This window comes from Gracilinanus agilis, chromosome 1 (genome assembly GCF_016433145.1).
Source record: "Gracilinanus agilis isolate LMUSP501 chromosome 1, AgileGrace, whole genome shotgun sequence".
Taxonomy (NCBI): domain Eukaryota; kingdom Metazoa; phylum Chordata; class Mammalia; order Didelphimorphia; family Didelphidae; genus Gracilinanus; species Gracilinanus agilis.
Window position 1 is genome coordinate 91,948,544 of NC_058130.1, and position 69,266 is coordinate 92,017,809.

The 69,266-nt window shown below is 41.3% G+C and overlaps 4 protein-coding genes across 4 annotated transcripts in view; 1 reads left to right on the plus strand and 3 right to left on the minus strand.

Moving 5' to 3' along the window:
• IHO1 (interactor of HORMAD1 1) overlaps positions 1 to 13,495 on the minus strand; it is a 73,692-nt gene extending 60,197 nt beyond the window's left edge. Inside the window, exons 1-3 of the mRNA XM_044676821.1 lie at positions 13,457 to 13,495; positions 8,411 to 8,549; positions 3,657 to 3,723 (exon numbers count right to left, since the gene is read on the minus strand). Of these exons, the coding sequence (XP_044532756.1) occupies positions 3,657 to 3,712 (56 nt within the window). The 5' untranslated portion in view covers positions 3,713 to 3,723; positions 8,411 to 8,549; positions 13,457 to 13,495. The remainder of the gene's footprint in view (positions 1 to 3,656; positions 3,724 to 8,410; positions 8,550 to 13,456) is intronic.
• Positions 13,496 to 26,322: 12,827 nt separating this feature from the next.
• C1H3orf84 (chromosome 1 C3orf84 homolog) lies at positions 26,323 to 34,592 on the plus strand. The gene is made up of 4 exons (XM_044656958.1): positions 26,323 to 26,352; positions 29,505 to 29,618; positions 33,476 to 33,532; positions 34,134 to 34,592. Exons 1-4 carry the CDS (start codon positions 26,323 to 26,325, stop codon positions 34,590 to 34,592), a joined length of 660 nt encoding a protein of 219 aa, XP_044512893.1.
• A 1,798-nt stretch (positions 34,593 to 36,390) lies between these two features.
• On the minus strand, positions 36,391 to 43,523 carry KLHDC8B (kelch domain containing 8B). The gene is made up of 6 exons (XM_044656959.1): positions 43,320 to 43,523; positions 42,072 to 42,757; positions 39,153 to 39,317; positions 38,564 to 38,788; positions 38,262 to 38,363; positions 36,391 to 37,597 (listed from the first exon to the last, which is right to left on the minus strand). Exons 2-6 carry the CDS (start codon positions 42,445 to 42,447, stop codon positions 37,401 to 37,403), a joined length of 1,065 nt encoding a protein of 354 aa, XP_044512894.1. The 5' UTR covers positions 42,448 to 42,757; positions 43,320 to 43,523; the 3' UTR covers positions 36,391 to 37,400.
• Positions 43,524 to 52,900: 9,377 nt separating this feature from the next.
• Positions 52,901 to 58,400, minus strand: LOC123230788. Its single transcript, XM_044656960.1, has 5 exons — positions 58,040 to 58,400; positions 55,793 to 56,178; positions 55,481 to 55,641; positions 54,439 to 54,571; positions 52,901 to 53,436 (listed from the first exon to the last, which is right to left on the minus strand). The coding sequence occupies exons 1-5, from the start codon at positions 58,368 to 58,370 to the stop codon at positions 53,251 to 53,253; spliced, it is 1,197 nt and encodes a 398-aa protein (XP_044512895.1). The 5' UTR covers positions 58,371 to 58,400; the 3' UTR covers positions 52,901 to 53,250.
• Positions 58,401 to 69,266: the final 10,866 nt, after the last annotated feature.

Consider the following 69,266-nt stretch of genomic DNA (forward strand, 5'->3'; position numbering starts at 1 on the left):
GTCAAACTATTTAAAAAACCATTAGCTCAAGAAATAACTCAGAAAGATCATTCATTTTCAAAATGTAAAACTAAAACTAATTTAGTATATAAAAACATGTCCTAAGCAAGAAGAAGCTTTTATATCATTAATGAACAATAATAAGTTTTTTTATAAGAACAAAAAAAGAAAGGTCTTATCTAGCCCCACTTTTGGAACTTTAAGCCGAACAGATTTTTAAAAATTAATTTAATTTAGAATATTTTTCCATGGTTCCATGATTCATGTTTTTTCCCTCCCCTCTTCCCTCCCCCCTCTTGTAGCCAACAAGCAATTCCACTGAGTTTTACATGTATTGTTGATCAAGACCTATTTCCATATTATTATTTGCAATAGTGTGATCATTTAAAGTCTACATTCCCAATCATATCCCCATTGAACAATGTGATCGAGCAGCTGAACAGATTTAAGAACTGCATACACCCACTCTGGAAATATATAGGCATATAGGTATATGTGTGTGTGTATGTATATGTATATATATATATATATATATGAATGTACACACACATATATATGTTGAGTTGCATAATAATAATTCAAAATAGGCCTTTTTTATTCCTTTCACATGGCCACAAAGAATAATTAGTTGGGCGGGAACAAAGGTAGGTTAATTTGAACCATGCTATATCTCCATCTTAAGTTTCTGAAATAATAAAAACCTTGAATTTTTTCCATACTCAACACTAACTGCAATTTTTTCCAAAAGAAAGAGAACAAAACTCTAGGTTTTTGCTAAATTAATAATGAATCTTCAAAAAAGTGTTTGGAGAAAAGAAACTATTCAGTGAATAGTCATACAGGAAGACAATCAGAAATTCCTTACATTTCTGCCCTCCATTTACAGTATACGCTCTCATCTTTCACCCAAAACAGAAACTAGAGAAGGTTAGTAAAGGACATAACTGGTAGATATCAATGTGTGCTCAGGGTTAATTTACTTACAATTGGGTAAATTGTAATTTTCTCTAGTTAGTCCACAAGTTGGGATAACAGACAAAACAACACCTAACTTGTCCAATTTAAAGACTCTTACGGGGACAGCTAGGTAGTTCAAATCTAACCTTAGATACTTCCTAGCTGAGCTGTGTGACTCTGAGCAAGTCATTTAACCCCAATCGCCTATCCCTTATCATTCTTCTGCCTTAGGATTAATACAAAAAATATGAATTTAAATAATAAAATAAAAAATAAAGGCTACTATGAACTCCTACAATACTTGAGTCTGTCCCATATAATTCTATACAACTATACAACTAAATATGATGATGCTATGTGCTAATTGTTTTTTGTGTTTATGTCTTATTTCCCCAACTAGACAGTAAGTTTAATGGCAAAGACAAGTCTTACATATCTTCTTTTTGCTCTATAGTATCCAGTACAAGGCCAAGAACAAATGTGAGTGTTTAGTAAATGATTATTAAATGAAACTATTTCCTCAATTGTTTTCCCTGTGACCCTGGTCTCTGATTGGTGAACTTTCACATCATTTAGTCCTGTTCTCAGTTTCCACACCATCTTCCAGCAATTTTTAGTTCTGTGAAGATAGATTAACTCTCCCCTAGTCTATTTTTAGCTAAGCAAATCAAGAACTTAAAGTACCTCTACTTACCATTAAGTATGAGAGTTCCCAAGTCACTTACTAGAGTAAGCTCACATCTCCAAAGGCTACTGTACCCCCCCTTGGGCAGTGCTAGGCAAATTGAAAGATTGCCATTGGTTTCTGTGAAGAAGGGGGAATGACAGGAAGTGACGTGGAAAACAGGAGCATAAAAAGAAGAGACCAACATGGTCTAGAGGGATTCCTTTCCTGTGGAGGGAGATTTTGAGAAAGAGAGACAAGTTTGCAGCAAAGGGAAATGGAATTTGATGACACAGCAGACACAGGGGTAGACCTGGTTGGAATCTTGAAGGAGGGGGTCTGGATGTGATAACTGCTAGCCAGAGGGGAGTCGGTTTGGGTCTGCGAAGCCAGAGCCATCTCCCAGACTCAGCTCTGACTTCCTGGGGATCTCCAACCTATTCCAACCCATTCCTGTGAGCTGTTTCTACCACAACCTGGATGCTGCTGAAGGATTTAACTCTGCGAACTATACAAGAAGATCTAAACTGAGAGAGGGAGCAGATTGAACTGCTAAGGTTGTCTCAGGGAGGATTTCCTCTCTGAGGGAGACCCAATCACTTCTGACTCCATTTGTTCACACTACTCAATCTATATTCTAAAAGGACTCAGAAAACTGTATGAGTTTTAGCTTAGAATTAGATAGATAACAGGGGAACTTATAGGCAGAGAGTGAAAATAGAATAGCCCTATTTTGGGGTGTCTAGTTGTTTATTTTTGTTGTTTTTTTAGGCTCTCTAACTTCCCAGTCACTTCTTTTAACATTGTTCCCAGTTATAGTACAGTGGCTTCTGGAGAGATTGGTTCTGGAGATTCATTCCCTTCCTAGCATTTGGAGTGAGTGGCTGAGATCCTTGCTTTGGCTTTGGAGGAGGCTGCCTTGGTACAACTCTAGCTGAAGACACCACTGGGATCTCCAGCTGAGGATTACCAGGAAATCCATGTGGAGATTGGATTTGGGGAGGCCCTGTCAGGGCTGAGCCAGACTTCACTGGAGCAGCACTTAGGGTGGTAGGCTATACAATTCTCTACCTTCTTACATTTTTCCACTTTCACTCTTTCCACCTCTTTGTAAATAAAGCTGCTAAAAGTCATTTTGACTTAAACTGTAACATTTTTAAATCGGCAACCACAATATTACTTTAGAATTCTCATATTTAGTCAAAACCCTAAATTTAACTCTTACATTTCTATGTGTTGTCTTCTATTAGAATGTAAACTCCTTTGGAGAAAGAACTGTTGGTGTCGTCTTTCACATCAGTGTATTTATGGTTTCATGTTGGGGTTTGGGTTATGAATGACTTTGCTCTTATAACAATGATCAATATGGAAGTGTATTTTGCATGACAATAAAAAAAGAAAGGAAAAAAAGAATGTAAACTCCATGAGGACAGTCAGAAATTGCCTTGCTTACTTAAATTTATATCTCCAGGATATATGACAGTACTTGACAAATAAACAGTAAGCTCTTAAGTGCTTTTTCATTCTTTAATCAATTGATTTTAGTTCCTGATATCAGGGACCATAATGTCATACTTCTATATTTCTCATAGCTAACCCAGAGCTGGACACAAAGTAGTTGCTTAATGAATAAATTTGTTTAATTAAACAGTTTCCTTAATTGGACTATAAAGTCTTTAAATAATATGGGCTGTCTTCTATTTTCTACTTTCTCTGTATTTGCCCCATAGTACCTAAACACAATTAGTTATACAGTAGGTATTTAATGAACATATTTATTGAATTAATTTTTTCCTCAAATGTATTCAACAAGTATTTATGGGCTGATTCACTGCTTTTCAAAATACAATTCAGAACTTGGAGAAAAGATTATATAGAGAAAAGAAAGGTCTTGTGGCCTTGAGTGGTAATATATTGTAGTACTTATTAGTGGAAACCTCCTACTAAATCAGTGCAACCTTCTTGGAGAGATAAAAGAAAAATGCAGCCACGAGGTCTTCCTTCATCTATAGGATATGTACTTATAAAAACTTACCCTGGGCCTGGGGGAATGCTGAGCATTTCTTTGACATTCCAGACATTAAAATTCATTTCTTAGGATTCTATTAGAAAGAAAGAACATGAATTAAGCCATAGAGTAACTTTAAATTAAGCTCATAGAGTAACTTTTTTCAAATACAATTTACAAATGCCTGTTCTGTGGAAATCAGGATGTTCTGACAACAGTATCCACATTGCATTGCCATTAAGACTTTTCTTTACTGCTATAGCAAAGACCAACCTTTCCCAACCAGGCATTTTTGGAGACTTTGTATACAAGAACAAACCTTTCTAATCCACCATCTGCTGATTCAGTCAAAGTCCATATTTATTAACTGACTTGGCCTATATTTGAATTCTGGTTCAGTCATTTACCAATCTTGTGGCCCTGGCCTTCCCATTCCCAATTTGGGCCTTATTTTCCTCATTTTCAAAATGAGAGGTTTGGACATTCAATAATCTCCATGCTCCCTTCAACCCTAAATAGTTGATCTTCAAAGCTCTGTGAGGCACGTTATGTTATTCAATATTATCTTCATTTTACAGCTAAGGAAAACAAGATTCATAGAGATCACACAAAGTCACAGAACTAGTAATGTCACAGGTGAGATTCAAACCCAGGTTCAGCAAGTTTATTAACTTTGGGTCTTGCCATCAGGAAACTTATCTTCTAGTAAGAGGGATTCAACAATGCACAAATAATTGCAATGCCAGACAGAATGTGATAGGTCAAAGGAAAGGTCAGAACAAAATGCTCTTAAATTCTGAGCCTCCACTCTGTGTTTACTTTGAAACAAAAATGCTGGAAACACATCCCTTTCCCCACTAAACCAAATTACTGGGGAGAAATAATATGTTTGTTCAAATTGCTCCACCTTCATCAAATGAAATTTATTCATGTTTATTGAAAATTCTTATCTCTGACAATGCTGCAAACTGAATACCTAATCAATAGCATGATGCTTTTCTAATTAGAAGAGCAACCTAGTACTTTATTAGTAGTAGATAGGATTGTAGTAGTTGATTTTCTCAGTAAATTAAAAGACTATCCAGTTGTAGGTGCTTATGCTCAAGTCATCTGGGTAAAGGAGGCATTATGCTGAGAAAGGAAGTATTCCACTCATCCCTGTGAAATCAAAAACCTAGGTGGTAGCCTAATTTAAATACTTAAAATATATATAGATACTCCCTCAAACACTCTTATCTGCCAGTTCCTCAGTTTGTTCATATCCTATGACCTATTCCTCTATCTCATCTCATCTCCATGAAGCATACTTTCCATTTTGCCACCACCTACAAATGTTCCACATCCATGCTTATGACTTCTGAAATCCCCTTATCTAATCAATCCATTGTGTTATTGTGTCATTCTACTTCCTCTGTCTTCCAACCCCAAACCCTGTTCTTTATCCTCACTGTAACTACTGATCTTTGACCCTTTAGTTTTTTCTCAGGCCATCATCATAGCACTGGTTATGTTCTCTATCATTTCTCATCCTGACCATTTAGTAAACCAGTTTAACTACACTGGCATCTTAAATTTCTTCACCCTTTAGCCTATCACCAATTTTGCCCAGCCAAATCTCAACCCTATATTAATCCCACCACCTGATGATTTTACTCCTATTCACATTCTGTCAAAAGAAGCTGGAGAAAAAATTTAAAACCATGCTGAATAGATCCATTACAAATTTATATTACATAATCTCAACTGAGTCCTTACTGTTGTAAGGCAATCCTTTCTCCATCTCCCTAAATGACTCACTACACCACTCACCACAGCAGTGTTTCCAAATATTTTTATCCCTCCTCAAAATTCCAAAGCTCCCAGTCCTTCATCCTCTCAGCTGAGGACCCTGTCTCCTATTTCATTGAAAAAACTGAAGCCCTGTCCCAAGAGCTTCCTCTTCTACCCTCTTCTTCAACTCACATTTCCCAAATGCCTTCTGCCACTACCTCTGCTTTTACTTTTGCTTCACATATTAAGGCGGTCCTCTTTGTTTGGGCAAACCCTTCTACATGCATAAGTGACAGATTCCATTCCATTCTGTTTTTTCCAGACCCTCCTATAATTCTCATTCTCTCATTTATCTTTTAATATTTCCTTTTCTACTAAGCTGCTTCCCTACAGCCTTATAAACATGCCCAAGTCTCCCTTATCCTCAAAAAAGCCTTCATTTGATCCATTTATGCCTGATGGCTATTGTTCTGTAACTCTCTTTCTTTTGTGACTAACTTCCTTGGGAAGACCATCTACATTAGGTGATATCTTTCCTCTCAACTCTTCTCTTAATTCTCTTCCTACTTCATTACTCAACCAAAACTGCTCAAAGTTACTAATAATCTCTTAACTTCCAAATCTAATGGCCTTTACTCATTCCTCATTCTTCTTTACATCTCTGCAGCCTCTGTCACAATTAATCACCTCCTTAATGCTCTCTTTTCTTTGTGACACTACTCTCTCCTAGTTCTCCTCCTATGTATCTGATCACTCATTACATCTTCTTTGTTGTCTTTTCAGGTGTGGCTGTCCTTTCAAAGGGTTCTGCCCTGGGTCCTTTTTTTCTTGACCCAGCAAACTTTTTTCTCTTTAGTGATCTAATCAGCTTTAATGGATCAATAAGAATTTCTATGCCAAAGATTTTCAAATCTACTTATTCAGGCTTAACATCTCTGCTGACATGGTCAAATATTAACAAATGTATATTGAATACCTCAAACTAGATATCTCATAGGTATCTTAAATTCAACATATCTAACACTAAGCTCATTATCTTTCCTCAAAACCCTCTCTTCTTCCTAAGTTCCTTATTACGGTTGAGGGTACCACCATTCTCCCAGGTACCCTGATTCATAACATGTGTATCATCCTCAACTCGTTACTCTCTCACCACCACCCCATGTCTAATCTGTTGTCAGACCTCATTAAGTTTAACTTTTACCTCTCTACCCACACAGCGGCCACCCTAGTGCAGGTCCCTTTACCTCTAGCAAGCTAATTAACTTCCTCACTCCAAGTCTCAAGCCACTCCAGTCTATCCTCCACTCAGCTGTCAAAACATAGGTCCAACCATGTCACCCCCTACTCAATAAACTCCATTGCTCCCTATCACCTTCAGGATCAAATGTAAAATGCTCTTTTTGGTATTAAAAGGCTTTCATAACCTGACCCTCCCCCCCCCTTCCCTCTCCTCCTTCCCAGTCTTCTTTCTCCTTATACCTCCTAATCTCTAGGTACTATGAGATCAAGTGAGACTGTCCTACTTACTTTTCCTTACACAAGACTCTGGGCATTTTTTACTGAATGTCTCCCAGGCCTAAAATGTTCTTCATCACTTTCCCATTCTGGCTTCCCTCAAGTCCCAGCTAAAATCCTACCTTCTACAGAAGCCTTTCCTGATCCCCATTCTCTATGTTGATTATCTCCAATTTATCTTGTATAAATGTTTTTTGCTCATACTTGTTTGCATGTCATCTCCTCCATTTATGACCTCCTTGATTTGTTCTTTGACCAACTCCTTGAACAGGGACTATCTTTTGCTTTAATTTGTACTCCTGGCTCTTAGCACAGTGCCTGGCACATAGCAGCTACTTAAAAAATGTTTATCTACTGCCTGATTGTAAGACCAACCCTGATTAATACTGACTCCAAAAAATGCATAGAAAACATATAAGTACTGAGGTAATATCTTTTAAAGCAGTAATAATAATTTTCTTGTTGAGTCATTTCAATTGTATTCAACTCTTTGTGACTCCATTTGGTTTTGTTTTGGATTTTTTTGCCAATGATTTTGGAGAGGTTTGCCACTTCATTCTCCAGTCTATCTTACAGATGATGAAACTGAGGCAAATAGGAGTAAGTGACTTGCCCAGGATTACACACAATACTAAATAAATACTGAACAAATACTAAAGCATCTGAAAGCAAATATTAACACATAACTTTTTGGAAAAAAACTATTACTAAAATATAAACAATTATTAGAAAATAGATCCATTTGAATTGGGCATTTAGAGCCTATTTTTTTAATTGTAGAATGGTTATGCAAAATCATCAGATTCACACATTATTCAGAAACTAAGAAGTTATAAGCTCTTGGCTTTGCAATTAAAAACTAGGAAAAATGGTTATACGTACCACTTTCTTCTTTTTCTAGCTTCCCATCATCGAAAAACAAAAATTCATAAATATTTAGTGCTCTCCATACAATTATTAGCACTATGACTACAGCAAGTCACTTAATCTTCTGAGTGCATCTCAATTTTCTCAAAAAATTGTACTATGATATAATTCTAAATCTTAATATCTGATTAAGCAAGAAAAATTACTAAATTGTTTATACTCATTGAACCAGGAATCTAACATTGGACACACACCCCAAGGAAATCAAAGACAAAAACAAGGATCCAACATACCAAAAATAGCAGAATCTTCATCATACCACTCTGTGGTAGCAAAAAAAAAAAAAAAAAAACTAGAAATAAAGTGGGTGTCCATCAACTAAGGAATGACTAAACAAACTTTGGTATATAAGTGTAGTGGAATATTACTGGGCACTATGAGGAATGTTAGGAATTCAGAGAAACATGAGACATTCATATGAATTGATGCAAAAGAAAATAAGCAGAACTAAGAAAATAATATACATAATGGCTACAACAATGAAAGTGAAAAGATCACTAAAAAGGTCAAGTCTTTGTAACATAAAAAATAAGTTAAACTCCCTAAGAATAGATAATAAAACCTACCTTTTCTCCCTCTCTTCAGAAAGTTGGAAGCACTTCTACTGCCAGTCAGAATGTTGTACACATTATCAGATTTGATATTTTTCTTTATTGCTTTTCTTTGTCACAAAGGAAATTTCAGCAGGAGAAAAGGATTGAAAGACTGTGAAGTAAAGACAACAGGCAACAATTAAATGAATTTTTTCTTCTAATTTGAATTATTAAATTATCTTCTATATAGACAGAATTATCTTCTAATTTGAATTATTAAAAGTTATTAAAAGCTCTGTCATGCCCTTTCCTCCCTTTTTTGCAGAAGTAGGAAACTAAAGGTATAGATTAGCACTGCTATATATATCATCAGACTCAGTTGAGGTGTTGGCTAACTTGTTTGAATTTATTTTTTTTCTCTCTTTTTTTGCTATAAGGGATGGCTCTCTGGTTAGGGGAAATATTTGGAAATAAAAGTGATGTAAAAGTAAAATATAAAAAATAACTTTTAAAGATGATAAGTAGAGAGAGCTAAAATTGTCCTATGTGAAAAAATGGGTTACAGTCATTATTAAACACTGTAATTGATTAATTTGTTTCAATTTGCTTGAATACATGGATATATTAATTTCCTCTTTGTAGTCTAACTTCAAAGTCTATTGAAAGACTCTTCTTACAAAAGCAAATAAGGATAATCTAGCTAAATGAGATGAAAGTAAGAAGAATAGATTTTTTTTAATCAACTGGCTCCATTCAAATATTCTTTAAATGCCTCACACCTAAAAGAATCCCATAGTTCAAACTGCAAAAGCAATTCAGAAAGAGCCTAGCCAGTGAAATGGAAAAGGTCAAGAATGATAGCTGAAATTCACTCAAGGAACTAGCTGTGCTTAGGCCATAGTCCAAGCTCCCCAGGAGGCCTCCTTTGGATTCCCCAAACAGAATATCTAAATTCAACAACTCCTGAGAGATTGACAAGTGGTATTTATCTTGAGTTCTAAAGGTACAAACTCATCAATAGTTGGATCTGTAGTTCTCAAGTCTTGCCACAATCTTACCTCACTCTTGGATCCTACTTCCCCACCAAAATTTACAGCCACATTTAAATGAGATGTTTTACACATCTCACCTTAGTCTCAATTAATGTAAAATTAACAAAATGTTCTATACCCTGATAACTACTTCTATTAGGTAAAAATGGAGAATGTTCTTTCAATCAATCAAGTCTACAAACTAGGTGTGAACAATTCCTAGATTCTACTACTGAATCAATTAGTCAAAAATTTAAACTAGGTATAAGAAATGAAGTGCTTCAAGTCACTAGATGAAATTAGATGACATCAAATTAGTTAAAAGAATTAAATACACTTTTGTTGGACATACTTGTGTGTTTCATATAAACACTCCCAAAGGCTTACCTGCTTTCTTTCTTGAACCCCTTTGCTGATTATAAATATATATACATATATACATATATGTATGTATATATAAATATATTTAACTTCTATGTGTGTATATCTACATATAGGCTTTGGGAGTGTTTTGAGGAATCCAACCCTTCCACATATGGTAACCATAGCAAGTGAAGGTAAGCCCATTGGGATGGCCATCTCCCTCCCACTGACCAGGTCGTCAAAGAAACGAGCCTAGTACCAAACAATGCAACCATCTGGAAGCTGAAAGGACAAAGTGTACTTCATATGAATATACTGAGGATAGTCTAATTCAGGAAGGTGGTTTCTTTGTGGAAGGAAAAAAATGCAAAACTGTATCAAGAGTCTTAGGCCCCTAGTCTTAGGTCCAGAAGACAGCTACACACACCTTAGAAAAAGAAACTTCATGAATTTTCCAGAAAGTAAGAAAAAAACTTCTGTTTCAAAGAGAATCAGAGAGTTACCTCTTTGTTATATGTGTGTTCTAAACTTGAGCCCACTTTACCTTGGACTCTTTATCTTTGTAGGAGAGAGTATTCCAGTTTTTTAGGGTGAGTGTTTATATCAACTGTTCTTATTATAACTAAGTTATAACATTATAATCTCAGTAAATTCCCCTTTCTAAAATTTAATTAAGTCTGGCTAGCTAAATTAATTAATTGGGTATATTTGTGAGGGAACTTCTGAGTAACAATACTAGAAAAAACAAACCCATCCTCCTTATGGTTGCCCTAAGAAGAGGAATACTCTGTTGCCCTTTGGGTACTTTGCCTGCCAACGTTTATGGGAGTTGGAAAATGCCCAGGGAACTCTTTGACCACAAATTACCAAATTCCTATTCCTATAGATCTGAATTGGTAGAGGAGTTTCATCACCAGGAGTTCTTGGCACTAATGAAATCACAGATCTAGAACAACAACAACAAAAATCAGATTTGTAAACATGGTGAGCTGCTTTGCAAGATAAAAATTAACCTTATGAGATTTTTTTTGGAGGCAAGACAGTTTTAAAAACTATCTGATTATATGGATTGAAAAGAAGTTAAGTTTTTGAAAAGTAATCATTTTAATTGATAGCCTTCTAAGCTATGTTCCAGGTGTTATTCTAGTACTAGGAGAATTCTGTTCATAAGTAGCTAATATTCAACTCCCTAAGGATACAAGAAATGTCATCATTTGTTTCAGAATTAAGTAATTATACCCTATGGAGTCATTCTGGCTAGTGAAAATGAAAATTTTAGATTTTACTATCTTTTTTTAATCTAATAACTACATAAGTTTTACAAACTCTGACCAAGTTATTCCTTTCACCTTTCCTCACCACCCTCTGGCGGTACCTCTCTCAGTCACTTTTCTAGCTAAAGGAAGACAAAAAGCTGAAGCTTTTCAGAAGAATGCATTATTTTCTCCAGTCCTTTCATATTACTTGAAATAATTAAGACAAGAAAAATAAATTTGTTTACATTTCAAAAGCCAATATCAGCTTATAGTAAGACTTCCTAACTACAATTTCCCAATTACTCCTCACTTTGGGACGGGTGCCAGAGATGGCATGCAGAGCCCTCTGCCTCTCCTCTAGAGGCCGCTCCTCCCCTCTAAAGAGTTCATTACTAGAGAGGCAGAGAACTGGGGCAGAGCTGCTCCCTTCCCCCTCTCCACCATGTCTGACATTTTTTTCACATCTCCCATCCCTTCCCAGCAGCCCAATGGGAGTGCACAGAGGGTTAAGGTGGACAATTCACAGGTGGCAGAACAGGAGGGGAACAGAGCCCTCAGGCCACTCCCCTCCCCCTCTACACTAGGAGTAGTTCCTTCACTCACCCCTCTGCCCAACAGCCCAATGGGAACACTTTCTCCTTCCTCTGTGAGGAATAAGGGGGTGGGGGGCGTGGCATTGGCTTGGAGGGAGGGGTACCTTCTTATATTGAAGTGCTCCTCTATCCCTACATTCCATTCTGCTATTATCCACTTTGATTTAAGCCTAGGTGAGAGGAAAAGTTTCAGGGAGTGCAGGGAGGTTTTACTAAACTGGGTGTACCAAAAGACTGAAGCTCCCTGGCACTTCCCTTGTTCCCTTCTCCTAAAGTATATTTTTATATATTATATATATAATACTTATATATTAAAGTATATATGAAGTATAAGTTTTACCAGGATAAGTATACCCATGATCAACTTAAGTCTGAAATTATGTATTCAACTCAGTAATGGCAGAGGGACTTCCCAGAAGGCCAAGATCTGCCAGCTTAATTCTTTTTCCTTTGTATAGCCAGATGCTACATGCAACCAAATGTTTAATAAAATGCTTATGTCCATAGATTGAATATACCATTTCAAAAAGCCAGGTTGCCCTCATCTTTTCTTCAACTATTATATACTAAATATGTTGGAGAAGTGTGTGGATATGTGTGCCCACACACATTACATGCATTAGTATGTATATGCATAAATGAACATCTGTGTATATATACGTATATATCACGTGTGCATATTTTAGGGGCAAGCTAGATGAATCAGGAAACCCAGTTCAAATCCAATCTCAGACACTTACTAGCTGTGTGTAACCCTAAGCAAATCACTTAACCTCTGTTTGCCTTAATCCACTGGAAAAGAAAATAGCAAATCTCCCCAGTATCTTTGCCAAGGCAATCCCATAAATGGGGTCCAAAAGAGTCGGATAAAATTGAATACCACCACATATATTCATTTAGAGTAAAGTATATATATAGAGAGAGGGAAGTATGTACATGAGGAGAGGGCTTAACGGGAGAGAAATATATGGAGAGAAGTGCAGAAAGGATTGTAAAGAAAGGGTAGTATTTGTGTCTAAATTACGTTCCGAAAGGTTAAATGATTTGCCCATGAACACGGACTTAACTATAAAGTTAAAAAAATTGAACTCGGTTTTCCCTCCGAGCCCTCGCTCCCGGAACCCTTCCACCACTCCATAACTAAGTGGCGTCTGTGCATATATGGTGGAGGGGGCTTGTGGCGGGGGTTCTATGTAGGAGAGGAGGAGTCTGCAGTCTTCGGGAGGGAGGACTACAGAACACAGGAGTTATTGGAGAAGGGTCTACCTTGAGAGATTTAACAACTATTTCGTAAGCATAAACTCCACGTGGATCATAATGTTAGTTACTAGGGATAACCCCCCCCCCCAAAAAAAAACCCTGCCATTGTGGAGCTTACATTGTATAGATTATGAAGCCTGGCTTGTGCACAGTAGGAGATTAAGGGGGAAAATGGAGAAGAAGCCCAGTCTGTGTAACCGGGGCCGAGAATGGGGGTGCGCAGCAAGAGCAGATAATGGGGAACGAATTGAGATTGGGGGAAGGGCCGAACAAGTGTTGCCAGGGTAGATAACAGGGAAGGGGCTGAGCGCAAGCAGCAGCGGGCAGAGGCTAGGGCAGGGGTCGAGCCTGAGGCAGGGTCAGAGGGCGGGGAGACAAGCAGGTTGCGGGGGAGGGGAAGGTCGAAGCACCAGGCCTCTTCTCCAGAGCGCCAGGGTAGGGGGCTCATTTCTCACAGAACCAAGTAGGGGGCGTGTTTCTCTAAGAGGCTGCCCCATCCCTACTCTGGCGTCAGATCGAGACCCTAACCTAGATATCTTCAGCCCACCCAAATTCAAGAGAAAAATAGCGCCTCACCCTTTTCGTGGTGACACTTGGGCCTCACCTCCGCTCGAGGATCCGCCCACCTGTTACCCACATGACCAGGTCCCATTTTAGGAAGTGACCAATAGGAGTCCAGGAACGAACACGTGGCCTAGGACAGGCTGGCGCCCACATGTAAGGCGGGGCATACCCACAAGCTCGAGGTGCCTCTGCTTCTATACCTGAGGAAGACCTTGAGTGAAAGTCTAGGAGACCTTAGCCTTTCCAGCTGGTGTTAACCTTCACAATCCTCCCACCCCCAATCAAGTGTGGAAGTAACCCACTCCTGGAGCCTCATGATGAGCTCTATTTAACTGCGTTGTGGAAAAAACTAGAAGCCCCTTGGGGACAATGGCTCTCTTTTATCTTGGTATTTTGAGCCATCTGGGGCTGAAAGGAACTTTAGAAGGCAACTAATCCAACCTTTAATTTTACAGATGAAAAATCTGAGGCCAGGGGTGATTTGATTTCTCTAAGGTCATACTGACAGGGATTTGAACCCAAGCCTTTTGAGGTTGCCACTAGTGGTACCACATTGCCTCCCTAATAATATTTCTCCTATAACATAACAATGGAGCCAGTAAACAAGTGTGACTCACATTTCCTGACTAGTGAAGCCCTTCTGGGTCAAAACCTACTTACCATCATCACCACAGCCTGACTCCCTTTCCACCCAACTTTTCCTACCAACAACCCAGGTAGGTAGCAGGGCTATATTGAGCAATTGCCATGCATTGCTTAATAAATTGACATACTCAGAAGATCAAACCTTTTTTTTTCCCTCAGTGTTCATCTTTCACTGGTCACATAGGAAGGGATACCCCTTATCTAACAACCACTCCTCCCTTCTCTTATCATTGGACCTAAGTTGGGTTCTAGTCTCAGTCCCTTTTAGCAATAGTGTGTAGAAACTTCTCCTCTATTACTACTATTTTGTAGAGAATACCTATCTGCCCTGGATCATAGAATCATCAGAGAAAACAATGCCTCTGCTTTCTTTTAACATCAGGTACAAAAGTTCCTATCCCAGAACCTCCTCTTCCCTTTTCCCTCACTAAATGGAGGGACTACAAACCTGATTCTTCTCAGAGACGATTAGGAGGTTATGTGGTAGGCCAAAGAGAATTGGCTTTGGAGTCAGGGTACCTGGGTTTGTAATCTCATCTATGAGGTTTTTATTATCTGTATGATTGTAGACAAGTCTCTCTGTTTTTTAAAATTTATTTTCTTTTCAGTCAGAAATTCTCTTTCTTTCCATACCTCCCAATTCTCTGAGGAAGCACAAAATACAAAATCTATTATAAATAAGAAGTCATGGGGGGGAAAAAGAGAAAGAGAAAAACATATGCTTCAGTTTGCTCTTAGAGTCCCATCAGTTCTTTCTCTGGAGGTGGATAGCATTTTTTCAACATAAGTCTTTCAGAATTGTGGAGAATCATTGTTTTAATTAGTTACCAAGTCTTTCACAGTGGATTATCTTTTTTTTTTCATTTTTCATTTAATTAATTAATTTAGAATATTTTTCTATGGTTATATGATTCATGTTCTTTCCCTCCTCTCTTCTCTCTCCCCTCCCAAAGCTAACGAGCAATTCCATTGGGTTTTATGGGTATCATTATTCAAAACCTATTTCCCTATTATTATTTGCAATAGAGTGATCATTTAAAGTCAACACACAGTGGATTATCTTTATAATATTGCTGTTATTGCATAAATTGTTCTTCTGGTTTTGGTCACATCACTTTATCAGTTTATATGTCTTACCTGGTTTTCTGTCTTTTATAATTTCTTACAGCACAATAAAATTCAATCACATTAATGTCATAATTTGTTCAGCCACTCCCAAACTGATAGGAATCCCCATAGTTTCTAATTTTTTGCCACCATGAAAAGAACTGCTATAAATATTCTTGTATAAATGGATCCTTTAAGTTTTTCTTTGTTCTGTTTGGAGTATAGACTAGTAATGACTTCTTACTGACTCAAAAGGTAGTTTAATTGCTTTGGGGGCATAGTTCCAAAATGCTTTAGCTACCAATTCACAGTTCTACTAGCAGTACATTCATATGCCTGCTTTCCCACAGCCCCTTAAACATCTATCTTTTCCCCTTTTTGTTGATTTTACCAATCTGACAGATATAAGGTGTTAACTTCAAGTTTGTTTTAATTTGCACTTCTCCAGTTATTAGTGATTTGGAACATTTTTTCATATGGCTATTAATAGCTAAAATTTCTTTGTCTAAAAATTGCCAATTCATATACTTTGTCTGTTTGTCAACTGGGGAATGTTCTTATTCTTATAAATTTGAATCATATCCCTGTATCTTAGAAATGAGGCCTTTATCAGAGAAACTTGCTACAAAGATCCCAGATTTCCTGCTTCTCTTCTAATTTTAGCTACATGTGCAAAAATGTTTTAATTTTATATCAACAAAGTGTCTTTTTTACCTCCAGTGAACCACTCTATTTTTTGTTTGGTCATGAACTTTTTCCCAGTCTGTAGTAATTTCTTCCATGCCCCTCTAATTGTTTATGATGTTGTCACCTTTTACATCTAATAGTACCAAATTATTTGAATGATTCTTTATAATATAACCTGAAGTCTTGACCTACTTCAATTATAAAACTATTTTTTGCTCTTGTATCTCTCACTCCCTTGTTCTCTTATGCTTTGTCAAATCTCAGTTTTGAGATCTCTTTCCTCTCTATAGCTATAATCCTATCATCCATCTTCTCTCTTACTTGAGTGTCACTGAATGTTACTTAAGAAAGCCACACTACTGCAAATGGGTCTACTACAAATATGTTATCCAATCTCAGCCAAGCTCTACTTGGGCATGGCAACTCCTTTTTTTTCCCTGACTCTCTACATTAATTGTCAAAGAGGCTGTCCCAAAATGTTTCTTCTTTCCTCAAACCCCCAACACCATCACCTCCTTTTTCCTCTCATTTGAGAACCTGACTTCTAAACTTCTCCATGAAAATTGATGCCATTTTCATTCTCTTTTCTTTTATCCCACTCTCAAATTCCTTTTATATCATTCCCCTATATCAGTGATGGTGAACCTATGGCACAAATGTCAAAGATGGCATGCAGAGCACTCTCTGTAGGTACATGCAGAGGACTCTCTCTAGGCATATAGCCCCCCCCCCCCCAGTTTGTTACCAGAAAGGCAGAGGGACTTTGGTAGAGCTGCTCCCCTCCCCCTCTCTACCATGCCTGAGGACATTTTTTCACATTCCCCACCCCTCTACTCAGCAGTCCAATGGGAGTGCACAGGAGGTTAGGTGAGCGACTCACTGGCAGCAGAGCTGGAGGGGAGCAGAGTGCTCAGGTCACCCCCTCCCCCTCTCTATACTCACTGAGAACATTCCTCACTTCACCCACTCCTCTGAACCAGTAGCCCAGTGGGAGCCCTTCCTCCCTCCCTTGTGTGGGATGAAGGGGGGAGGGACAGGGTGTACCCACCATGTGGTGGTGGAGGGGCACAGCACTTGGTCTGAGGAGTTGGGGGTGGAGCCTGGCACTATCTCTAGAAGGCTTGCCATCACTGCCCTATATCATCATCTTCTGATTTAAGTGTCAGGGAAAGAGGTACCAATTTTGTTTTTTTTAATTTTTTTGCCAAAACCAGCTCCTCTATTAGCACCCTGATCCCAGCCCTCCCTATTTCCTCTAAAAAACTGCCCCTTTGATCATTTTCTGCCTCATCTTTAGTCTTTTCTTATCTATTGGTTTCTTCTTGACTATCTGCAAATATGCCCCAGTTTCTTCCATCCTTAAAAAAAATATTCTTAACTTGATTCTGCCATCCTCTTAAACTATCCTGTATCCATTTTCCATTTCACAGCCAAATTTGTAGAAAAAAAATTTCTCTACCCATTGTCTCTTCACCTCCCATTTCAATTCCGTACAATCTGGCTCAGATCCCTACCATTAAATTGAAATAGTTCTTTCCAAAGTGACCCATGATTTCCTAGCTATGAAATCTGTTGACCTTTTTGTTCCTTTCTTCAGTTTTTGCCCATAGCTAACCACCTTTCCTCTTGGATATTGTCTTTTCCCTTGGATTCTATAAAGCTACTTTTTCCTAGTTCTCCTAATTAACTGAACACATTACTCAGTGGGATTTTCATCTGAATTCCAATCTCTTAGTTTTCAAATGTCTACCTAAACTTGTGCTTCTCATCTTATAGTCAGACAGAACCAACAGAATGAACTTTGCAGCAATGCTTTCCATAATGTCTGGTCACTATAGTTCTTTAGTTCTGTTAATAATGTATGTAAGGATGTATTTGCTATTCAGAATTTTCATAACTGCAAGTATCAACCTTTTCTCTAAGGAAAGAAATTGATACTACTTGATAAAAAGAACACTTTCATGCATATTGGTAAAATGAGACCTTTTTCTCCTTAACCTAGAATTTTGGGCAAGTTTTCCCCAATATCCAGAATCCAAAGGAAAAACGTGTCAATCTTTAAAGCAAGGCTTCTCAGTACCAAGAGGGGGGAGAGAAAAGGGGAGGGAAAGAACATGAATTATGTAACCCTGAACAAATATAAATTTCACTATTTGATTTATATTCTAAAGTTTAGAATCTAAACTATCAGGAAGATCTCTTCCTATATTCAGAATCATGATTATCTTTCAGCTAAGCATAAGAATAGTTTTTATAGCACCTCTAGTTCTTTTTTTTTTTTTTAAACACTTACCTTCTGTCTTAGAATCAATACTACGTATTGGTTCCAAGGCAGAAGAGTGGTAAGGACTAGGCAATGAGAGGTAAGTGACTTGCCCAGGGTCACACAGCTGGGAAGTGTCTGAGGCCAGTTTTGAACCTAGGACCAACCGGTCCTAGGCCTGGCTCTCAATCCACTGAGCCACCCAGTTGCCCCCAACAACTCCAATTCTTAACAGATAATAGATTTTTGCATTTTAAGCAGAGATAACAGGATGGGCTCCTCTGATCTGATCCAATCTGACTTTGGGTTGTTTCTCTATCTCATTCAACCAATAACTGCCTAGTATCTCCAGGAACTAGAAAACTAGAATACAGGATTGTAGATTTGCCAGAAAGAGACCTCAGAAGCCATCTAATCCAAACCTCTCATTTGCAGATGACGAAACTGAGGCCAGAAGAGGATATGTGATTTGCCCAAATTCCCACAGGAAGTGTCTGAGGTGAAATGCTGAACATGTGTCAGGTAGGATCATTTCTGTATTTAAAAGGGAAAGTTTATGAGTCATCTGGGGAAAAGTTATGAAATGTTACTGGGCCACCCCAATCCAACTAGCTGAGCTCAGACAGCAAACCCCTTCACCGCTCTCTAGTCATGCAACTCTTCTAGAAACCCCTGGAATTACCACCAACTCCTTCTTTCATAACCTCTTGAGGAAGCTACCATCCTCTCCCAGCTACACTCCTTCCCCATGGCTCATATGGGATTGCAAATCTACTCCAATAATTTGTAGAGACTCAATTCAGGATACAGACCTGCAGTGCATCTCATTTTATATTAACCAGTTCAAAGACCTTTATCAGCTACAAAGAATATATTTTACATTTTAAATTGGTAAATTTTATCCATTTGGCTTATGCTTTCCTTTTCAATATGACAATCTATCACAAATTGCTTATTTAAGAGGGCAAGTACCACTAAATGTAAAGAGGAAAATCTGATAAAGTCTCTTTGGTGATCTCATCAGCTCATTAATTCATTTATCATCTCTCTACAAATAGCTATCTAAATCCATAGTTAATTTCAGTCTCTTTCCTAAACTTCAGTTGCATATGACCAACTGCACCCTGGACATCTCCACCTGGTGTCCAATTGGCATCTCAAATTATTTAACGTCTTTATATTTAACATTAAAATTTAACATCTCTTAAATCCATCTCCTTATCTCTGCTCACACAATTACTATCCTAGTTTATTACTAATTAAGAGTGATGTAGAGATTTTAGTATGACCATGTTTGTGTGTGGCTGAGGTTAAACTCGTCGTACCCAAAACAGAACTCATATTCTCCACTAAACCCATTTTTTTCTCCACACGTCCTGATTTCTGTTGAGAGAACTACTATCTTTACAAACCCAAGTTAATAACTTGAATCATCTTCAACTCATTCTTCTCCTTCATCACTCTCCATATTTAATCCATTGCCAAATCTTATTGGTTTCTCATACTGAATGAATGAAGAAGCATTTATTAAACGCTTATTATGGACAAAATATTGAGGGTACAGATAGAAAAACATAGTCCCAGCTGTCAAGGAACCACAACATTCTTTTTTTTTTTTTTAAACCCTTACCTTCCGTCTTGGAGTCAATACTGAGTATTGGCTCCAAGGCAGAAGAGTGGTAAGGGCAGGCAATGGGGGGTCAAGTGACTTGCCCAGGGTCACACAGCTGGGAAGTGTCTGAGGCCAGATTTGAACCCAAGACCTCCTGTCTCTAGGCCTGGTTCTCAATCCACTGAGCTACCCAGCTGCCCCATACACATTCTAATAAGGGAGAGGCTTCAGCAGCAAGTCATATAGAAAGAAACTGAAGGTATAGTGGCAAAGCAGATGGTAATGGGTCTTCCTTAATATCATTACCACTGATAAAATCATAATTTTCTGACACTGAAATATTTAATAGTGCCAAGGACTTTGGGGTGAGAGCTTCCTTTTCTCAGGTCTTTAGTAGCTATAATTGCTGAGAAGGTAGAAACTTTCAGTGATTCCCAAAGTGGGTGCTGCAGCAATCCAGTTGAGCGTTGATGGCCACAGGTGCATTTATCTTTCCTATTAATTGCTATTAAATTTTTTTAAAAATTAATTTCCAGGGAGCTAAGTAATATTTTTTCTGGAAAGGGGGCGGTAGGCCAAAAAAGTTTGGGAGCCACTGAACTATATTGAGCACCTGCAGAAGCAGTTGCTCGCTCTTCACTGAAGTTGCTTCCAGGGATGATGGCTTCAGGGACTGGGCTTTTGTAACACAGTAAGGAATCTGGTAAGTCTTGCTATTCCTGGGGCTCTTGGGTTTATCTGCCTATTGATGGCAGATGATCATCAGCTGGTGATAGTGGCATGGAAGATAAATTCTTTGTCCATAATAATCTCTCCCCTAGAAGATAGCAAAGGGTCTCAGACTGGAAGCAGTAGCAGAAGTCTAAGGAGCACTGCTATTCTCAGGACTCGAGCTCGTGGTCTGAGGGGAAGTCATGGTCAGTGTAGCTAGCAGCAGTGTTTTGATTCACATGGCACAAACCACCTCCTACCTTTCCCTTAAGGTACCTTACAACACTGTTCACAAGCAACTCTTCTCCACTCAACACAGGCTAGCGCAGTCTCTCATCTCTTGCCTGGTCTATTATAAATCGCCTAATTGATCTCTTCTCCCCTCTCATCTATTTTCCATACTGCTACCAAAACATTCTTCTTTAATGTATTGGTCCAACCATGTCATTCCCCTGGTCAAAAATCTGTGACTTCTTATTACCTCTAAAATAAAATATAAACTCCTTAGTCTGGTACTCAAATCCCTCCACAATATCACTCAAGACTTACAGAGAGAAATACCAACTTTTGTGCTGCTTCAAGTGAGGCTTGTGTTGTCTAAAACATAGCACAAATATGAGCAATTTTGCTCCAGCAGATATGCATAATAAAGACAAGAATGCTGGCAAGAGGATGGGATAGAGCTAAGGACCTTGGGCAGTTACTAAAAATAAAGAAAAACAAAGACTTTTTCTTAAGACTAGGTCATTCTGATGGCCTTCATTGACTACTTGACTTGAGTATAATACCTATGGGTTCCAGGCTAGAAGCAGAGCCCTCAGCTAAGTTTCAGAATAATTTTACCTCTCCTTGAAGCCTAGATGTGTCATACTCAGCAAGTAACAGCAAGGTGATTAACTCCTGCTAACCTCATATCACAATCTGAGCGATATGCATTCCTTCTCAAGTTGAGTTTTCCTGAGTTGTTTGGCCAATCTCTTTAATCTTTTGGACCAAATCTTATAGTGTTCCACAGTTTGATGCAATATACTGGGCACTTAATAAATGTTGAATTGAAATGAGGTCATAAGGGGCAGCTGGGTGAGAAAGCCAAGCCTGGAGACAAGAGGTACCAGGTTCAAATTTGGCCTCAGACATTTCCTAGATGTGTGACCCTGAGCAAGTCCCTTAACCCTAGTTGCCTAGCCCTTACTGCTCTTCTACCTTGGAACTGATACTACTAAAAAAAAGAGTGATATGAAAGTACCTTTGAAAAACCCTAACACATAACACAAATGTAAAGCAGTATGTAAAAACAGTACTGTACCAGGTTCCCAGAATTGATGGTTACAAAAGAAATGGCATGTCCCCTTTCTTCAAGAGCCTCCCCACCTGAATTCATAGTTAACTTCTATTCTAAAGGCTGTTACCACAGCTTTGTTAGCATTCCTCTCCTCAACCCAAAAGTAATATTTTTCACCAAGAAACAGAAGACAGAAGAAAGAACATTTCTACCATATGCTCAGACAAGCAGAAAACAGATGAGCTGATTATTTAAGCAAATAACAGTAGCCCAGCATCCATCCAAAAGCTTTGGTTTCTCAGCTCAGCCAAAACATTCAGTTGTGCATTATGAGAATCTTAGACTGGATTTCCCACTTGTCTATCAAACACTGTATTTGGGCACCCTACATATGAGCAGATCTCCACTGCAAAGTACATTCTTAACCTGGTTCTAGCCACAGGTAGATGCTCTGAATGAGTTTAGCATTGCATATTGATGCTATACAGGTTTTTTAAGTACCTCCATTTTAACAAAAATAAGAATCTTTATCATAGTCCTAACTGGAAATAAGCCAGACTTATTTTTAGCAAAAGCAAGAAAAAAGAGATACAATACTGGGCTCTGTCACTGGAAATCCTTACTACCTAACAGCTAAGTCCTCCCTATTCCACTTCTCATACTTATCCCTTCTTTCCCCTCTGACATCTTTTTTTAACCAGGAGAAAAAGGCCTTGTAAAAGCTAAGAAAATCCAGCATCTTTAGGGAACTACACAAAGGGTAGTTAATCTACTATCAGGAAAGATGTTAAATGTCTCTCTGGGCAAACTGTAGAGTAGGAATTATAGGTTAGATTCAAATAGATTTGAAAGAACTGGAAGAACAGCCCATTCAACAAATTCAACAAAAGCCCATCAACAAATGTTTAAAGTGCCTACCCTGTATAGATCACTATATTTCAGTGTTCGGAGAAGAAATAAAATTTAGAGTGTGTTTAAGAATGTATTTAATCATCTATTTTGTGCAAGTCCATACAGAAACCAGCAGTTAGGAATGAGCGTGGCCCATGGAAGAAGTATTAAGGCCATTTTTACAATGGTTGATATGAATATAAGCTCTTTGAGGGCAGGACCCAATTCATTTTTTGTCTTTGTAACACACCTGTCATCTAGCACAATGTATTATGGAGAGCAGGCATTTAATATATTATTGGACCAACTGAAATTGGGAAGCATGGGGAGATGAAGTTATAAAGGAATATTTTACATGTTGTAGTACTTGCTGGCAGGGTTTATCTTTTCCTTAGCATACCATTATATTTTCCCAACCCCTGAAGGTACCAAAGTAGGGACATATATATCTTTGGCATTTGTACAATCTTGGGATATTAAGATAAAAAAGTATTTCTAAGGACATTGTTCACTACAGTAAAACATTTAAAACCAAGAGAGACTAAGCTGATGAGAAGTATCCTGGATGAGCTTAAAGTTTGATTTCCTGTAAGCCTGGTTCTTATAGAAAGTACAGAGGAAATGTATGAGGCATCCACAGTGAGCTTTGGCCTCCAGAGTTTGCCCAGCATCCATCAAGGAGCAATAGTTGCCTCTATAGGAGTTAAGTGTGACCGCCACTTGTGGTGTGACGGCATATTTCACCACTTTATGACTGATTTTGGGAAGGGTGCAAATCATGGCTCTCCTCTTCCAACAGCTCTGGGGAACATTTGTTCCCTTGGCAAAAGTGAAGTTGTGAACTGAATTAAGAGTTCAGACCTGCTGGAAGCAGCAGGCTGCCAGCTGCTTGGAGAGTTTATTTATACTGTATCTTTTAAATTCTGATTTCATGGAGAAAATGTATTTTAAACTATAACACAAGTGTATTTTCCTTTTGGGGAAGTTGAGAAGGAGTTAAGTACCTTAATGGGAAACTGAGCATGAGCTGCATTCAGAGATTTTCTCAGAAGACAGACAAAACAATTTGTGATAAATTTATGAATTATCATATGAGAATACTATAAATCCTAGGCCAAATTGAATGGAACCTGGGCCATGACACTAGGAAGGAAGGAATCCAGAAGGGTTTCTGGGTATTTATACTCATGTATGTCTCCTTCCCCAAACTAGGTGGTAGATGATTCCAAGATGATTCCAAATATTGGAAATGTTCTTATATTGCCTACTATCTACAGCCACAGCATCAGTCCTTCATGTGTGAAGGGAAAGGGCTACCTAATCCTCTATATCTTAATTTTTTTTGAGTCATTGATCCTTTTGGCTGTCTGGTAAAGCCTAACCCTTCTTAGAATAAAGATTTTATTCACTAAATTCCTAACAAAAGGAGAATGTCCAGTTTTAATTTAAAAGATATAAGTATTCCAGCTGTGTGACCCTGGGCAAGTCACTTGACCCCCATTGCCTACCCTTACCACTCTTCCACCTATGAGCCAAGACACAGTATTGACTCCAAGATGGAAGTTAAGGGTTAAAAAAAAAAAAGATATAAGTATTTTCCATCCAAGTTTATAGACTCTTCAGAAACCTATCCATGCATCCTGAACGTCTTACACTTAAGAACTCCTAGTCTAAATTGTTTATCTGCTGGGACTTTGAATTTGGGTCAGGATTTTTTCTTCAATAAACATAGAGCTTAAAAAAATTAAAAGCTTAAAATAGAAAATAGCTTTTTTAAAAAGCTTAATGAAACTTAGAACTTTAAAAACTTTTTTAAAAGTCACTGTTTTCTTCCATTTGAGAGATAAATAAAACAAAATAACAGTGATTTCCACACCAGGCTGGATCTAACACTAATTGGCAAGGAACCATGTTGCTCAGAACTTCAGTACTTTTTTCATCTCCACTGGATATTAATCTCTCTAGGGTTCTGTGGTGCTTTTAACCTTCATTTGAACTTCATTAGTTTCATACGTGAATAGAGTTTGGACCTGGAATACTTGATTGTGTGCTCACTTGTAAACACTAAGAAGGTTTCTTAGAAAGTGGACTTCTATTCATGATTGAAGAGGAAAAAAATATTTTGAGAGCCCAGGTACATTTTTTCCCTTCCATCCTAGTAATTCCTTACTGTTTTGATACTAATAGATCATTTGGGGATTGGCAGGGATGAGGAAAGGAGGCATAGAATGATAATGCCTACTATAATTAAATTTCTATCATCATCCTAAGTGTATCACCCTTGATTCCTCACTCTGACCCCTCTTCCATATCCAATCTGTTGCCAACTTCTGTCAATTCTGCCTTCACATCTTCTCTTATATATGTCGTCTTTTCTTGGACACTGCCACTCTCTTGGTGCAGGCCTTCATCACTTCATTAGTGACAAAGTTACTTGGTCTACTGTAATACCCTACCTCGAGTCTTTCTCCATTTTATTTTAGTACATCAAAATGATCCTTTTTTTAATTTTAATTTTTAAAATTATTTTACATCAAAATGATCTTTGTAAAGGCACTACTAGTCTGATCATATCATATCCCACATTTAGTAAACTCCAGTTGCTTTTCATTTCCTCCAGAATGAAATATAAAATCATCTGACTTTTAAAGCCCTTCATAACCTGGTCCCTTCCTACCTTTCCAGCCTTCTTACACTTTGCTTGCCTCCATATATTCTATTATAATCCAGTGATGTTGGCCTCCTTGCTGTTTCTCACGTAAAACATATTCCATTACAGACTCCATGAATTTTCACTGGCTGTACCCCAGGCCTGGAACTCTCTACCTCCTCATCTCTGCCTTCTGGATTTCCTAGTTTCCTTTCATTCTCAGCTTACATCCTACCTCTTAAGAATCTTTTTCCAGTTCCCCTTAATGCTAATAACTTATTTTTGTGATTATCTCCAATTTTTCCTGCATAGAGCTTGTTAATACTTAAAACATTTGCATGTTGTCTCTCCCATTGGATTGTAGGCTCTTTGAGGCCAGGGACTGTTGTTGGCTTTAATAGCCCCATCACTTAGCACATAGTAAGTACTAATAAATGCTTGTCAATTTGTCTCCTCAAGGAATCTTAGTGATCACAGAATTCATGGGAAGACAGACCAGCTAATAACCGAAACTCACTGTGATGTAATAACTCTTTTAAAAACCACCTATCCCTTTCAGCATTTCTTCTGATTCCCTTGGAACTGTTTCTAAAAATAGCATCCTTGCCTGTGTAAGAACTTGGCTTGCAAAATGCAAATTTTTCCTTACATCCTTTAATATTTAAGGGAATGGATTAATATTTAAGTGAATGAAACTCATTATTCTAAGTTAGATGTTACTCTTAATTTAATTCCCTCCTTACTACATAAATTTATGTATGTAAGATATATATAGATATATATAAGATGCCCTTCCTAGAACAGCTTTCTCCAAGGAAATTACCTTGCCTAGAGGAGAAATGAAAACACAAATGAAAACAGGGCAAAAAAAAAGCTATCTTTTATTCTAACAGTCAGTATTGTGTAGTCACAACTCATTCGGTATCTAAGCAACAAGGAACTGACCAAGAGCATCTGTCTTTCCAGGCTTAATAGTCTCAAGCAGAGGCAATAGGAGTGCATCCAGCTGTTCACCTCTCTTCCTCAGGAGATGACGCAAAGTGCTATAGTTGGATCTTGGGTAAGAGCATATCTGCAACCAATTAGCTACATAATTACCATAGTCCCTAATTCTGAGACTGTTCTACTAATTGATTACCTGAAACTTGGAGAGAGCCAAGAGAATTAAATAGTCTAGAGATTATAGGTTCTGAGCACAGAAAGCTTTAACTAGAAATTCTAATGCCACAAACTCTTAAAATGTAGTCTGGGGTGAGAAGTATTAAAGGAGGCCTCAAATCAGCTTTTCAAAACAAATTTAGTTCAGAGAATTCGGACCTTGGGACAAAGGCTTATTGGGGGAGAGACTCTAGGACATCGATAGCAAACCTATGGCATGGGTGCCAAAGATGGCATATAGAACACTCTCTGTGAGCACGGAGTGCTCAGATCACTCCCCTCCCCCTCTCTGCACTCACTGAGGACATCCCTCACTTCACCCACCCCTCAGCCCAGCAGCCCAATGGGAGTGCTTCCTCCCTTCCCTGTTGGGGGTAAGGGTTGGGGGGTGGGGCTGGCACTCCATCTCTAAAAGATTCATCATCACTGTTCCAGGACATGCTGTGGCTGTTACTTATGGAAATCATCCAGGACTGAGAGGAAATAAAGGGGACAAAGAACCAACTAATTCCTACATATCTCAACTAATTATTCCTCCTAAGTAGGAGCTAAATTCATATTCCAGCTTTGGAAGCACCAGTGTTTTCAGCATCCTTTTGGCATCCTGGGTCAAAGACCCTATCATTCTAATAATTATAGGTCTGATCAGAGGATTTAGAGTTTGGAGGGAACCTTAGAGATTAACTAGTCCAAACCCCCCTTATCTAAAAATAAAGGAATTATAATCCAGAGTAGGGAAATAAATTGTTCAAAGTCATATAGATATATGCCTTTAACCTGGATGTGAACTTGTAACTAGATTAAAAATGAATGTCTAGATTGACTGAGGGATTAGGTGGATATGCTAAGACTTTTTTAAAAAATTATTTCTTACCAAAAAATGGGTGGAGGGTAACAGATATATTAAAAATGAAAGCAATTTAAAATATAGCTATAATTTTTGTTTTCAAATCACTTCCACCTGTATCCTGTCTAACTTAGCCTTTGTACATGCTACCAATAAGGCTCCTTCCTATATTTTGGTCTAGTTGACCTGACTCCAATTCTTTACATGAATACCCCTTACTAGCCATTGTTATCTAACTAGCTAGTTCAGCTTTCTCCTACTGGCTCTCTAACCAATTGAATAAGGTAGTATTATATCAGCTTTTGGCACACCCCAAGTCCTCAGAGATAATTCATTTGTTTCTTTGGGGCCAACACATGAAGGACAACCCAAAAAAGAGATTTATTGAATGAATACCTATAGATTGCATGGATTAAGTCAGGACCTCTGTTGATGGGGGCAAGTATAATAAAACACAAAGTGGAAGCAGTGTAAATCTTTAAGGAAAAGCCTACAAATATAGTTTATAAGGTTCTGCCCTCCAAATCATCTCTGGATGCCTGCTGACAATCCTGAGGAACGTGTCTACTGCCTTTTGCTTTTCTTCATGGGGTCTGGGGCCAGGACTGACTTTCTTCTCCAAGGTAAAGGGTCATACTAATTCCAGTTTAGGATCATCTGAGTTGTGTTGCTGGGTTAGACCCAATAGTACATTCAACTCAGGATTCTGACATATCATACATGAGTAGATATGTTTGGTCTCTTTGGCATTAATCTTATTAATAGGCAAAGAAACATTAATAGGTTAAAAAAAGCTATGCCATCTATTTATAGAAATCTTTTTTTGTTTCCATTTATATTGTTTGTCTATACTAATAAGTCTGTTACTATGCGATATGATTGTTTTGTCCTAAACTTAGGGGAGGCAGCATGATACTGGGGAAAGACTATTGGCTCTGTAAGACCACCTTGGTTCACAGCCCACCTTTTAACACTAGCTGTGGGACTTTGAATTTCCTCCTCTACAAAAGGAAGAAGTTGGCCCAAATTGGTCTCTAAGGTCCATTTCAGCTCTAGGTTTGTGATCCTAACACCGTAGCAGCTGACATCTACAAAGCACTTTATGGTTTACATAGTGCTTAACCTACATTATTTCATTTGAGCCTCCTAAAAATCCCAGGTGTGATACTTACCAGCTCTATGATATCACACAAGTAATTTAACCTCTGTAGGCCTCAGTTTCTCATCTACAAAAAGAGAGAGTTGAACTAAATCACTTCTAAAGTCTTTTTTCTGCTCTGAGTCTATGATTCTATCAAAAAGGCAATGAGTCCTATGCTACAAGTAATATCCTCATTGTGCTGATCAGAAAAAATCCCAGAGAAATTACTTTATTTGAAGTCACACAATTAGAAAGTGACAAAGCTGGGATTGAACCACAAGTCTTTTGACACCAAATTCTTTGCTCTTTCCACTATATCACAGCTGTCTCCCTAACATCATCATGATTCCATCCCCCAGGAATTTAGCATTTCATCATTTGGTTAATATGGCAATACTTCTCTTATCCAGACTACTAATAAATCTATGGATTTTGACCATAATCCCCTCTTAGTCTATGCCTTTCAAATTGGTTTTAGGTGCTATTTTGGGGGGGAAGATGTAAGAAACCTCTAGAAAGCTTGTGAGCATGCACAATTACATAGTAATAGTCTCAATCTCTTGGATTCTCTTAGGACAAATATGGCTGCTTCAACAAGAGTTCTAATCCTGTGGAAGGTGGAATAGTCTTTTGCAGCCCCTATTGGTCCTGTTCCTCATTTTCCCTATATAACCTTCCCAGTCGGGGGCACCTTACTCCATTCCCCACTGTCTTTTGGTTGCAGAAGTGATTCCCTCTCTCCTGGGCTCACTTTTTTTGTAAAATTGTATGTGATTTATGTTCTAATTATCCTAAAATAGTATCTCAGAATGTTTTCCCTAAGAGCTGAGGTCAGAAACATTCCTTGAACTCCAGAGACCTGAGCTTCTTTCCTTCAGAGATTTGCTTCTTCTCAGATGTGTTGCCATGAGCTCGAAGACACTGTCTAGCCTGGAGCCTCTGTGGGTTGAGATCCCCTAATGACAAAGGCCCTGGGTAGCAGCCTTAAATTTAAATCATTTAGGTCTAGGTGCTCGGGGAACCAGTCATATATTTTATTCATTATCTTTCCTACTACTTATTACAGCACAACACTGGTTTCTATGGCCACTACAGGGGCCAATTCAAGTATGAACTAGCTCAGGATTACCGACTTGCAGCCAAACCCCAGCCTCCAGCAGTGTTCCTACAAAGAATGAAGGTGAGAGGGGGTGGGGTACCCACTGGCTGAAAGCTCTGGGCAAGAAGTGCCAAAACAAGATCGTTCCCTCTTGACTGTCATTACTCTGTTGATGTTGCACTCTCACCATGGGACCAATTCAGAGAAGAACATCATTTGCCCAAAGGTGGACTTCTTATTCTTAGCCCTCCCCTTAGAATGAGACATCCCTAATCTTGAGATAGCATCTATCTTCTCAGACAGGGATTGTGGGGAGGAACCTGAAAACGTCAGTGAGAATGGGAAGGAATTGTTCCATAGTTAGAAAAATATTGAAAAAGAAGTGGGGGAAAGAATCATTGAAGCATTTAAAAAAATAACATACAGAAGAGAACAGTGGGATATTTGGAGGAAGGGATAAACAAGAGAGTTTGGAAACATATTACATGTGTATTTAAAAAGCAAGCTGTTGAGGAAGCTAGGTAACCTAGTGAATAGAGCACCAGGTTTGGAGTTGGGAGGTCATGGGTTCAAATTTGACCTCAGACACTTTCTGGCTGTGTGACCCTGGGTACATCACTTAACCCCAATTGCCTAGACCTTGCTACTTTTCTGTCTTAGAAATGATGCTAAGACAGAAGGTAAGGATTTAAAAAAATAAGCCACCATAAATGTATATACAATATGCTTTCTATTATCTGTATATGGAAATGTTCATTTTATTTTGTGTGTCAAGAACATAATAACAAAGCCGGGATGGGGTTGCTTTGGTTTTTTTTTTTTGTTTGTTTTTAATACTGGATTTGAAATTAGGAGACCCAAGTTCCAATCTTAGTTCTGCTGCTTTCTACCTGTGTGACCTTAAGCAAGTGATTTCTTCTCTCTGGTCTTAGCTCTGTCATCTGAAACATGTGAGAGTTGGTGGCCATATTATCTTAAGAGATCTCTTCCAGTTCTAGCTCCAATTGAGCAGTTGTCTGGGTCTGAGAGAGAAGTTGATCTGCATGTAAAAATGTAAGCCCAGATTACTAGGATTCCAGGGAATGGGAAAGGGGGAGAGGGGTACTGAATCTGAAGCCATAATGAACCTTTGGGCTTGAATCCCAGCTCTTACTACCACCTGCAAAGTCATTTCTCCTATCTGGACCTCAGTTTTCCTGCAAAACGAGGGGAATAGACTAGAGACTAAGGTCCTTAACATCTCTAAACACAAAGGTTGTCGATCTTTAGGACACTGGGAAGTTAGCCTTAACTTTTGCTTTCTAAAAGGAAGTCAGGTTATGGCACTGTTTGATTTCAAATGCCCAGTGGATCCATTTGTGTGAATTTTCTCTTCTTCCTACTCAGTGTGAAGAGAATGGTTTCTTTGTCTAAACCAGTCAATACTCAGCGTTAGGTACATCTTCAAATATTAAAAGAATGGCTACTGATGGCGGTACTGATTTCCTCAAGTAGGGCTACATAGGGTAGATGGCTAAAGTATCAGTGAAGGATTGGCCATGAGGAAGGAGAGTGAATTTCATTGAGCTGTGTCCCCAATTCACACAGCCTCATTGAGCCTCCCCTCCTCCCTCATGCCCTCCAGTGTATATTTACCAGAAAACTGGTTTTGGTTTCCTTTAGATTGCCTAGGCAGTGGTAGAATGAAAGCTAATAGTTCTTGGGCTGTTCAAGAGCCCCAGCTTTCTTATATCAGATGACATTCTTCACAAATCAGACCGATTGAGCACCCTCTTTATTTAATACCTTTGGCTTTCTCTGATTCCACCAGCTGTATTGTAGATGACAGTCAGACTTTGCCCTAATTCTCCTAGATAACTCAGGTCCACTGAGTAGATTGCTCCCAGTTCCCCATTTTACTCTGCTAGAGAATGTACTGAGATAACAATACTAATAACTGGTATTCATGTATCACTTTAAGGATTGCAAAGGGGTTTACATATAGAAGGCATCCCTGTATTAAAGCTGAAAACTGCATAAAGACTTTTGGGAAAATCTAATATTATTCACTCTTAATAATAAACACTTCGTGGTAAAGGCTACAAATTATATTATTCCCATATTATAGATAAGAAAACTGAAGCTCAGATGCTTTTTGGAAGTAAGATCTGAGTAAAAGTCTTAATTCTAAACCCATTATATCATGCTACCTTCTTTGCTAGAAGAGATGTCATAATCTCAGAATACAGTCCTAGAAGATGCTTCTATGTTCCCAGTTTTCTTAACAGTCCTTGAAAGAGGTCTGTTTGGGGCGTCTCAGGCACCAGTGCCCTATGACTGAGGCAAACTCTCCATACTCAGGATAAGTAATTTCTGTCTTAAAGCCAATGGCAAGATGAGTTCCAGTTCTTAGAATTATTAGCAACACTTTTAGTAAGAGCTGGTTTATGACTATTCCCAAAGAGTTAATGGAACTGAGGTAGTCTGAGAGGAACAACAATCGTCCTCAAAACAATCATGTCAGGTAGATACAATAGGTACTTTTATCCATATTTTACAGATGAGGAAACGCCTAGAGAAGGTAGGATGGAGCCAATAATTACAGTAAATAGTCATGCCTTTCTTTGCTCCATTCAGCACTCTTTCCAATGTACCAGAATGCTTGATTATTGGGGTCTAATGGTAAATTTAATATCCTGGTTAATTGATGATTAACAGCAAAACTTTTTTAAACTCTTGCTATTGAAAACCTTTTTAAAACATCTAAATTCTCTTTCCTGATTTAGTAAGTAAAATCTGGTGAACATCATTGCAATTTTTGAGGGGATAATTTAAAAAAAGCACCAGCCTAAAGTGAAGGATCATTATTATAGCACACAATACTAAAATTGTAAATGTGACTGGCTTCACTACAGATCATTGCTTTTTTTTAAGACAGGCCATGCATGAATATCTGTAATTTCTTCAGTCAGTACTCCTTCCATCCATTGTTTGTCTAAAAAAACCAAAACCCTACCTTTACCTTCTGTCTTAGAACTGATAGTATTGGTTCTAAATAACTGAGGTTAAGTGACTTGCTCAGGATCACACAGGTAGGAAGTATCTGAAGCTGCATTTGAGCCTAGGACCTCCCCATCTCCAAACCTGGCATTCTATTAATTGAATCACCTAGCTGCCCTGCTCCCAGCCATTACTGTAAATCACAGCACCTCAAAAATATCATCACTTGGGAGATAACCTTCTGGTGATAAGTTTCTCCAAACTTAGGTGAGCTCATACCCAGATGCCAAATACACAATTCATTTTTAGGCCAACAATATTGAAGTATTTGGCGTGGCATGGAATTTGTCAAAGTTTAAACTCAGTCAGCAGAGCCTTTAAGAATCTAGACTTATCTTCCTTCTACAATGAGGTATCCTGGAGGAGGACTTTTATCATTTGATAGATGTTTGCAATAAGAAAAGGTAGTAATGGAAGCTTGTCTCTGCTTGGGCTGCAGAGTTGCTCTACTTTGTAGGCTTTGAGGAGGCCTACCAGCCAAGCATTTACCAAGTACTCACTGTTAGTCATTGGGGGTAGTTGTTGGATATAAAGAAAAAAAATGAATCTCTACTCTCAAAAGTTTAAATCTCATTAAAAATGCCTCCTGTCTGAATCTGCCTTCCTTCTGAAAGTTTTCTTGAAGATTCTGATCCATTTTCCAGGTGTATAGATTCTTGTTACTTTTAAATATCAGAGGATAGCCTTTCCCAATATCTGTATGTGGGAAATCTAAATGATTCTGAAATCCATAGAAGTCCCTTTCCCCCTTCATTTCCTTGTCATTTGCCTCTTTTCCTAAAAAACCTACTGCAAAGAAAACATTTTCCTGAAAACTTTGGGATAACTCAGTGTTTTTGTACCTGAAAGTAGGGAAGAGAATTATTCCCCCATCTTATGCCACTTTTTTTTTCTTTCAGGAACCAGCAGGTCTACACTTATTCTCTAAACATGACAACCGTGGTGTCTTTGACCCAGTGAGTGCTGTCAGAGGTGGGATGGGTAACTCCTTAATCTCTCCCATGGTTCTAACTCCTGAGATCACTTTGTCCATAGCAGGGACATAGAAGAACCACCAAGTGGGACTTTCCACTCTGTTCCTTTGTTCTGAATCAGCCTTTGTAGTGGGATTTTAGAAGCACAAGCACTGGAAAAGCTCTGGTATTCTGCCAAAATCTTTACTTGCCTGACACCACAGCTGATGCCTTGTTCTTAATAGGTTGGCTTATTTAAAATGCAAGTACTTTTGGAAAAGTTACAATTTAAGTGTTATCAATTATTTATGTCTTAGAATAAATCTAAGTGCAAAGTCTGAAAGGTGGAGAGTGGGGAGGGAAACAGGAAGGCACTAAGGGATGAGAAAGGAAGCCACAGGTGGGAACATAGCAAATATACATAGGGATGGGAGGTGCTTGGGTGGCCTGTGGGACCCAGGCCAAGCTTTGCTTCAGGTGGACAGACTAGTCTGAGCTGACACAATCAACAAGAACATTAGGGGTAGGCAAAGGCAAGGTCCCAAGGAAGGTAGCCCTGGGCCTGGGATCAATAAATTGTGACCCTGTCTATCTCCTATTACAGGGATTAGGGAGACGCAAATCTTGGCAGAAGTTCAGGAGCAAACGAAGTGCTTACACTTGGCCTACTGGTGATGAATCCAAGTACCCCCTTGTTTCCAGTTACCAGAAGGACTACATGAAAGAACCAGTAAGCTTGGATGTACCACTTCCTCAGCCACTAGTCCATTATAATCTGAATGGAGACTCAGAGTACCTGGATGCAAACCGATTACCTAGCACCACCTACCAGCATAACTTCTGTCATCATATTTTAAACCATTTGGCAGAGATGAAGTTTAAAAAAGAGGATTGTGAGACCAAGGAAAAATTAGGGACATCCTCTTCCCCTGCCCCAAGTGCTCTTCCTGAAACACTGCCAGACCACCCTGGCACAGTGACTAGAAAGAAAACACCACCCTGCCTGCGCCTCACCGTCTCTGACTGTTTACAGTGGTTGGACCCATTAAAGAAAACATGTTAGCCCTCAACCTTTGTCAAAGTACCTTGCATGCTAGCCTGTTTCTTCTTCCTTTTCCAACAGGACCCTTCAAAGAAACTAGGGATTTGAGAAGATTTACTGCTATCTTCACATATTTGAAGATGCTATATGGGAGAGGGATTAGACAGCCTTACTCTACTTGGTCCCCTCAGAGAATTAGGACAATCGAAGTTAAGACAAGCATATTTCATGTTGATCTCAGAAAACCTGAAACAATTAGAGCTGACTAAAAAGGAGAATGAGCTACCTTAAGAGGCATAGTAGGATTCTCATCACTGGAGTTCTTCAAGTAGAGGCTATGGGAAATGTTATAGAAGGGAGCCCTGGTTAGGTATGGGCTGGCCTAAATACCCTCTGAGATCCCTTCCAAATTCTAGCATACTTCACTTCTTGGACAAATGTGGCTAAAGTGAGGTACATTTGAGCACACAGCTCTGTAGGAACAGACCAGCTCCAGGTCATCCTGAGACACAGCTTCTCTCACTCCAAGGTACCAGCCAACCAGAACCTAGCAGGTCTGGCACACCTATACTCAAGTTCTTACTCTTATCCTGGTGCTGAGAATAGGTACAGTTGTTTTTGTGAGACCTTATTAGGAATATCAAATCCTGTGGATCTCTCCTGTGAAAATAGGATTTGGGTCCAACTGATTACTGTTTAGGACAGTGCCTCCTACATGAACCATTCTCATAAGGATACTGCTAGTGGAGGGGCATGGCTTAGGCAGGAAGGGATAGAACCAGAAACCCACCACCCAAGTAAGAATTTGGAATGAGCCAAGAAGTGTGGAGTATTACAGATAGCAATATTCAATGGGGAGGGAATGGAGTACTGCCAGAACCAAGTTAATGTGGGACACCCAACAGCACCAGTTGTCATATGTTGTTGGTTCTTGTCCTTCTGCTACTTTTGCCTCCCACATTGAAACAGCTGTAGGAAAAGAAGGACTTTCAAACTACGTTCAAGAAAAATCAAAAACAAGGGAGATAGGAAGAATATCTCTTCTAGGGGAGGACCCCCCTCCCATGTGGCTTAGACCTTCCACCTCTGCTCCACTGGGAGATGGAGAATGGAGGCCTGACCTTAAGGATCAAACATTAAGGTATTGGCATACAAAGTTCGTGAGTGGTCAGGACAATGCAGGAAGAGCATTGTGTTTCCTAGGCAGGGAAATATGCTCCATTTGACACCCACAGTCTCCTTCCAAAATTCTCCATCCCTAAAAGGGGGACCAACATCCGAAGATGAAAGACCTCAGGACTGTTCAAAATCTGAAGGACTGCCATACCTTCCTTTATAGGAAAATTGCAAAAGGCATTCCATCTATTTTCTCATAGATCTTCATGTACATGTGGTAGAATGGGAAGTTATAATCCCCATTTGACAGATCAGGAACCCGAGGATTTAAAAGGCTGGCAGTATCCCAGGTCTCTTGCTTATATTCCACAATTAAGGTGACTTTATAATGAAATAATGTAATATCTCAGAATCCATATGCCCGCAAATACCTTTTTGGGATGGAATAGAGATAGCTGCGCCAGTTCAACAAGCCACCTTAAGAGTTTCTTGTCAACCCAGCTTGTTACTGAGCAAAAGATCTGGTCCCTGGTCCTCCAGTTTGCTGGAGGAGTCCCTAGCTGAATACAGAGCCAACCTATCCATACAGGCCCTAAGACTTGATTCGTAAAGAAGAAATTCTAGTTCTCCCCTTGACTGGTCCTTGGGGGAAAAAATGGAGAAAGGCAGGTTTCGCAAAGTAATCACCACCACCATGCATTTCCGTATATCTTCATATTTCATATCCTGACATCTTTAAGCCTCACAACAGCCCTGTGAGGTAGGTAGGGCAGGTTATTATAGTTCCCCATTTCATAGATGGGAAGTTGAGGCACAACGAGCTGAGATGACTTGTCCAAAGTCACCCAACAACTACTGGTGGAATGGGGAAACTATATAATCAATGTCTCTTAACTAGCGCCAGTCCATTAAGTCACACTTCTCTCCACCTTCCTCCAATACGAAGCAAAAGGAGATCTTTGGACAGGTTAAAACTAAGATCTCCTCCACCCAAGACCTCCCCACCCCCACCCCATAGGCCTTTTTGTTCCCTCAGCAAAAACAGTTCCACTGAGTGTTGTGTTTACAGTGTTGTGTTTACAGTGAAGGCCAGCTTTATTTAGGAGGTGCAGGTGTACCAGGCCACCTCCTTGTAGGCACTAAACTAGGAAGGAGAACCTGTGGGCTCCATGGGCTACTACTGACTGTTGCTCAGCTTAGGCCCATAGGGATGGTTCAGCTATTGAGGGTCACAGCAGTTCTTTTCGGTTGCCAAATGAGGTTGGGGACAACTTTGGGGAAGGGCAAGGGAGTGTAGGGATCTGGAAGAAACTATTGTCCTCCCACTCTCAGAGAAGCTCTAAAGCCTCGGTGCTTACTGTTATGTTAATGCCAAAGAGAGCTCTGACCCCTGGGTAGCCAGCTTGATTTTCTGTCAGCTTGCCCTCACCCTATACTCTTAGGCTGGGAGTGGGCTAGTCTCACCTCTGGGGCCATCCCTTTGGCTGTTGTTCTATGTCCCAGGTTTGGCTCTTGCTGAAGGGCTTCGTTGTGTCCTCATGCTACTCCCTACCTCAGAAAGCCAAAGTCTGTGTTCTATGCATTGACAGGAAAATAGCATCACTGAGCCAAGGGTGGCAGTACACTTTCCTCCCCCCACCACCACCCAAAATCTGCAGAAAGCGCTAGTAGGTCTTTGGTGGGCAGATCTGAACAGGTGGGTTGTGCCAGTCTTCAGACCCCGTCCCGTAAGCACAAGGCCTCCACAGCTCCGCTGGGGCCCTGGGCGACTCCACCAATCACAAAAAGCTGCTGCCCGGCCTGGAGACTGGAACAGGAACATCGAGCTGTCGGCATCGAGGGCAGTGCCTCCCACTTCCTCCTTGCCAGGCTGAAGCCTTCTACAGAGCCCAGGGGACATGGCTGGTTGCCTTTGAGAGGAGAGATCCAGTGTGATGAGAAAAGTCTGAGCCCTTAGGCAGGGGATAGCCCCAGGAAGGCAGGCTACATGGCAGCTTTTGGCGTCCACCAACCCTGACTCAGGTTAAAGAAAGATCATTGAACACAGGGGCCTTAGAGATCATCTAGTCCAACCCTCTCATTTTATAAGCACTGCTTTTATTTGATGCTTTAAGGTTAACAAAGCACTTTCCTCAATCCTATTGTGATAAGTAGTGACTATACTGTTAACCCCATTTTACAGATGAGGTTTTAGCCTCAAAAAGGTGCCATAATTTAGCCATGGTTACACTCAGAACCCAAGTCTTCTCTGACTCTCAATCCTGTGTCATGCTCCAATCTTATACCCAGAGGGGATTCATTCATTTTAAGTTTCTCTACAATAGCAAAGATCCCAAAGAAAATATAAGATTTAATATCTGAGTTCTTAAAGTACCATCTTTCTCTAATGTGAAGTAGGCAAGGCAATTAACTATCCCCACCAAGGGACACTAAGAAAGTGAAGGAGGCAATGTCTATCTTCTGCAACTCTGAGGTAAACATACTTACCTGATGGTTACTGCTTCCACAAGTCCTGCCTCCTCCCCACCTAAAGTCCTAGAGATAAAACAGGGCTAGAGCTCTAAGAATACTCACCAAGGCCTCCCACTGCCACAACTCTGCCCCCAAGGTAGCCAGTCACAAAGTCTGCCCTTTTTTCCCTCATTCGGAGAGAACGAGGAAGCTTTGTCCAGACACCTGCAGAAGACACAGGACAGTTTCTTTGGACTACCAACAGACTGACTCTTAAACCATTGCTATGACTCCTGACTGAAAGTTAAAACGGAAGTCCAAGTTTAGATCTTCATCTAAACAGAAATCCCCATTTCTTCTGGCCAGGAGGAAGAATCAAGATCTAGGTACTTGGCCTCTAAGCCCTCAAGAGACCTGGCACTCACCCTGCTCTGAGTCAAACATTTCCACAGTGTTCACAAAATGTGGGCGGGAATAGAAGTTGTGGGGTCCGGGTTGCTGCAAGCCCCCCAGGCTAAAGAAGCTGCCCTCTGCCATGGCACAGCTAGCAAAGGCCCTACGGCTGGGCACACTCGGGTAACGAGTCCAATTCTGCATTTCAACATCATAGACTTCAAAGGCAGTAACAGGCAACTTCCCCTGGCGGCCCCCTGTAAAGTAAAGAGAAAATTCTAGTAGCATCCTTCCCTTCTTAGTCTCTCAACCCCAGCTTAATTCCTCTCCCCATGCATAAATCATTCAATTATTTGCACCATTCTCTGCTGCCCTTGTGGGGCACAGGAAATCCTGAAAGCAATGCTTGAGGACAGGTTCATGGGTCCAGTCATTGCTGGTTTCAACCAGAAACTCTGCTGTGGCCATAAGCTGGTCTCTAACACACACATACTCACTCACACACTCTCTCTCTCTCTCTCTCACACACACACACACACACACACACACACACACACACACACACACACACACACACACACACACAGAATCCTCCTCGATTTCAGACCCGTAGCCACTTACCCAGAACAAAGATCTTATTCCCCTGAAGGAATGTGGAGGCCCCATAGCAGGGTGTGGGCATGGAGGGCAAGGACAGCCATCGGTCCCTAGAAGGTTCGTACATCCTCACCAGTGCTTGTGGGGCTGTGTCTGAACCCATTCCACCTAGAGCATACACCACACCATCTGCCAGAGAGAGGGCAGCTTCAGACTTTAAATTCCTGAAGAGAAGCCTGCCTGGACTAACCCTATCCTCAGACAGGACAACCCTCAGCAACCACTTGAATGATCTTCAAGCTCACCACAGAGAATGCACAAACCAAAAAAGTACTTTGGGACAGGCACACCACAGCTGGCAGAGACAGAAGAGAGCCCAGCGTTAGCAAGAGGTTGTCAACTCCTCTACAGCCCGAGATCTATCCCTGCCCCCACAGAAATGGGGAGGGGGATCCCTGCTGCTCTCTGCTCCTTGGGTCACTAATCTGCACCCCCACCCTTTAGCTTGCTCAGTCGGGAAGAGCACAAAGCGGGGGATCTAATTATACTAGCTGGCATGGTCTCCCTGGAGACTCCATAGCAACCAGTCCAGCATCAAAGCCTGGCGTCTACCAGATCCACAGCACAGAGGCCTCCAAAAACCCCAGGGCATACCTAGACATGGGTAAAGGCATTTGAGTATGTAGGGGCTCCGACTAGGACAAGAGGTGGGGGGGGCTCAGTTTGGGAAGGAGGGTTCTGAATTGGGAAAGGTCAGTGGGGAAAAGTAGGGGAGGTCATTTATGGGAGGCAGCCCAGGGCAGGGGCTAAACCTGGGGATGGGGGTGCAGAGTTTATGATGTAGGAAAGGAAATCAATGAATAGGGAGTCTGAATGTGGGGGCTCAAACTAAGAGCAAGAAGTAGGTATGAGGGGACAGCTACATGGTTTAGTGGAAGAGAATAAGGCCTTGAGAGGGGAGGTCCTGGGTTCAAATCTGTCCACAGACAACTCCTAGTTGTATGACTCTTGGTAGGTTATTTAACCCCAATTGCCTAGCCCTTCCAATACAGATTCTAAGACAGAAGGGTTAAAAAAAAAAAAAGTGGGTGTGAGGTATCAGGATATGACTGAAGTCAAGGAAGGGAGGGCCTAAGTGGACTTAACTTCATAAGAAGTGTTCTCTGGATTATAGGATCCAACTTAAATAGAGAGGATAAAAGAGCCATGGGCTTTATCTTAAAATGCTGATCAGATTTAGGAGTAGGGGAAGAATTCCTGGATACCTCCATTCTCCTTAGCCCTGGCACCAGTTGAGCAGAGACATTTTCCTGAATGCCAGCTTGGGAATATTTGGAAAGAAGATTCTGGTTTCCAAATACTCTCCCCCGTAATTCATTTATATGTGTCAAGGGAAGAGCATCATAGGGGATAGAGTAGGCCAGGGAGAAGAGGCAAAGGTCAGCAGGGAGGGCCTTCAGATGCTTCCATAACAAACACAACAAATCACCAAGAGGCCTGGAGCTCTAGTGTCTGGTCTGAACTTTTTATCTAGCCATATCTTCCTGGCCTCCCTCTCCCCAACTTCCTTCAGTCTTGCTTCCCTTAGGAGAAGGATAGAGGTGGGAATGAACATCAGCTAGGCAGGTCTTCCAATTCCATTAACTCAAGGATTTAGACAGGAATCTTCCACTTAGCTTGGAATAGAGGCCCATCTTCACATTTGTTCTCCTCCCTCCCAGCCTATTTATAACTGTGGGAGCCACCGCTGTCTACATTCCCAGCCCTCATGTCTCCTAGGATGAGTAATAAAGGTTTGTTTTTTTAAATGGGGGGGGGGGGCTTGGATTGAAGCCAACCTACTCCAAGAGGTCCCCCTCCTTCCCTTGAATAGAAGGACTCCTTGAAGCTGGTCTATCCTCCCAGTCATAAGAAATGGCTAAAGCCTCTCTCTTTGCCTTCTGCTCAGAATACTAGCTCCTGACAGGGTTGTGTAGACAGGGCGGTAGATGTGACCAAGGCTGAAAGCTAAGTGTATTGCTGGATATGTTCAGGGGAGATTTGGAAGAGCTACAGCCTGGTTCCCTGGATCTGGAAAGCTCTTACCTGAAGGCCCTAGTTATTAGCAGTTTAAGTGTTCTAGACTTATTTGTCATTACTCCCTTTCACATACTCTTAAATTTCAGTTATACTGACTGGCCCATTGTTCCCCACCCTCAGAATGCCTTCTTTTTATTTACTGAAATTCTCTTTAAAACCCAAGAAAACTTTGCCTCATATAAATCCTAGCTTCTACATTTGAATATGTGTCATGTTCCCCAGTAAACTATGTGCATTTTCCTTATTAGCAAAATCTTGGCCCATACACTAAAGACCTAATCAATATTCACTAATTAAGTATTCGCTTAATTAATATTCACTATGCAGGTCAAAATGTCATTGCTGGGGTGAAGTTTGGGGAAGTGACCTGGGGGAAGAGCAGAAAAACAGAAATCCCCAAAGAGGCTGGGAAAAGGGTATGAGTTAGGGGTTGGAAGAGGATCCTTCCCCTTGGGATCCTCTAGGAACCTTGATCCTATACTCTACTTAGGCCACTCAGGTCCCAGCTGTTCCCTCTTTCCCCTAAAGAATCCCTTACATTTGCTCTCATCTGTTCATTGAATGAGAGTTAGAAGGAACCTTATTGATCATCTAGTCCAAATCTCTCATTTTATAGAAATGAAAACAAATCTAGAGAAAGGAAGTCACTTCTCTGGAACAGGGATTGAAACTCGGGTCTTTTGATTCCAAATCCAGTGCTCTTTGTTATAACCCACTGCCTCTGGCTTACCTCTAGCCTGATCACACTCCCCTATAATCTTCCATTCTATCTCCCTTGGGGAGGTCCAGCAGCCCTTTCACTCTTTCTCCAGGGTCATGCACCTAACCCTAGATCACCCCTTCCACACCCAAGCTCCTGCTCACCCCTCTCCAAAGCTGAGATGCCCATGGCTGGTTGTGTCAGGGCAGCTCGCCGCTCCCAACGGCCTTCGTCCGTGTGATAAACCTCCACAGAAGCCAGGGGGCTCTGCCCAGCATCCATGCCCCCAATCACCAACACCTGCTTGCCTAGGGCTACTGCAGCTGCACCTGCTCTAGCTGTGGGCAGTGGGGGCAGTGAAAGCCATTTATGTGAAGCTACATCCAGCAACTCTGCTGTGCCCAAGGGCAATCCTGCCCGGCTGCATCCACCCAGCACAAAAAGGTGCCCATCCTGGTGTGCAGGTGTGCAGTACACCCGACATGTGGGCATGGCTGGAAACACATGCCAAACAAAGGTTCGGGCACCACTGGTGGCCATAGCTGGCTGCTCACTTGAGGGGCAATGGAAGTAGCTGCTGGCTCAGGGTCATGGCCCAGTCAGTCCCTGATGACCCTTCCTCCCAGGTGCCTAGTCTGGAGGCCAGGGAGAGTGCTCCTTTACTGGGAAAGAGAGGAGACTATAGTGCTCAGCAGGGGTCACAGAAAGGCATCATTTCCAGTCCCCAAGGCTGAGCCTAGGATTAAGTTTGTCTGTGGCTTTCTGTCCTGATCTCCAAGGGCAGGGAACAAGCTCTCTCTGCCCAGCCTGGATGCTGGGGAGGACCAAAGGGGAGAGGAGTCACCTTTACCTAGAAAGGAATCACAGAATACATTAATCAGAAAGGATCTTAGAGGACATCTAATTCAGCCAACCCATTTTACAGATGAAGAAACCGAGGTTCACAAAGGGAAGTGACTTGTCAGAGGTCACATAGCAAATGGTAGAAGTGCTTCAACTAGAACCTGGGTGACCTAACTCCGAGGCCAAGGTTCTGTCCACTACACCACCTGGATCAGACGAAAAGGAGTAGTGATAGATAGAGGGAAGGATGGTGGCGGAGCCAGACGAGATGAAATCGGCCAGGCAATTCAGGCCCGTGAAGTGGAGAAGGGACCCCCGCGCTCTCAGCATCTTCAGGGCACCGTCAGGATCCCTCCAGGCAGAGGTCAGAGCAGGTGGGCGCCCCGCCCAGCCCCCGCCCCACCTCGGGCTCCCCGGCCCGGCCGGCCCCAGATCCCGGCTCTGCCCCAAACTTCCCATCCCGCCGCGAGCGCCTGCGCCTTCCAAACCCCGCAGGCAGAAGCATGGCCCTGGCACCTCATCGCCAACTTCCCCCAAGTGGCCCTCGCCCTTGCCCCGCCGGTACTCACCCGAGGGTCCCGGCTCAGCCGCCCGAGAGGCTGGGCCCGGTGGGCGGAGGGGGGGGGGGCCGTCACTGCGCTGGTCCAGACTCCCGCCCCGGCTCTGGCTCCAGCCCGGGCTCCGGCTCCCGCTCTGGCTCCCGCTCCTGCTCGGCGCCGGCCCCTAGCTCTTCTCGGCTCCAGCCCGCAGCCCCGAGCCGTTCGGGGAGGGGAGCAGAGGGGAGGGGCCGGGGGCCGGAACCGCCCCCTCCCCAACAAGCTCCCCCTCCCCCCAGACTTCTCCGGCTTCGGGGAAACCATCCACCGCCTTAACCCTTCGAGTCCCACCCGGGAAGGCGGGGCTGGCCGAGGAAGGGATTGCGCCCGGCGGAGGGGGCGGGCACCACGAGCCGACTGGGTCCAAACAGAACCAGAGTGGCGGTGGTGGTGCGGCCACGTCCCCTAGCGGCGGCACAGGGCACCGCACGCAACTAGCCCACCGGAGCTGCCCATGTGGGCCGCAGCGGAGACGAAAAGGACTCACTGCGGAGTCCTATCCTGGTGCTGTCTATCTTTACGGAGGAGGAAACTGAGGTTCCGCTAGACAGCTGCTTTCCTTCCCAGGCATCACTCCTTCCCCGCGCGCCTCTGTCCGGCTGAACAGGCCTTCTTGCTGACTCTCAGGACTTTCCTCTCTGCGCCTCTGAAGAGGCTGCTCCCTCACCTCTTGGAACTTATACCTTCTCACCTCTGCTCCAAGACCAACCACCATTTATATTTTGTCCTGCCCTCCGATTTCAGTGGTGTAGGAAGCTGCCCAGAATGGAAACTAAAGCTAGCCAACACCAAGTCTGCAGTGTAGAGCCTTCCATTGTCTGCGGCACGGATCTGTCGAAAGCTTCTGGGTCAGAACCACCCAACTAGTATATATCCTGATCGGGATTCCGTAAACCTAGATCCTAGCGACTCCCAAGGCCAGCTCCCGAACTCTTCCCCTGGGGCGCCTCTCCACCCGCCCCCAATTTTCTTGAACTTGTTTCTATGCTTATGTACAAACCCCGCCCCCCTCGCTCCCCATGGAAACTTGAGAGCCCGGGCTGTTGAAAACTCTATCTATGGCGGTGGCACAGTGTTCTGCACATAAAGTAAGCCTGTTAATTGTCAAGTCTCTATTTCAGGTCCAGGGCTCTTTGCACTCCAGGAATCAACCGGCCTCTCACCAAACCCCAGCAGGCCTTACTGGGAGCTGATCCTCACTCTACTGTAATTTTCTTTTCCCCCAAAGAGGCCGGGTCCCCTGCCACACTCTCTCTGAAAGGGTATGGTAGAGTTAGACTGACTAATCATCTTCGAGTTTTGTCATCCCACTGTTACACACAGCTTTTCAAGACAATTCAAATACCACTTCCTCCAGAAGTCTCTCCTGCTTTTCTCCTCTTAATGTTCAGATCTTTATATCTCTTTGGTACTCCCACTGACAGACTTATTTGTATCCATTTTTTGCCTTCCTTCAAAGGAAGCCCAGTTTGATCTTTCCTAGGCCTTCCACTGTTAAACATTTTTATGAACCACCTATTCCACTTTGGGTGATAGTTTATCAACCACAAGTATTCATCAAACTCCTTCTATATGCCTGGCACCACTGTAATTGGTCCTGGGGATATAAAAACAAAATCAAACAACTTTTCTCAAGTTTACATTCCAGGTGTAGAGAGATGATAGACAACAGCATATAAATAAGTTGCTATAAAATACAGAATACAAAATGAATAGGAGGTGGCTAAATACAAGGTAGTTAAAGAAGAGAAGACACTAGCAGTATCCAGGATCAGGAAAGACTTCATGGAGACTGTGATGATGGAACTCAATCTTAAAGGAAGGGAAAGATTTGGCAAATTGGCAAAGGAACACAGGCCAGGCTGTAGGGACTATTATGAAGACAATGGAGATGGAAATGGAAAGGTCAGTTTGGCATAGGTGAAGAATGCAAGAAAGTATATGAAAGAGTCATGGATGATTAAGGCCAGAAATGTAGTTTGGGGCCAGGATGTGAAGAGTTTTAAAAGCCAAATAGATGAAGCAAAGTCAAGTAAGCTGTGTCAGGAAAACTAAGCAGAATGACTACTATAACATCATAAATGGAAAGAACAGCCATGATAGAACAAATAAAATTGAACATCAAGAAATAGAATGGTGGATCAATAGAATACATTAAATGCACAATCCATAGGGGTAAATGAGCCTCGAAATTTAGACAACAGCCTTTGGGATAAGAACTTGCTATTGACAAAAACTGCTGGTTAAACTGGAAAACAGTATAGTAGAAACTAAAAATAGACCAGTATTTCATACCCTATTCTAAGATAAAAGTCAAAATAAGAATATGATTTGGACATAAATTAGGGGAACATAGAATAGCTTAACCTAGCAGATCTATGGAGAAAAGAAGAATTTATGTTCAAACTAGAGATAGAGAACATTACAATATGCAAAATGAATGATTTTGATAATGCTAAATTAAAGTGTTTATACAAACAAAACAATGTAACCAAAATTAAAAGGGAAACTAGGGAAAAAATGTTATAGCAAATTTCTCTGATATGTAAGAGTTTAATGGTTGGACAATAATTTTATGAAATTATGAGGTTGCCAATATTTATTATATCTCGAGTCAGAAATTTATTTACAAATATTTACAAAATGGAGAGGAAACAATAAAGTAGAGAAATGTGAAGAGGTTGGAAAGGTTATCTATATTAATCCAGGCAGAGATTAATTAGCTCTCAACCAGGAAGGCCAGTAGTGAGTAACCACAAGGCCTCCTCCAACATGGAAGCTAGTCTCACCAGAAACTAGGAAAGGAGTCAGCCTTTCACTGATCCCAAGAAGTAGTCCAAAAGTCAGAGTCCAAACTGAAGTGCCCTTGATCCAAGCTGAAGTCTCCAGCAAAGCTCCTTTGAAAACTATTTTTAGAAGACACTCTCTTCAGACTATCTTCTCAAAGACAATCTGCTCTGAGGGAGTTCGAGGGTTGCTTTTATGGTACTGAAGGTGTCAACTCTTATCAAAGGCCTCTGAAGGTGTCAATTCTGATCATAGGATTCACAGGTTTGGAATCCATACCTCTCATCCTCTGAAGGTGTAAACTCTTATCAAAAGATTCACAAGTTTCTGGAGTTGTCACCTATTTTAGTAAGTGACTTGCAAACTCCTTCATCTAGCAAGCTTTTTGTTAGTTCAATCAAAATATAGACAAAGGAGAATTAATCCTGTCTTCAGTCTAGTGAGGTACTGAGTAGGGGTACTTAAGTTATTGTTAAGATAGACTCAAGATAGACAATAGAGTAAAGAATTCTCTTTCACAGATAAAGGTCTAATTTCTCAAATATATAGAAAATTAAGTCAAATTTATAGGAATAAAAGCCATTCCCCAGTTGACAAATGGTCAAAATATGTGAACAAGCAGTTTTCAGATGAAGAAATCAAAGCTAAATATAAGAAAAATATTCTAAATCACTCTAGACTAGAAATGCAAAATAAAACAACCCTAAGGTACCACCTCACACCTATGAGATTGGCCAATATGATAGTAAATGAAAGGGATGTGAAAGGGATGTGGCAAAATTGGGATACTAAAGCATCATTGGTGGAGTTGTGAACTGATCCAACCATTTTGGAAGGAAATTTGAAATTATATCCAAAGGGCTATAAAACTGTATACACTTTGATCCTAGAATATCACTACTAAGTCTGTATCACAAAGAGATTTTTCAAAAGTTATGGGTGGAAGTACCTACGTGTACAAAAATATTTATAGCAGCTTTTTTTTGTGGTGGCAAAGAACTGGAAACTATGGGGATGTCCATCATATATGATGGTAATGAAATATTGCTATGTTATAAGAAACAATGAGCAGGAAGATGTCAGAAAAAACTGGAAAGACATATAAGAACTGATACAGAGTGAAATAAGCAAAACTGGGAGAACATTGTACACAACAAGAGCAATATTATATGATGATCAACTGTAAAAGACTTAGCTATTCTCAACAATACAATGATCCAGGACAATTCTGAAGGACTTATGACAAAGAATGCTATCCTCCTCCAGAGAAAGGACTGTTGGGAGTTAGAATTCAGATCAAAGCATACTATTTTTCATATTTGTTTATATTTTTTATTTGGGGGTTTTGGTTTTATATGAGTATTCTCTTACAACAATGACTCATATGGAACTATGTCTTGCATGATAATACATGTATAACTCAGATCAAATTGTTTATTATCTCTGAGAGGGAGGAAGGAAGGCAATTTGGAAATTAAAATTTCATAAAGCATATGTTGAAAATTGTTATTACATGTAATTGGGAAAATAAAATTATCTTTAACAAATAAAAATTTCAAAAAACATAATAAAACCAAATAGTATGAGAGGAAGTTAGGTGATTCAGTGGACAGCGCTCTAACCAGGTATGGAGAAGGGAAGTCCTGGATTTAAATCTGGCCTCAGATATTTCTTAGCTATGTATCCTTGGGCAAGTCACTTAACACTAATTATCTTGTAGCTTTTATCACTCTTTTGCTTTAGAACTGATGCTTGTATAGATTCTAAGACAGAAGGAAAAGGTTTTTTAAATGATTTTTTAAAAACAGTATGAAAAAGAGATTCAAAGTTTCACATGGAATCTTTTTATACTTGATAATGCTTTTTTTTAGAGGGGTTTAAGTTTCAGAATAAAGAATACCAATTATATATTGTCTTTTTTTTTTTTTAAGTGCAGACAAGGAAAAGAAACACCTAACCATAGAATATTTCTATGGAGTCAAAGAAGAGCAAGGCACACTCAGTAGGGGACAGTGAGATCAAAGGAGCCACAAGCAAAATTTCAAAGAAAAATGGGAATTGGTCTCAGTGGCTGGAAGAGTTCAAAAATGAATTAAAAAATCAAATAAAAGAGGCAGAAGAAAAATGGGAAAAAGAAATGAAAATGATGAAAAAAGAAAATAACAACTTAGAGAGCAGACAAGAGAGATATAATCCCTACCTTCAAGAATTTGAAGAGCTATAATAGGGCAGCTAGGTAGTATAGTGGATAGGCTGCCAGGTCTGGCATCAAAAAGACTCATCTTCAAATTCAAAAAGAGTTCAAATCTGGTCTCAGATACTATTAGATGTGTGACCCTGGGCAAGTTACTTTGCCCCATTTGCCTCCGTTTCCTCATCTGTAAAATGAGTGAGCTGGAGAAGGAAATGGCAAATCACTTAAGTATCTTTGCTAAGAAAACTCCAAATAAGGTCACGAAGAGTCAGATCCAACTAAAAACAACTGAACAACATAAGAAAGCTCGAACTAGATTTCTGTTTGGATAGAACTAGGAGCAAAGGGTAGATAGTATAGGATGACATCTAATTTCTAAGAAAAAAAATCGTTAACAGTGAGAGGTGTAAAAGAGTAGAACAGGCTGTTTGGACTAGGTGTCTGTACTCTGAAGTCCCCAAGTCTGTAATTCACCTCTCTTCCCTCATGTCAGCAGGGCAAAGAGCCCCATTCCTTGAATGTCTTTCATAAGAGATCACTAATTTTTTTTAACCTAAAGGCAGTGGCCATGCCCCCTGGGCCAGTGCAAGATACCAAGAAATTATAGGAGAAAGGGGAGGGAAATGGAGTTTACTAGGATAGGCAAAAATCATAGACCTTAGAGACAGAAAACACCTTAGAAATTATCTGGTCCAACCCTTTCATTTTACATGTGGAGAAACTAAGGAAGGCCCAGAGAGGGTAAGGGATTTGCCTAGGTCTTCTTTATTCCAAATCCACAGCCCAATTCACAATAATCAGTATGGATTCACTTCTGTGCTTAGGTTGACTAGGTAAGAGTAGGGAAGAAGACAGGAAAAGAGCAAAGGAAAGGAATCTGTTGGATGAGGAGGATGGGACTCACAATCTAAAGGGAAAGGCAAAACTCATGCCAGAAATAGTTATGGGAATACAAGAAGGCAAGACTAAGTAGATTGTGAAATTGTTGAGTATAAACTACAAACTCAGGAGAAGGAAACCAGGGAAGATTGGTGTAATCCTGAAAGGCTTCATAGAGGAGATAGTATTTGAAGTAAGTCTTTGAAGGATGGGTAAATTTGGATAGGGGAGGTGCTGTCTGTTTGGAGGTGCAGAGAGGATAAAAGTAGGGAGCCAGGAATGTGATTTGTATAGCTTGTTGAGGAGCAAGGAGACCAGACTGTTTGGTCCCATTAAACTGTTCCCCTCTCAGGGAGCCAGTGTCTAGCCCACAGTAGATGTTTACTAAAGGTGAAGCATGTTGTAGAATAAAGTACCCTGGGTTAAGATTCATAAGACAAAAAGCTATAAAGCTAGAAGATGGCTTAGAGATCATTTAATCTAGGGTTTCTTAACCTGGGGTCCACATAAATTTTGGGGAATTGCATCTTTATTTCCATATAATTGTTTTCCATTGTAATCCTCTGCATTTTGCTTTATTAATTTAAAAACATTATTCTGAAACTTGGAAAGACTTATATGATCTGACGCAAAGTGAAGTGAACAGAACCAGAACATTTTACAATGTAACAGCAATAGTGTATGATTAACAACTGTGAATGACTTAGCTATTATCAACAATACAAAAATCTACGACAATTCCAAGAGACTCATGATGAAAAATGCTATCTACTACCAGAGAAAGAACTGATGGAATCTGGATGCAGATTGAAGCACATCATTTTTCACTTTATTTTCTGTGATGTGAAATTTTAGTGATATGTCTTCTTCCACAACATGATGAATATGGAAATATGCTCTGAATGATAGAACATGTATAACCTATATCAAATTGCTTACCATCTCAGGGAGAGGGAGAGAGAATTTGGAACTCAAAATGTGAAAAAAACAAATGTTAAAAATTGCTTCTATATGTAACATGAAGAAAATAAAATATTACTGAAAAGAATAAACAAAATTATTCTGAGAAGGGATCTAAAGATTTCAATACACTACCATAAGGGTCTGTGACACAACTTTAAGAACCCCTGATCTATTCCATCCTATTCATTTAACAGATGAGGAAACAAGTTCAGAAAGGTTATAACTTATATACAAGTCCTAAGGAGATATGGATTCCAGACTCTCCCCTATCACTAACTAGCTCTGAGAGTTTGGAAAACTCATCGACTTCTCTGAGCCTTATTTGATTTAAAACAGAGGAAAACTACAAATGATTTACTTGGCAAATTGAAAAGAAATTGTGCTCAAGTAACATAAGATATTATTATTGTGTCATAAAGTCAATCATCTAGTATTTAGTAAGCACCTACCATGTGCTAGAGGCTGTGCTTTAAGCTTTAAACAATTTAAATTAGATGGGAATACAAAGAAATATGTTGATTTATGGGATGTATAGTAATGTACACTGAAGAAAAAATTAGAACCAATATGTCATTAATTCCCAAAGGTTCAAACATCATCTCTCTGCAAGTGACTTTCAAATCTCTCTGCCTAGTCCCATGTCTAGAATGCACTCCCCTGTCTTATTATAGATTCCAAATATCCTTCGAAGTTCAGGTCTGGTGTCAGGTCCTATGCAAAGCCTCTCTTTTGCACTATCCCCTTAAAACTTCTCTCTGACTCCCCTTTAATGTTGGCAAAATCTGAAATAGAGACAGAAAAGAAACTGGTGGGGGACAAAGTGTAAATAGTTATCCTGTTGGTATATCCCTTTTCTGGGTCAAAATGTAAATGGTTTTAAGTGGAGTTTTATTCCTTATTTCCTATTTGTTGAAATTTGTAATTTAAAAAACCTTCAAAAATCCATGAAATCATGAAAGCTGGTACTCCCTCTATCCATGGGGATCCCAATTCTTCTCTACCTTATAACTGATGGTTTTCATGAGTTGTTTCATGAGCTGTTCTTAGGAATGACCAAAAAAAAAGTAATTCCATGACCAACTCTCTGTTGATAAATTGCTCTCCAATTAAAGAGAGCTGGCCTTCCTGGGAGACATAAAGTCCACTTGAAGGCCAACATGCAAAGCCTTTCTGGCTTCAGAGGACCTGCCCAAATGAGACCTCCATGCTATGGAGAAGTATCAGAAGTCAATTACCAGAGGAATACATTTAAAAGCTATATTAAAATGTACTTTTCTGCATCTTAGTTTTCATTTCTATAAAAAAGAGGAACATGTACCTCAGAGGACTATTTTGAGCACCAAATAAGAGAATATATGTGAAAGTTCTTCCAAAAGTTTAAAAGTGCTAGAGAAAGAGAAGGCACAATGTTACAGCTATGCTTACTAGGCTTAGGGAAGAGCAAACCATTTGGGAGGGCAAGGAAGGAGGATAAACAGTGGTGACTAGAGAGTGAACAGAAGATGGCAACTGAAAGAAAGTCATAAGGTTGTTGGATAATTTAGGTGATGACACTGTTGCTGTTGATGATGATGGGGTGGGATGGGGGAGAGATAGAACTGGACCAGATTGGGGTAAAGGATTGGCCATAGGGGAGGGGGATAGAGGAAAGGGTGGTAACAAGGATCTACTACTGAATTCTAGCCTGGGAAACCACTGTTTTGGGGGTGTGAGGATGTTAAATTGGAGATAGTGGACAAGAGGAAGATACTAAGTCAGAGGTGATTTTAAGAACCCTCCCATCCCAAATCACAATTAGAAATGTCTTAGAGATGAAAATTTGGACCCGGGAGCCATTTTGTTTTGTTTTGTTTTGTCTTATTAAAATAAATCCTTACTAAGCATTGATTCTAAGGCTGAAGAGTGGTAAATGCTAGGCAATTGGGGTTAAGTGACTTGCCAGGGTTTCACAGCTAGGAAGTGTCTGAATTCAGATTTGAACCCAGGACCTCCCATCTCTAGTCCTGGCTCTCTATCTACTGAGCCACCTAGCTGCTCCTCCCCACCCCCACCCCCGGGGGTCATTTTGAAAAGGCAATAGTGGTAAGCAGTTTGTCTAGTTCATTTCTTACCTAACCCTTTAGGATATCTGATCTGACTTTCAAAACCCATGTCCAAATTTTCCCCTCAAAGAGAGGATGGATGCATTCCACCTTAATGACTCCTACCTAACCAACTCCTTACATCCTTTTATGACTGACTCACACCCAGTTTGCATGGTAGGTCATATGTCATATAAGACCTATCTTTCACTAAAATCACTATTTAGAAAGTATATGTAAGTATCTAGAAACTGTTTGGGTAGTGTCAGGGGAAAAACAATGTACTAGAAGTTGAGATATCAGAGTTCTAGTTCCATATCTAATCCTGGCTGGATGAGGACTACCCCATCCCCACCCTGATAGAGGCGAACCAGACCACAGCACTACCCCAACCATCAGGACCAATGCTCCCTCCCCAGCAGTGCCTCGCACATAGGAAGCCTTAAAAAATGTTTTCCATTCCGTTCCATATATGCCTCAGACCCACTGTGGGAACCCTGGGAGACTCACTTTTCTTCTGCTTCTAGTGCTGGCTGAGTTAGAGTTAGCCTTAAACCAAGATCTCCCCTCAGAAGCCAGCCTTACCAACCATGGGTCTACTCCACCTAGCCAGTGAGAAAATAGAAAGAAGTCTTGTTTAGCCCCACGTTGGAGCGAGACTTTAATGTGTGGATTCCAATCAGATGAACAAGTTTGTAACAGAAGCCAAAGTGGAGTCAGAACCCCCTACCCAAGCCAAAGGTTCATGTGCAAAGTCCTGGGGTGGGAGTGAAGGGAGAAATCAATTCCCAATCTACAAGCTACAACTCCCACCTTGGCCTAAGACAAGAGAGACAACAGAAATGATGAAGGCCAGACCCAATGTCCCCTCCTCCCTTCTGCCCCCTCCCTACCCTGATTAAAATGGAGTAGGCCAAAAAAAAAAAAAAAAAAAAATGGACGTTCAGGAGGGCTATCTGTTGGAAACAGTCTTTAAGTGCACTCCTCAGCTGAGCCAAGTTCAATAGTTATCTGCCTGGGCCTGTGACAAGTATTGGTCATACCGGTCCTCACATTGGCTCACGGCCATCAAGAAGTAGTCAGGGTTGGCAATGGCCTGAAGGAGATCATTCTGCACTAGGCAGATGCCATAGAGTTCCGAGGTAGGGACTGTGCGGTACTCTCTTCCTTCTTGGCCCATAAATACCTGTAGACAAGAGCATATACACAGAGAGCTCATAAGGATAGAATATGCTGGGGTCTGTATCAAGTTGGGAAGGGATCTTTATCCAGCAATATATTGCACAAAATCACCATCCATTCTCCAGCCCCAAGGAAAGACTCCAATCCTCAGTTCCTCAAATAGTGACCAAATGCTGGGGAACATTTGAAAAGCTGCCAACTTTTGGTTGGCCCAAACTGTAGGACTGGTGTCTTATTGTGTTAATTCCATTACATAAGATAATTGATTTAGAGCTGGAAGGGACATTAGAGGCCAACAAATCCAATTCCCTCATTTGACAGATGAGGAAATTGAGGCTGAGAGGTCCATCAGTTACCTTTTTTTTTTTTTTTTTTTTTTTAAACCCTTGTACTTCGGTGTATTGTCTCATAGGTGGAAGAGTGGTAAGGGTGGGCAATGGGGGTCAAGTGACTTGCCCAGGGTCACACAGCTGGGAAGTGGCTGAGGCCAGGTTTGAACCTAGGACCTCTCGTCTCTAGGCCTGACTCTCACTCCACTGAGCTATTCAGCTGCCCCATCAGTTACCTTTTTTTAAAAAAAACTCTTATCTTCTGTCTTAAAATTAATACTGGGGGGGGGGGGGTAGGGGGGGAGAAGGAAAGCTAAATGATTCAGTGTATAGAGCACCAAGACAGAAGTTGGGAGGTCCTGAGTTGAAATCTGGTCTCAGATACTTCCCAGCTGTGTGACCTGGGCAAGTCACTTAACCCCAATTGCCTGTCCTTACCACTTTTCAGTCTTCCTGATTCTAAGATAAGGTAAGGGTTAAAAAAAAAAAAGTGAAAGCTAGTTGAATTAATTAAATTGACTTGATTCAGGTTCACATAGCCAAGTGTGAAACAGGATTTGAACTCAGTTCTTCCTGAATTCATGCCCAGCAGTGTATCTGTGATCACTATGCCACTTCCTAGCTCTGTAGATTAGAAACCCTCTCCTCTTCCTTCCCATGCTCCAACTTATTTGTACCTGGGGATGGATGATGCTCTCTTCATCCTGGAGCCGAATATTATCATCAAAACAGATGTGCTGGACTTCAGGGTCATGGGGATCCACCCATAGTGGCTTACCACCCTGACTGGAAAAACTGTTTTGGTTCCACCTGGAAAGGAGAGGGAAATGGGGGATGTTGTTGGGGGAGGTCACCATGGAGCCCAAAACTTCCTGAGACAAAGTTTCTAGAAAATATTCCAAAACTTCAGACTAAGATGGTTTTATGGCAGTGATAGGTCAGCTACTTTGGTGGGTCAACTTGGGTTCACCCAGGTCCATTCCAGAGGTACTTTAGTTGCAGGTCACATAATGAGCTGTTGTTTCACTGCTTGGCCTACCTGACATGAGACCTGCTGGTATCACCTCAGGCAGCTAACTCAATAAATAATTATTAAGCGACTACTGTGCACCAAGTATCCAGGGAAGTCTTTGTCCATAGTATCTAAACTATATTCTGGAGGAGGGGATGGATGTCCACCTAGGAACCCTATGGAGAAATTGGATTATAAGCTACTTTCTTCAGTCCTAGGTCACTCCCTGACCCAGTTAGAGATGGCAGCTCAGAGGGTGACAGGCAAGAATAGCCCAAAATACCAGAGTTTGAGACTGGGATCTGACACTTAGTGGTTCTGTTACCCTAAACAAGTCACTTCTCTTTGAGTCTATTTTTTCACCTGCAAAATGGCAAGAATAATGAGTATTTAGGGGGCAGCTGGGTGGCTCAGTAGATTGAGAGCCAGGCCTAGAGATGAGAAGTCCTGGGTTCAAATTTGGACTCAGGCACTTCCTAGCTGTGTGACCCTGAGCAAGTCACTTATCCCCCATTGCCTAGCTCTTACCACTCTTCTGCCTTGGAACCAATACATAGTATTGATTCTAAGACAGAAGGTAAGGGTTTAAAAAAAAAAAGAATAATGAATGTTTGTACTGCCTATCTCTTAGGGCTGTTGTGAGGAATGTGCTTTGTAAACATAGTGGTAAACAATGATAAATAATTCCTCTGGATTGTTATTATTACCAGACAAAGTGGTCCTGAAAGCCCCCCAGGCCTTCCATGGCACTGAAGTAGTTATAGATGCCTCTTGCATCTGGACAGTTGGACACAGATTCTTTCCCTCGACTGACCGTCACCTTTTTTGAAGTACAGCGGATCTTTCCAGGTCGAAGGTCCACAGGGAACTGCAGGGACAGAAAAGGGCTGAGGCCAATATGTTTTCTCCAGTATTATCTACCTCCCCTGAGTTCCACCCAGTTCTAAGAGGGAGCACCAGCTGCTTTTGCCCTCTCCTGAGGAATGTCCTACTCTGGTTCCCCTAAGAACATCTCTCACCACCACTTCTTTCAGAGCTGAGAATTGTGGGTGTTGGCCTTGAAGGGCAATGTGTGTGGTCTCAAGTAGTGAGGTCAAGTCTTTGCCAAAGGTGCGGAAAATGATAGCAAAGCGGCGGCCCTGCTTATAAAGACCAGCCAGTAGTTTGAAAAAGGCTGGCAGCACACGGTGGTAATGACGGCCATCCTCCCCTGGGACAGAAAAAATTGCATTGGGCTGGCCAGGCCACTCCAAAAGCTGCAGGTAGTTGGAGAAGAGTGTCTGGAAGGGGTGGCCCAGGGTACTTGCTGCAAATGTGGTATCCCGGCCAAAATTTGAGGAGAAGCTGCTGGCACCAGGGGTAGGGGGTAGCAGTGAAGGAGATTCACTCAACCACTGCCACTCACCTGAAAGAGAAAGTGAAATCCATAGTTAAGGTGGGTTGGTAGTTGAGGAGGGAGAGATGGAAAAGCAGCAAGAGAGGATATCTCCATCACCCTCTCAGACAGGGAACTCAATAGTGGCCAATTATCCCAAACCCAGTGATCAGATCTGAGTCACTAGTCAGGAAAAGTGTGTTCCTAGATTCATGTTTCAGATATAAAGGACCTCAGATTCTCTATTCCAACTCCCTCATTTTTCAGACTGGGAAACTAAGGCCCAAAGAGGGAACTTTTTCCCCCTGCATGGACTTGTGATTTCATCCACATAGGGAATTTTTGGCAAGGAAACTCCATTTACCAATGTAGACCTGGAATTATTTTGCAAAGTCAGAAAGTTGCATAGGACATTAAAAGTTTATGTGGGGCACAATTAGGTGGTTCAGTGGATAGAGAGTCAGGCCTACAGAGGGGAGGTCCTGGGTTCAAATCTAGCCTCAGAACTTTCCTGGCTATATGACTTTGGCCAAGTCACTTACCTCCCATTGCCTAGCCCTAACTGTTCTGCCTTGGAACCAATACATAGTATTGCTTCTAGGATAGAAGGTAAGGGTTCAAAAAAAGAAAAAAGTTTATGTGATTTCTCCAGGGCCATTTGCTTTAAGAGGAGACTAATATTTCTATGTTACTTTATAATAAGTTTACATTTCTATAGCTCTTTTTTAAGGTTTGTAACATGCTTTACAAATATCTTATTTGATCCTCACAACCACCCTGGGAGGTAGATGCTATAATTATGCTCATTTTATAGATGAAGAAACTGAGGCAGACAGAAGTAAAATGACTTGCTCAGGGTCAAAGAGCTAGAGAATGTCTGAGACTGGATTTGAATTTGGGTCTTCCTGACTCAAGGCCCACTGCTCTATCCACTGTACCATCAGTTACTTTTATGGCTTATATCTCTCCAGCAACATAAGTAATGCAGTTTATTACCCTCTTTCAGATAGAGACGATAAACTGAGGTTCACAAAAGTGGTGATCTGCCCAAGGTCACATGGCTTGTAATTGAAGGAATTAAACAAGTAAAATGGGAAAAGGGCCAAATACTGAATAAGACAACCTAGGTTCAAATATCATCTCTATCATTTATGACTTGTATGACTTTGGGCAAGTCACCTCATCTCTTTAACCATAAGTTTCCTCCTATATGGTTGGTCAAGATGACTTTCCAAAGTATCTACTACCAATAAATCTATGATCCTATGAACCTCAACTCTCCAGATCCCAAAATAATTGCTCTGAGTAACACTATAGCAACTTGTCCAAGGCCACAGGAAGCAGGAAAGGGTCCTGAACTAGAACCCAGACATCCTGACTCTCAGACCATGACTCTTTCACTTGTACCCATAAACTTTCTATAGGCTCTGCCTTGCTCCAAGGGAATGGAAAGAGTATCTCTAAGGAAACCAGAGGAGGGATTAGTTAGGATACTTTAGATTTACACTTATCAGGGAACTCAGGTCCTTTCCCAACAATAATAAAGTGGTACTAAAAGCTTTACAAAATACTTTCCTTACCAAAATCCTGTGTTAAAAACCCCATTTTTGCAGAAAAAGAACCTAAGGATCAGAGGAGTTCAGTGATTTCTAACTAAGAGACACAATTAAGTTTCCAATCAGGATTTCAACCAGGCTTTGGGTCCAACAATCCTTCCATATCACCCCAGTGCCTCTTGGTCCTTCTTATAGCTACTGAAGATTCACTCCTTCACCCTCTGGATTACCTAAAAGCCCAAAGACCCACCTAAGACACAAATGAAGCTGGTCAACAGGCACACAAGGCTGCATGCCAGCTGGCAGCACTGTCATGGTCCTGGAATGCTTCTTACCAGACTGGTCGAACTGCCCCCAACACACAGTGCTCAGGTAAGAGTTGAGGGCAGCCACAGGGCCCTGAGCTGTGGCACTATCAGACACTAAGATGGTGTTGTTTATGTCCATATGAAGGATGAGTTTCTTGGTTCTTATGATGAGAGGATATTCAGGGGAGTCTGAGGAGTCTTCCTGACTCTTGGCTCCCAGGACAATGGGACTTCCACCAGATTGGGAACACAGAGGCTTCCTGGGCTCCTCATAGTCTGAGCAGCCCGAGGGTGAAGGAATCCTCTTCGAGGCCACGACCGCCTCTCTATTTCCATCTTTCTCTGTGCCTGCCTCCATGACAGATCGGAAGGGCCTGCTCAGATGGTCTGGGCTTGCCGGCCTGCCGGCAGCAGACTCCTCCTTGCTCATGCACTGCAGATTGGGGCAGGAGCTGAGAGGCAAGGAGGAAGCTTGTAAAAATGCTGATTAGGAAGGGATGGGGAGTTGAGGAAGGGAAGTGGTTTCGGGTGCTGAGGAGAAGCGTTAATGAAGGAGAAGGGGCAAGAGGCTGCAGTCTCAGCAGCTGGGAAGAAAAGGGTTAATGGAGGAGGGGACCCTGAGAGTCAGGGAGCTAGCTTTCAGTGCTTAGGAAGAGGGGCTCAGTGGGCAGGGGGCAGTGGGACAGGGGACCAGGGAGCTGTGAACAGAGATAGGGAGGAGCCAGAAGAGAGACACAGAAAGACTGAGGGAGGGGTTGCTGGGACCTGAGGGTCGGAGGTCAAGGATCAGAGGTCCGTGACATCGCAGGAAGAGGAGGGCCAAACGCCGGCTTCAAGGACCTGGGGCAGGGGGCAAGGCAGCGCTGGGTCGTGGCTCTCCGGGAAGGGGCAGTGAGTGGCTGTCTCCGTCATCCAGCCACCTCTTTGCTTTAGCTGGGCTATCCCGGCTCTAGATTACCGGCTGCAGGTTGCCGGCACCACAGACACAGGAACTGGCCTCCAGACCTGAGCTAGAGCGTCTCCATCCCGCCCCCGGCCTCGTAGCGCCCCCTGGTGACTGCGTCGGCTCTGCTCCTCCCCGCCCGACTGAGGGCGGGGCGAGAACCCCAGCTTGACTCCTCCCTCTTCTGCACCTCCCCCGAAGGAAGCCTTTTTGTCCCCCAGGGAGGTGCCGTGTGGTTCCCAGCAGTCCCCAGAAGCCCTTCCCATTTGGACCCCGCCCCCAGATCCTTGGGACCCTAACCCCAGCCCAGCCCTAACTCACCCTGTCCTTATCCACTGCTGACCCTTGAGACCCTAACACCAACCCAGCTCTAACTCACCCTTTTCTTATCCATAGGCCCTTGGGTCTCTATCTGGACCACTGACCTTGGAGTCTTTAACGTTTGTCCTGGGATAAAATCCTCTCTCTGCTATTCGTGAAGTGTGTGATTTAAACTACTTAACTCTGCACCTCAATTCCAGCAAGTGTAAAATCTCAAGGTTGTACCAGATGACCACTAAAGTCTCTTTTTACTCTAAATCTATGATCTTAAATGATCTCTAAGCTCCCCTGTAGGGATGAAGCAGAGTGGATAGAGTTCTGGTTTTGGAATAATGAAATAGGATGGATCCACATCCTGCCTGAGATGCTTAGCAGCTGTGTGGATTGACATAATTTCTTTGAGACTCAATTTCTTCAACTGTAAATTGGGGGTGATAATGGCAATCAGTTTCTAGGGTTTTTGTGGGAGGCAAAATCAGGTAACTTTAGTAAAGCTTGCAGTGGACTATTTATGTCACATTTCTTTCCAGCTCTAACCTGAACTCTGCCCCATCTCCTGCTCCCCCTCTCAGCTCTCCCTTCAAAATGATTCTAACCAATTTCATATTCAGTTCAACAATATAGTGTTTACCATATGTATAGGTGTGTAGAGGGTGTGAGGTATGAGGGCTGGCCAAGCCCTTTTCAAAGCCTTTCATCCACCTTTCCAGTCCACCTTTCACCCAGCTCTCACCTGTGGTTTCAGGAAGCTGTGGCATGCCTAGTAGCCACTCTCGGGTTAAAAAAAAAAAAGTCTAGGACTAGGCAGATGGACTAAACTAGGCTGAGGATAACTGACAAGCCTCAAACCTGTAGGTGAGTGAGGGGGATATCTGCTCTAAACATGTGAAAATGTGCCCTTCCCCCACAGGCAGATGAGAACAATTTTCTCCAAAAGTCATCAAGACAGCAGAAGAGGCACCATGGAGCTCTTAGAGCGAAAGTCAGACATGGAAGAAGCCAAGGTCATCCACTGAACCCTGGGCCATTGATGGTCATCCTGACTTGTCTCACCACTGGATTTGGATAACTCTGGGAGAAAAAGTCAGGTTAAAGACTTTGTGAAACTCTACAATCACTTAAATTCAATTCCCTTGAGTCAAGACTTTTCCCCTCCCCTTCCCTATGTGTAAGGCACTCTGCTAGATGCTGGAGGAATGCAAGTTCAACTGAAATTGTTCCAGAACCTATAACACTTAAAAATAATAACATGTACATAAATACAAGATAATTTGAGGAGGAAGAAAAAATCTAGGCTAATCACCTGGAAGAATCAAGAAAGACTTCATGTATGAGGAGATATCTGACCTGAACCTTAAAACAAATTGAGGATGCTAAGAGGCTGTCCTAAGAAGGGAAATCGTTCCAGGCATTGGAAATGGCTCATCCAAAGGCAGGGAACTAGAGATATCATGTCAAGTTGCAGGTACAGATAAATTGACAAATTTGGCCAGAAGGTAGAGAAAGCGAATTAAGGGGAGTTTCGTAAAATAAGCCAAATGTGTTAGAAGGGGGATAAGGTGATTGGCTCAGTTTTTGCCTTTGGTTTGTCCCAGAGACAGTCACTTACCTATCAAGGAGGCGATAGAAAGCAGTGTCTCCAGCAGGGATGAGCTAACTGGGGTACCCTTGTGTGGGAGGAAGGAAAAATATATCTAAGCAGGATATGGGCAATCATCTTGGGTAAAGACAAGGTGACTTAGTGCTCTTTGGTTTTTCCTATTGGGAGCCTCCTTTCCATAGATGTGTTTGTGTTGACACAGCTGCCCTGAACTGGGCTACCACAGGGAAGTAGCTCTTGTTTACATAGGACATCACCTGTCTACCCCACCCTTGTCCATGGGAACCTTTGACTAGGGCAGGTGCCTAGTGCAAGGGGTGCAGCCGGGCAGGGGCAAGAGCATCTATCTATCGGCTGGAGGGAGATTCTGCATCTGACCAGGGCCTGGTCACGGTCTCCTATACAGTCAGAAAGCTGAACAGGTAATGATGGGTCATTCTGTATCCTCTAGGACAGACTGGGATTGCTACAGCTAGAATCTACCCTCCAACCCTCCCTAGAAACAGCCATTTATATAATAGGGGTCAAGGTCCAGATGTTTCCTAGATCCTCAAACTGTTCTGGGGGAGGAAGAAGAGAGCCAAATCCAGGGGTTGGGGGCATCCAGAGAGCAAAACTATCCAGATTGCCCATCAACCCTGCCTATGCCTCCCAGGATCCTAAGGTCATAGTGAAGACTACATTCCTGCTGAGCAGAAGACAGAAAAGAGGATGGATGCAGAGGGAGAGAGAGAACAGTCTGAACACCAGAACCTTAAGGTGGGAATGCTATGCCCAAAGCTATGTCTTATGTCTGACTTTCTCTGAGATGTCACTTGAATCCCTTGCTCCTCTGACCTTTGGCCCTTTTTTCTGACCCCTGAATTTGCTATTCTTTCCCACCTTTAAGTCTCTGCTCCTCTTTCGCCCTCTTCCTAAGACCTAAAAGACATCCCTTCCTAGGTTTCCTTGCTGAAAACTAATTCAAATTCCACTTCTTTTATGAATGCTCTGCAGACTCCTCCAGTCCTTCCCCCTCAGAGCTCTGATAGAACTTAGCTTTAGAGCCCTTTTGGCATATTTGTTATGTAATGTGTATTTAGCTAGCTGCACTTTTTGCATCTTATCTCCTTAATGGATTGTGAATTTATGGAAATGGAGCTTATGTCTTATCTAAATTCTATATCTCCTAGAAGGTCTTGCCTAGTGCTTCTGTTTAGTAGGTATCTTAATTTGTTTGCTTTGTTATATTGTATCCCGGTTGGATTACTTCTTCCCTTTGCAGGAGCTGGGGCTGGAGGGTCTCAGTGCAAGGGAACAGGAGAGCCTAAAGTTCCTTTTGGACACCATTGCTGCCCTGGATGTGGATGGGGACAAGGACAGGGACCTTGAGGTTCTAGTCAGTGGTCAAGCCTCAGCACCAGGTGAGATCCTAAGCACAGGAGCACAACAGAGTGGGTAGACTGAAAGAGGACACAGGGTCTACAGGAACCCCAGCTGCCCAACACTTCATAGAACATCAATTGTAGAATTTTAGAGATAAGGGAATCCAATCTGTGCATCTAGTGGGGACACTGAGATCTAAACAGGAGATTAACTCTCTCAAGACTCAGAGACAGAAATGACAGCTAGGTCTCAACATGTGATTCCTAGGCCAGGGTTTTGCATGCTACTCTGTACTGCCATTTCTTTCCCATATGATAAGAATTTTGGGTTGGGGGGAAGGAGGAGGGGTGGGGAAGAAGTATAAGAGTACCAAGGCTCTTCTCCTCTAATAAATTTAACCTGTCTTCACTCTGCTTCCTTAGGTGTTCTTATGGAGCATGAACCCCCAAGCACAATGCCTCAATTCCTAGCCACCCCAAGCAGACTCCGTAAATTTGACACCATCGTACGATCTGGTGTCAGTGTCCGAGAGCTACGAGACCATTTCCGGGGTTTGAACCAGGTAGCAGGGACCAAAGAGACTGCAGGAGAAATGTTGCCTCCACATGCCCAGAAGCCTGGACTTCTTCCAAGTCATGCCAGACTTGTAGGAACTCCCAGCCAGGTTGCTAGGGTTCCCAAATTGGGGACTGGACATTAAAGGGAACCTGAGACCCCTTTATAGGAGGCCATAGAGCTAGAAAAAAAAAACAACCTCAAAGAGCATTTAATCTAAGCCAAAATATTATGAACAGTGGTCTCTTCCATAGCATCCCCAAGAAATGTTCATCCAGATTCCAATTGAAAACTACCAATGATGGAAGCTCACTACTTCCTGAAGCAGCCCATTTCACTGTAGTGAAGCTGTTACTCTTAGACACCTGCTTCTGTGTAGTGTCCCCATTGCTCCTAGTTCTGCCTTGTAGCGCCAAGGAAAATTCTAGGATCCTCTAGATAATCCTTGAAATACTTGAGGCTTCTTATTTCTAGGCTTATACATATCCACTACCTTCAACTTATTTTCAGATAGGATGATCTCCTCCTGTCCCTTTCCATTGTAGTTACCTAAAATATGTTTCAGTTTTTCAATAACCTCCCTAAAAAATGTGATAACTACAACTGAACCCAACACACTGGAAATCATCTAACCATGGACATAATTTCCCCAAATATTTCCATATGACCTTACTCTAGAGATGTTCTCCCCCTCCCTTCCATTCTGGATTTTTCCTCTCAGGATGCAATCTTAAATTGTGTTAGCTTTTTTGACTACCATGTCATACTGGATGGATACTGAACAGTAAGAGGAGAGGCACAGACTAAATGATCTCAAAGATTTCTTTTAACTTTGAATCTATTGACTGTCAGCAGGCTACTAAATCCTTCCAGTCTCTTCACAGGAACTGCTATTTAATCAGACCTTTTTTGTATTCCTGTGCAGTCTGACTTTAAGAATCATAAGATTTAGGGGGCAGCTGGGTGGTTCAGTGGATTGAGAGCCAGGCTTACAGACAGGAGGTCCTGGGTTCAAATCTGAACTCAGATACTTCCTAGCTGTGTGACCCTGGGCAAGTCACTTAACCCCTATTGCCTAGCCCTTACCACTCTTCTGCCTTGGAGCCAATACACAGTATTGACTCCAAAACAGAAGGTAAAGGTTTAAAAAAAAAAAAAAGAATCATAAGATTTAGAACTGGAAGGAGCATTAGCATACTAACAGATGAATAAAGTGAGGCCCAGAGAGATGAGGTGTCTTTTCCAAGTTCATGCAGCTAAAATTTGAACCCCATGCTAATGCCAGGGCAAAAACTTAAGGTATCTGAGCTAGGGAAGGGAACTAGGAAGGACTCTAGTACTCAAGAAGAATTCATTGTCTGGTTATAGATAGAAAACTTCCCACTCTCCAAAACAAGAGAACAGAGGGATGGATGTTTGCTGATGACAGACAAAATTGGCCATATTTTGCCCAGACCAGCTTCTCCCACCAACCATGTATACCCAACATTTCTTTGGGACCTTTCAATTCTATAGTCCAGAGTGAGGTGGGGAAATGAATCCTCTATTAATCTTTCCTAAGGGCCTTCTCTGAGATGTATAATGCATCCTGGATGATCATGTTCAATAAATGTTTCCAATGATACTATGGTTTGTAGTGGACTGGGGGTGGGGGGTAGAGGAAGGAGCATACTGAAGCTCTCATTGATTGATCCCTGGAAAGGTCCCATTTGAGTTCCTGTAAGTTTGACCTCTTGAAGAAATGAGGATTAAAACAGATACCAGAAGCTTGACCCTTTGGGCTGTTCTTCACTTCACTCTGTTGCTCTTCCTTCTTCCTTCAGAGCTTCTCCTGGTTGGGACCCAGGAAACATAAGCCACATCAAGTATCAGGCTGGGCACACAGTTTCTTGGACGTTAATTGCCAAGTAGAAAGGTTGTGCCCTCAAGGAGGTAAATAGTTAATTCCATAATTGAGCTAAGAGCTAAGGAAGAAAGTCCTTGAGAAAGGGAATGCCCCAAAGGTGCCAGTGGAGAGAGCCCCAGGGAAAGGGGAAGTGCCAGAGGTCACTGATGAAGAAGGTCCCCTGGGACCCCTTTCAGTGATAAAGGAGTCCTGTGGCAGGGAAGGCCTCAGAAGTTACTAAAGACAGTGCCCCAGGGAAGAGCAGTATATCTGGGTTTATACCCACCCCTGGGAATGTGCTTGAGGTAAAGAAGAAGCCTGAGGAGTCTGTAGGAGGCACAGCATGATTTTACTTGTGTAGTCCTGCCTCCATGGCTTTGCCTGGAAAAATTTCCTGGTCTGCTTTTTTATTCCATTCCTTTCTTGCTAGAAGCCAACTGCTTACGGATTGATTATGTGCAGCTTGCAGCTGTAGCCTGAATTAGACACAGCGAAAGACAACTGGGGCAGGTCCTGGAGCACCAGAATGGTTTTGGAGGATATGGAGCAGTATGGCACCAGGTGTTACAAAGGGAACTGGAGCAGACCAAACTGACAAGACTGACAGCTGTTGTGAACCACTTCCCTCCTTTCCTCTCATCCAAAATTAAACAGCAGGAGGCAATTCTAAATCTGATTGCTTCTCCCATTTTCTCTAAGTGCTTATTAAGCAGATCTTGGAAAGTGCCCAAATCCTCCACTCCTTTTCCTGATCCTCATCTCCACTGGACAGTGAAGTGGATCAGTCAGAGGATCAGAGAGGAAGGAAGCCATCAGAGGAAGTAGTTAGAGTTTTGCTATTTGGAAGCATCTTTAGAATTATCTAATCAAACTTTAATCAATCATGTATCCTTTAAAAATAAATTGTTTTAACTCTTATTAATGAAGTCTAGTTGTAGAAATTGAAAAGTCTCTACAAAAGTATGGAAGCTCAAGATAGAAATATGAGATTTTCCTATCTTAGTAATTTTTGAGCATATCTTAAGTCTATTATCCTAGATAAAAGTCAGGGACAACTTGCCTATGGGACAGGTTAGGGATGGACAGTAATCTATTCAAGTCAAGTCAAGCCAACAAGAATTTATTAAGCAGACTATGCCAGGCATTTTGCTAAGTGCTAAAACTACAAAGAAAAGTTTTGGAAGTCAGTTCTTGCTCTCAAGACAACAGCATGAAAATTGCTATGTACAGACAATATATATACAGGACAATTTGGAAATAATCTCATATCGAAAACAGGAAGGTATATGGCCCAGTGGATAGCCTGAAACTAGGCTCAAAAAAGCCTGAGTTTAAATTCTGCTTCAGACACTTAACTAGCTGTATGACCTTGGACAAGTCTCTTAACCTATTTAGCCTCAGCTTCCTCATCCATAAAATGGGGAAAATAATAGCACCTATCTCCCATGGTTTTTGCGAAAATAAAATAAGAGTTCATAAAGAGCTTTGCAAACCTTAACCACTATACATATAAATTCTAGTTATTCATATTATAATTATTAGCATCAAAAGGGATTGGAAAAAGCTTCTTGCAAAAAGGAGAGGGCTAGATTATGAAGAGCCAGGGGAGTTTATATTTGATCCTGGAGGAAATAAGGGGTCTTAGAGTTTATTAAGTAGGAAAGTGATATGATCAGACCTACATTTTAGGAAGGTCAACTTGACAGCGGAATCAAGGATGGATTGGAACAGGGAGACACTTGAGACCAAACAAAGACGCTGCAACAGTTTAGAAAAATGGTGACGAAGACCTCAATAAGTGTGCTAGCTGTATGAATATAGAGAAGGGAGCACATGTGAAAGATTTCACGAAGGTAGAATTGACAGAACTTGACAAATGATTAAACGGGGAGAATGAGGAATTAAGGTTGACACTTGGGTTGTGAGCCTCTGCACCTGGAAGAATGGTGGTATCCTTGACAGAAATAGAGAAGTTGGGAATAGAAGAAGGCTTTGGGGAAAAGATAGAGTTCCATTTTGGATATGTTGAGTTTACGTTATCTTCAGGACATCCAGGTCTCTGATCTCCTACTTTATAAATGCCAACATCTTCCTACCTATACAACGAATAAATAACCTGATGGCATGAGGATAATTTGAGGTTAGCACCACCTGGTGGCAAAAATATATAGCACATACCCTAATTAATTGACTGACTGATTGATTGCCAGCCTGCTTCTCTATAGATTACAAAAGGCAAGGGAATAAGTCAGGTATGGATGATTATAGCTTTGGAAGAATCATCAAGTTGTGCAAAGTCGGCTACTTGTGCTAAGTCAGTCTGAGAGATTCCATTTTAAACCTTGTTTAGACTTTGAGTCCACAGGGGACGGCCTTGGGAATTCTTACTAACTCCATCTTCCTATGATACGGTAATGAGGGAAGAGCTGAGGTGGCACTAATCTCATCTTCTCATAATTATGTGTACCAGTCAAAATACTTTTGCCCTTATATGAAGTTGTTTACTCCTGGCTATAAAAAGCAGCACATAGTTTGAATCCCGGCCAGCTACACTCCAACTGCCTTGCTGACTTGGTGTGCTAAATAAAATCCTTTTAATTTTCTTTTCCTGTGTTTGTCCTCATTGACCAGAATGAGGCCCAAACCAAGATTCCTTTTATAAAAGTAAATAACCTAGCCCATACCACTTGTCACATGAAACTTATTTATAGGGTAGGGAATCCCCTAAGATCACATACACAGGAGCTCCTAAAACTAAAGACAAATTGTTTTGTAGTTGCTGGGATTCATTTTCCCCATAGAAATTTAGGAAAAACTAAAATAAGACCAATTCTTTTATGTTTACTCCTTTGTCAATGTCCTTTCAGAGTAAATTTTTTTAAATCAGTTCAATTCAATTTGACAAACATTTGTTAAATGCTTGAGTTAGATGAGGAGGATTCCAAGACAAAAATGAAGATTCTAGCTCCTGCCCTCAAGAAGCTTACATTCTGCAGGGGAAAACAGCACATATGCAAAAAAGTAAATATAATTTTTTTGGGGTCCAAATCCGTTTTTTACTGGCATAAGGAACTCTTCAATGAATAAACCCTCTCTTGTTGGAGATTGTTCTATAACTTATAGTCTTAGAGTTACCTGGTTCACTGAAAAGGTAAATAACTTGTCCAATGTCTCAACTAGCATGTGTCAGAGGCTGAACTTGAACTCAGGTCTTCCTGAAATCTGAAACCAGCCCTCTAGCCACATGACCTTTATAGACATACAAAATATGTGTGGCACTTGGTAACTTAGTGGATAGAGAACCAGATTTGGAGACAGAAAGACTGCAGTTCACATCCTGATTCAGACTTTTATTAGCTCTGTGGCCTTGGACAAGTTAACTAATCTCTTAGCTGAGGCTGGATGGCTTAGTGGATAGAGTACCAGATCTGGGTTTGAATCTAGCCTTAGATACTTCCTAGCTTTGTGACCCTGGGCAAGTCACTCACTTCAATTGCCTAGCCCTTACCCTTCTGTCTTATAATTGTTACTAAGACAGAAAGTAAGGGCTATTAAAAACTAACAAACAAATACAACCTAATCTCTTAGCTTCAGTTTCTTATCTATAAAATGAGATTAACCTTAGCAGTTACCTAGGAAAGCTGTGGTGAGGGCACAAAGAGAAAATCTATGTAAAGCACTTGGCAAACCTAAAACTGCTACATAAATGCTAGCTATTGTTAGGTTGTAGGTTATTTTCTCTTTTTATGGAATCACCAACTTCATTTGGTGAAAAGGCAAGTGGGTAGGTAGAAAATGCCTATATTCTACCAGGATGTAGGTCTCAAATACCTTCTCAGAGTGCAATCTCTGCATTACCCTCTCAACTGAATATGAATTGCTCTAGATCCCTGGTCACCTCCATCTCACAAACTAGCCTATATTCTCCATGGCTCCCAGATCCCTTAGCCTAAACTGTCTTGGCTTATTTAATTTAGGGCTTAAAAGAGACACATGTTACCCTAGACAAGTTACTTAACCCCAATTGCCTATCCTTTATTACTCCTCTGACTTGGTGACAATACTTAGTATTGATTCTGAGACAAGGTAAGGGTTAAAAAAAATAGCTCAACTCTCCTTCCCAACTTTCAGTGACTCCAAAAAGGACTGTATACACTATAAGATAGGTTAAAACTTAATTTATATTATAAGATAGGTTAAAACTTCTGAGTAGCTCTCAGACACTTTGGTAAAGATCTTCAGTCATCTCTCTCTAGTGACTGTAGTCTATTCCATAAAGATCTGAGTTCTCAACCAAGGGAACAGATAACACAGTGACCATCTGCAGAGGGGAATTATCAGGCATTCCTCTCAATCTCAAAGTCATGAAGAGGAAAAATAGAATAGTCTCACCCTGCAGTAGGGGGTGGAGAGAGGATCTTTTGAGTAAGCAAATGATAGGGCCAGATCTATGCTTTAGAAAGATCATTTCCACAAATGTGTGGACTTGAGGAGAGAGAGAGAGAGAGAGAGGAGAGAGAGAGAGAGAGAGAGAGAGAGAGAGAGAGAGAGAGAGAGAGAGAGAGAGAGAGAGAGAGAGAGAGAG

What these genes read in the sequence shown, in the direction of transcription:
- LOC123230788 (XM_044656960.1), bottom strand. Translation starts at nt 58,370, where the DNA reads ATGGAGGCAGGCACAGAGAAAGATGGAAATAGAGAGGCGGTCGTGGCC. An exon ending in TTTCAGGACCACTTTGTCTG is followed by an intron (nt 54,572 to 55,480) that starts GTAATAATAACA and finishes TCTCCTTTCCAG; the next exon opens with GTGGAACCAAAACAGTTTTT. An exon ending in AGAGCATCATCCATCCCCAG is followed by an intron (nt 53,437 to 54,438) that starts GTACAAATAAGT and finishes TCTTGTCTACAG; the next exon opens with GTATTTATGGGCCAAGAAGG.
- KLHDC8B (XM_044656959.1), bottom strand. Translation starts at nt 42,447, where the DNA reads ATGGCCACCAGTGGTGCCCGAACCTTTGTTTGGCATGTGTTTCCAGCC. An exon ending in GAATAAGATCTTTGTTCTGG is followed by an intron (nt 38,789 to 39,152) that starts GTAAGTGGCTAC and finishes TTTACTTTACAG; the next exon opens with GGGGCCGCCAGGGGAAGTTG. An exon ending in AATGTTTGACTCAGAGCAGG is followed by an intron (nt 38,364 to 38,563) that starts GTGAGTGCCAGG and finishes TGTCTTCTGCAG; the next exon opens with GTGTCTGGACAAAGCTTCCT.
- C1H3orf84 (XM_044656958.1), top strand. Translation starts at nt 26,323, where the DNA reads ATGACGCAAAGTGCTATAGTTGGATCTTGG. An exon ending in TGTTCCTACAAAGAATGAAG is followed by an intron (nt 29,619 to 33,475) that starts GTGAGAGGGGGT and finishes TTTTTCTTTCAG; the next exon opens with GAACCAGCAGGTCTACACTT. An exon ending in ACCGTGGTGTCTTTGACCCA is followed by an intron (nt 33,533 to 34,133) that starts GTGAGTGCTGTC and finishes CTCCTATTACAG; the next exon opens with GGATTAGGGAGACGCAAATC.